The sequence below is a fragment of the Tiliqua scincoides genome, chromosome 1, assembly GCF_035046505.1.
Source record: "Tiliqua scincoides isolate rTilSci1 chromosome 1, rTilSci1.hap2, whole genome shotgun sequence".
NCBI lineage: Eukaryota > Metazoa > Chordata > Lepidosauria > Squamata > Scincidae > Tiliqua > Tiliqua scincoides.
The window spans coordinates 188,243,160-188,315,248 of NC_089821.1; the positions used below are offsets into that span (position 1 = coordinate 188,243,160).

General features: G+C 42.7%; 2 protein-coding genes across 2 annotated transcripts in view; both read left to right on the forward strand.

Annotated features, from left to right (window-relative positions):
- Positions 1-20,142: 20,142 nt before the first annotated feature.
- UFL1 (UFM1 specific ligase 1) lies at positions 20,143-52,157 on the forward strand. The gene is made up of 19 exons (XM_066612823.1): positions 20,143-20,264; positions 24,141-24,286; positions 26,603-26,631; positions 27,658-27,755; positions 28,794-28,908; positions 31,361-31,491; positions 33,902-33,960; positions 36,283-36,429; positions 37,401-37,576; positions 38,170-38,349; positions 40,644-40,764; positions 42,501-42,623; positions 43,289-43,409; positions 44,424-44,590; positions 45,390-45,520; positions 47,245-47,325; positions 47,661-47,746; positions 49,826-50,006; positions 51,915-52,157. The coding sequence occupies exons 1-19, from the start codon at positions 20,188-20,190 to the stop codon at positions 52,128-52,130; spliced, it is 2,385 nt and encodes a 794-aa protein (XP_066468920.1). The 5' UTR covers positions 20,143-20,187; the 3' UTR covers positions 52,131-52,157.
- Positions 52,158-65,337: 13,180 nt separating this feature from the next.
- The window catches only part of FHL5 (four and a half LIM domains 5), a 15,868-nt gene continuing 9,116 nt past the window's right edge, over positions 65,338-72,089 (forward strand). Inside the window, exons 1-2 of the mRNA XM_066610115.1 lie at positions 65,338-65,496; positions 69,392-69,566. Coding sequence (XP_066466212.1) covers positions 65,338-65,496; positions 69,392-69,566 — 334 coding nt within the window. The remainder of the gene's footprint in view (positions 65,497-69,391; positions 69,567-72,089) is intronic.

A 72,089-nucleotide genomic window follows, 5' to 3' on the forward strand; every position in this document is an offset into this window, starting at 1 on the left:
TAATCCTTTCTATGCATTTCCTGTCTGTACTGACATTTGTTATTTGCTCTTAGTGAATGCAAGTTTTCAGTGACTTCTGTTTTTTGTACCCAAATACCTGCTTTTTACCTGTTTCATTGTACCTGGATGTAGCCTATGTAAACCTCATTTCAAGATGCCAGACATCTTTTGGTACTCAGCTTGGGAACCATTACATTTTAGCTGACACTGTGAGCCTTTGAGGCAACCCTGTTTATTTACATCCTTGTTAGAGAGAATTCCCTTGCCATGCGTACGTCAAGTTACACATTGACACAGGAAAACAGAACACCCCAAGCCCTCCTCATTACTCTGATATCCCCACTAATTAGCCTCCCTTCCTTCTGTACATAGCAGCAACCCCAAACATCCTTAAATAGTTAGGAATTTTGACCCGTAAATTGTCACTCTATCCTGGTACAACACTCCTATGTGTTGTGTCAAGACAGGGTTTCCACATGCTGCTCAAAGAACCTCTGAAACACTGCGAGGCAACCCTATCCAAGAATACGGGTAGATATGCTTGCGCTTTCAACTCTCTCACTTTCCCTGTCAGCCTCCCTCCCCCTGTCTCTGTCTCTCTCTCTCCCCCTTCCTAGTTGCTAGAAACTGAGGCGGAAGAACAGGAACTCCTGGAATCTTCCCAAAGTGCTGCCCCCTTCTGTTCCTCAGATGCACGAAATACACAATACCACACACACACAAACTCATTACATTTTGTTAGGTCACAATATTCATTCTTTTTGGGTGAAACGGGTATTCTTCAATTTTAGTAGTTTTAGTTTTAGTAAGAAATAATGTAATCTTTCATTGGAAGTTATTTCTCAGTTTTTTCTTTGAGGGAAGGGGATAATTCTTTGCATTATGTTGAGCTGTTACATGGATTAAGATCCCTCTACAAAGAGAGCTGTGCTGTATACTGACTGTATTCTCTCTCTGAGCATTACAGTAAAGGGTCTGCTTCCCCCCCGCCTCAAAGAGCAAGACATATAAATTAGTAATTCCCCACGACAGCAATTCTGGTAACACACCATCCCACATCGAGTCCCGCATCGTGATTCAGCAAAATGAGCACAGCACTCCAACCAAGTGCCACAATCATGACATCCCCTGGTTTTGCTGCCTGTGTTGGGCAGCAAAAGGGGGAAGCTATGAAGCAACTGGCAGGCCAGGCCAAACTACCTGGCTGGTGAGCTGTATTGGGCCTTTTGGGTCACAAGTTGGCCAGATCTGCCTTAGCACTTGCTCTGCTCCTTTGAACATGTCCTGCGACAATTGAGCATGCTCAGGAACCCTACAGTCTAGGGAGGAACACAGCACAGTGTGTAGTTTTCTACTTAGAAACACCTGGATGGCTATACACCTTTTCCTCTGAATCACATTTATCCAATTTCAGTATTAATTTCCTTGCTAAATGAAGGGCCTGATGAAGAAAATCCTGGGAGAGCTACAATATAAATTGTATAAATTCCTTTATTAATATGTAATTTTTCCCTCTCAATAAAAATGTATGAAAGCTCATTTAGCCTCTAGATTTGATTTGTTTTATGCAGTGGCTCACAGTAAACAGCTTTTTTGTGAGAGTTGTGGGCAAGGTATGCACCTTCCTCTTATAAAGAGGCACCCGTGACCTACTTAGCAGCTCAGCCCTATTCACTTCAACCACCTAAGCCAGATGATACTCAATGTGTGGTTTCAAGCACTGAGTCTCATACTGTAAGAGCTTTGTGCTCTCCTCCCCCTGTCATTGATCCTTTCACTGACTTACCCCTTTCTTCACAGTAGCTCAAACAAACATCTTTGCTCTGTCAGTTATCCTAAGAGGAGTTCAGCTACAGCACTAATATCCTTCTCTGGAAAGTGATATCCAGCCACAACGTAGGAGTCATAGAAGTAGTTCCACTGAAGGCTAAACAGCAAAACTGTTGCAGGTTTAACTTCTGGCCAATAATGAGATTTAAGGGAAAGAGAAGTTTTTATGGAAACACCATCAGACTTACTGAAAATCTGAAGTCTTCCTTAATCACTTTTAGGATTTATTTTTTTAATCTTCCTTTTTTGACAAACCAACATGGTTTTAACAAAATTAACTGTTTACAACTTGGAGTAATTAATAGGAAAAGGGGCTATGTGGTATTTTGGGTACTGCTTTGGAAAGAGCAGAAGTGGTGCAAGCAGAGAAATCCCTACTATTGTCCATTGGTGCCAGGAATATTCTGCTAGATACTAGGATTATGGCATCAGGCTCTAATCCTCAAGATACTTTTGTGCTCCTTTGCAACTTGCTGCCTAGCAGTAGGTTTGCCTGAAATCAGGGGCACTTACCTACAAGCACATATCCTTGATCCAACAAAATATGCATGGACAGCTGTACCCATATCTTCCTGAGAGTTAGTCCAACAGAAGAGCCACAGATATGTAACAAATTATGGGCAACGGAGCCAAACATCTATTGGGAGGAAAGAATGGCACTGGGTGTTTAGTGCTATTGCCAGGGACCTGGCTGGAACTGCTCACAGTGATGGGCAAGTTCCATTCATCTCCATTCAGAATTGGCCAGGTACTTACACACTTTTTCAGTGACCATTCAGAAAAAGCTCCCACATTTTCTGAGTATTCTTTCTCTTCTGGTTTGTAGTGTTTGTGTGTGCGTAATCTTGTTAACACATGCTTTCGTGTTATTTCATTGCCCTATAGGTAGAGGTGGGTGAAAATGGATTTATTTTTTCAGTGTTTTCCCAAGTTAGAAGTACAGAACGATGTGTTGTGTGTTTTAATTCCAAGGGTGCATTTTTATAAATTATAATAGCTTCAGAAGTGTATTAGGTAGGTGATACAAGTGGTATAGTGTTCACAGATACAGCCACACATGTTAAATATGTAGAGGTGTTGGAGATTTATTTATTTATTTATTTTGCAGATTTTGGGATTTTTTTTTTTTTTTAATTAGAAGTGCAGAAAGTGGTGTTATGTGTTTTTATTTTGTTATCACCAAAAACCCCACCTCTATCTATAGGAATTATAATATATTAAGGCAGGGCCTCTGAGAGGAATTTTATCAGGGGGTACAAAGTTTCTTTTGGGCCCCTTTGCAAAGGGGGAGGGGTGAAACAGAGCAGGGGAAGGTGGTGATGGGCAAGCAGAATGGGGGCAGGGAGGGGCAAAACAGGGTGGGGAGAGGGTGGAGACTGCTGGAAAAGTCTTTGGAGCCCAAGTCTACCCACCCATGTGGCATCAGCAGCTACATTTGGAAAACCAAACACACTCCTAAGTCTCTCTAAAAAATTTTAAATATAGAAAATCATGCCAAAAATTAGCATCATCCTATTTAGGCTCCCACTAGAATGGAAAGTGTCCTGTGTGTACCAAAACGTGCTTCTGCAGCAGCTGTAGTCTTGCAGCTGTGTCCCTGAGCTCCTGTACTCTCCTTGGTAAGCAGATCCACAAGCCAAAGAGCTACTGTAGCAGGCCAGTTTTGACACTGTGCTAAGGAGTGTCATGTATGCATTCCTTGGCCTAGCACATATGGCTTGCCGGTAGGTCAAGTAGCTGCAGCCGCACACTCCTGGTAGTGTCCCCAGCATCCCGTATGGGCAACAAATCTGAGCAGATAGGAAAATGTAAGATCACAGGAAATTTTTGGGTCCTTTGGCTCCTGGGCCCGGGTACAAATTACCCCCTTTACCCCCCTCTCCTAGGCCCTGTATTAAGACACAATCCTAACCAAGTTTCCAGTACTTACATAAGGGCATTGCAACTCTGAGGTAAGGGAACAAACATTGTCTTCCCTTGAGGAGGCCTCCGTGATTGCCCCCCAACTGCAGGATGCAGCACATGCCCCATGGGCACAGCTATGCCAGTGCTGGAAAGTTGGTTAGGATTGTGCCCTTAGCTACTTAAAAGCCTGAATATTTACAGCCATACATTCAATATGTAAGTAATGATTTGCAAATGAATGTTTGTATTGTTACCAGGGCTGACCTAATACCTCCAAGCACCTGAGGCAGCATGCCAAATGCTCCCTCTTTACCTGGTAATGTGCCAGCCTCTGGTCCTCCCACTTCCCAAATGGATAAAAGGAAGAGGGGAATGGTGCAGAGGAAGAAACATAAAGAACGTTGTTGGCTAGAGAGCTCTAGCCCACTACTCCCATCTTTTCCATTTTTCTCTTCTATTCCATTCCCCCTTTTCTTTTCAAATTTGGGGACTGGAAGCAGCAGCAGAAGCAAGTGCATGAACAGAGGTGGACCCCACCACTAATCTGCTGCCTGAGATGATCATCCCATTCAATCTCATGGACGAGCCAACCCTGAATGTTACTAACACAAGTCATAAGTGCTTCAGAACTGTATAGTCAAAGTAGGCAGTTGTCAAACTCTAATAATTCAATTTTATAATTGTTTATAGAATGGCAGTGCTTAATGTAATACTAACACTGTATCTGGCCACAGTGAGCGTTGTACCACAAGTGACAGACTGATCTAGTTTCTTCTGACAGTATTTTGTTCCAAGATGACACGCAGCTGGCTAATCCAGCTTTTTGAACCTATCCTACATTAAATTTTATTTCAAACTGTGCAAAAGCCTGAAAGTATTAAATATGTCTTGCTCTGCTGCTGATATACTCTGCATGTTACTCCACAGACAAAGTAAAATAAATAGTTTGCGTAAACCCCTGCGTTTCACATCAACATGACTAAAACAAGATCAAAGGAAATCTGGTAAAGCATAAGAATCTGGAAATGTGCTTAGTAAAATGTTGTAGTACAATTGGCCTTCTAACCCCAAAAAGGGATGGGCAACCCAATCCTATCCAGGCTGCCTGGGCCACAATACAGCAGTGCCAAAACGGCTGCCACTGTGTCCTGCAAGACCTGGAAGGCAGCTGGAGGTCTCCTCAAGGAAGCTTCTATGGGTCTATTGAAACTGGACCAGCTCAATGGCTAGCACAGATCTGAGTAGACCTGTATAGGGCTTCTAGGTGCAGGGGGGGGGGATAGGATCTGGCAGCAGCCTCCTTCACGGTCTCTGCCCCTTCCCTGGCCTGAACCACCCTCCTCACTGCCCTTTCCCTGCTCAGTTTCACCCATGCACCACCTTCCCTCCACCTTCTCCCTGCCCTGGAACACCTCTCCGCTGCTTGGCAGCATACTTACCGCTGATGGCTCCTGGGACTCTTCCAACTGGCGCGGGGGCCTAGCACCTGCCAGCATGGGCCTCCCTGCTGGTGCCTGCCACCTGGCTGCTGCAAATTCTTGTACGGCACTTTTGCAATGGCCATCACCCCGGCAGCACACGGGAGACCAGCACTGACCCGGGACTGGATTGGGCCCTTAATGTGACTTTAAATATTCTGAAGTGCAGGGGGGGGGATAATGTTGTTGTTAGCTGCAATATGTGTCACATGGTGTTTCTTGACACCATTCAGGGTGCTACACTTATAAGACAAGGGTATCACCACAAATTTTAGAAAAACATACATATAAAACATACATAAGGTAGTGTTTCATTCTGTCTTTTTGGAAATGATAAAAGGGGTTATGGATCTTCTGGAGATTGCTACCTATGTCTGATTCTGTTGATTCAATCCATTCTTACAGAATAAAAACATGTTAGCTTCTAAATTGCATTGTCTGAGTACTGGGACTTGGAGGGGGGGGTCATGCCAAAGAAGCTTCTGGGGACAGGGCTAAATGTGGCCAACAAGGTGATGTTACACAAATACAGGGCTGGCATTTCTAGAGGCCAGGAAGTAGAGTGAGCACAGCATTCATTCAACATTTCTAAACAAATCATGCTGGCCACACTATTATCACTAGCAGAAGCGGTTGACCCCAAGAGACATTATTCTTCACAGAAGACATTGAATTAAAAATGGAAGTGAAGGGGGAAAATATCAGGACAAACTAATTAAAAATTGATCATATTGGCCATAAAAAAATTGTATGCTGCCATACCCTTCTCCAGAACTTGAGCCCATGAATCTCAGTAAACTCTTCATAAGAACATAAGAACAGCCCCACTGGATCAGGCCATAGGCCCATCTAGTCCAGCTTCCTGTATCTCACAGCGGCCCATCAAATGCCCCAGGGAGCACACCGGATAACAAGAGACCTCATACTGGTGCCCTCCCTTGCATCTGGCATTCTGACATAGCCCATTTCTAAAATCAGGAGGTTGCACATACACATCATGGCTTGTAACCCGTAATGGATTTTTCCTCCAGAAACTTGTCCAATCCCTTTTTAAAGGCATCCAGGCCAGATGCCGTTACCACATCCTGCGGCAAGGAGTTCCACAGACCAACCACACGCTGAGTAAAGAAATATTTACTTTTGTCTGTCCTAACCCTTCCAACACTCAATTTTAGTGGATGTTTCCTGGTTCTGGTGTTATGTGAGAGTGTAAAGAGCATCTCTGTAGCCTCTTTATCTTTCCCATGCATAATTTTGTATGTCTCAATCATGTCCGCCCTCAGGCGTCTCTTTTCTAGACTGAAGAGGCCCAAACACCATAGCCTTTCCTCATAAGGAAGGTGCCCCAGCCCCGTAATCATCTTAGTCGCTCTCTTTTGCACCTTTTCCATTTCCACTATGTCCTTTTTGAGATGTGGAGACCAGAACTGGACACAATACTCCAGGTGTGGCCTTACCATCGATTTGTACAACGGCATTATAATACTAGCTGTTTTGTTCTCAATACCCTTCCTAATGATCCCAAGCATAGAATTGGCCTTCTTCACTGCCGCCGCACTTTGGGTCGACACTTTAATCAACTTGTCCACCACCACCCCAAGATCTCTCTCCTGATCTGTCACAGACAGCTCAGAACCCATTAGCCTATATGTGAAGTTTTGATTTTTTGCCCCAATGTGCATGTCTTTACACTTACTTACATTGAAACGCATTTGCCATTTTGCTGCCCATTCTGCCAGTTTGGAGAGATCCTTCTGGAGCTCCCTCACAGTCACTAATAGAACTGGCATCATGTTTCATTAACTTACACAGAGTTAATCAACTAGAAGGAAGGTTTGTTCCTATGTGAGTGGTCAGTGAGTGTGAACACCTATAGGAATTATTATATTTTGTAACAGAGTTTGTCACACTTGCAGCATTGATTCATTCTGACAACTTTAATGCTCTAAAATTTTCCTTTATTGTTTCTAATTACAGTAGGCAAATAGCTTTTCTCAGAGTGAATCAATAAGGTGCAGTTGGTAAGGGGTATAATGTAAGTTAAAACTGCATTCATTGTATTTTCCACAAATGGCCATCAATCAGTGTTAGAATATTGACATTGTGGGTTTTTTTCTTTTAATGAACCCACTATCTGCCATAGTTTACCTTCTATGAATTTGTAATTCATCAAATATAAACATATTAAAATTGTTGCTATGATCTTTATTGCCAGTAGAGCTCAAGGAGCTCCCTGGGGCATTTGGTGGGCTGCTGTGAGGTACAGGAAGTTGGACTAGATGGGCCTACGGCCTGATCCAGTGGGGCTGTTCTTATGTTCTTAAAATGGAGCATTAACCCCATACACTATTTGTTTATAATATGCTAATTGAGGTTTGTCTAAAGTAAGGACATACAGTACTACCATTTTCCCCTTACTCTAGCTTTCTTTAGCCCTCTTCTGTAACATCAAATGCAACACCTGGGAAGAGATCTTCCTTGAAATAGTGCAGCTAATGAAAGTGTAGAAAGAGTGCAAAATGATGCCCCAGAAGTGACGTTACTTCCGGAAGTAACATCCCACTCAGACTTTTTAAAAAGTGAAAAATGGGACAGTGGCATAGCTAAGGCATCTGCTACCCAGTGTCAAAGAAGATTTTGTAGCCCCCCCATGACAAAATCAAATTTATTAAGTAAATAAATAAAGTTTTCTGGTTCATTGGCCATAACTTTGATAGAATACAGATATTCTAGCATGGTTTGTTTCATTGCATTCAGCATTAAATTACCATTCCAATAATATATAATACGATGGTATTACTCATACATACCAAGGTTTTCATAATGATGGTGTTTTCTGGTTAATTGGCCATAACTTTTGTTAGAAAAAAGATAGTCCAGCATGGTTTGTTTCATTGCATTCTGCATTACATTTTCTTTCCAATGATGTATAACATAATGGTATTATTTGTACATACCAAGGTTTTCACAATTTTGGTCACCTAGTACCAAGCTCAGCTTGTTGTTCCCCTAAGGGTTGTTGCCCAGTACATTTGCTACCCTCTGCACTCCCTTACCTATGCCACTGCCTCCTTATGATTCAAAATGCTAGGTTCTGTGAACCTAGGTAGTTCAAAATTCAAGGAGGAGGGCTTCTGACCATATTAGCACATGGAGGGAGCTTGTTAAGGCACTCTCACTATCCCTCCAACCATGGGTTTCTGTATATTAAGGTAATGTTTGAAGAGGAATGCTGCAAATGCTGTACTCATTGTAGGTAGAGCTTCACAGCACATCAGTATGGAGTGGAAATTGCCAAAACGTTCTCACTCCTCCTCAGTATTTGATCCTGGCTAACATCTTGTCTCTTTCTTCTTCCACCTTCAAACACACTGCCATCCAGGTCCTCCATGCCTGATGTTCAACCAGGCCATTTCCACATTGCCAGCTAAGAACTCTGGATGAACCCTAGATGTACAGATTGTGGCTTCAGATCCTTGTTTCCTGTGGTAGCTCCATCCCATGATGCCAGACAACCCCCAGGAGAAATGAGCACTGTCTGTCTAGGAGCTTCAGTGAGTCTGAAGTTGTCTCTTCTTGTGAAGATAAAGCAGTGCTAGAGTCACTTCAGGAGGCAAGGTGGCTCTTTCATCTGGAAGTCACAGTGTGTTGGGTCCAAAGGTGCCTTCTGTCTGCAGAATGACTCTAACATTTGCAGAAGAACAGTTTTTGCACAAGAAACTTGTGTGTGGGGGAAAAGAAAACAAAGAATCCAAACATAAATGTAAATTTATGCAAGGAATCTTGCCAGACTATCTTATTATCTACTTGAGAGGTAGAGATTACATGGGGTCATTTTCTGAAGCATTCTAGAAGGATAATGTTGGCTACCAGCAGGAGCCAGCTTACAGGGAAGAAGAATCAGTGCTTCAGGCAATGCTGAAACTACCACCACCCCTAAGAGCTGCAGTAAAATGAGTTTTAAACAAAGAAAAAAAGCTACTACCACTACAGTTCTTTCACGTATTTCCAATGCTAAAAAGCAGCCAGTGTTGCAGCCTCTCCTTGGAAGGAAAGTGCTCCAGCATCCTGATCATTTTGGTTGCCTTTTCTGTACCTTTTCCAGCTCTACAAAAGCCATCTTGAAGTGGGGTGGCCAGAAATGCACACTGTATTCCAAAAGCAGCCACAGCATATAAGGGCATTTTAGTATATTAGCACTCATAGGTTTTATCCCTTTGCTAATGACCCCTGGCATGGAATTTGCCCTCTTCATAGCTGGTAATTTTCAATTGCCTCTACACCACAACCCCTTTTTCCTGGCTTGTCACAGACAGCTCACATCTCATCAGCATTTAGATGAAAATGAGATTTTTCTTTTGACCCCCTGTGCATCCCTTTGCACTTATTGACGCTGTCACCTTTGTCATTGTTTGCCCATTCGCCTAGTTCAGAGGTCCTTTTGGAGCACTTCACAATCTGCTTGGGTCTTTACCACCCTGAATAGTTTGTCGCAATTTGCAGGCTTGGCCACCTCACTGTGTACTGCTAATTACAAAAAATTTATGAATTCATTAAAAGAACTGCTCCCAAGGGAGTTTTCTGAGAGACCTCACTTCCCTCTGCTGTGAAAATTTCCCATTTACTCTTACTCTATACACTTCTTTAAGCAGTTTCTAATCCATAAAAGGACCCAGTGGCATAGCCAGATGGGTGCAGGGGCAGCAAATGCATCAGGCAGCAGGCTGCAGGGGGAAAAACAGTCTGGCCACTAACTCACCATGCATGACCTACACCACTTGCTGGGTGGTGAGGCACCTACACGAGGAGAAGAAGGGGAGGGGACACAAAAGGGAGGCTGTGCCTTTAAGCAGACCAGGGGCGTTGCTCCCCCTCTGGAAGGTGGTGCCTGGCACAACCTGCATGAAACTGGGAGGTGTTTCTGCGCCAGATGGAGCTCAGAGTCAACAGGCTGCACCATGGCTCAGTAGCTGCACCTGACCAACTTCTTCCTGTGTGGCAAGAGTGCCACTGCTGCCCCACTCCAGGCCCCCAAGCGCCCGCACCACCAAACCATGCACCGCCGGACATGGCTGCCTGCAGGCGCTGCTTGGAAAGAGGAGTCAAAACACTTCTTATGCTACATCTTTTTTATTCAGCCCCAACAGCTAAAAACAGCCTGTTGTCAAATCATTTTTGAAGCACTGACTCTTCCTCTCTGCTTCTTGGCACACACTCCACCTGGATGTCCCTGTTTGGGGGCAATATAAGGGCTGATCTAATCGCTTAGTCCATATATTACTGATCGATGCAGGTGCTGGACTATCGGCTTGCGCTGAATGGGATTGCACTCCCCTTGAAGGAGCTGGTCCGCAGCTTGGGGGTCCACCTGGACTCGCAGCTGCTCCTGGATTCCCAGGTGGCGGCGGTGGCTAGGGGGGCCTTCGCTCAGCTTCGGCTGGTGCGCCAGCTGCGGCCGTACTTGGATCGTGCAGACCTGGCCACGGTGATCCATGCCTCGGTGACATCGAGGTTAGATTATTGTAACGCGCTCTATGTGGGGCTGCCCTTGAAGACGGTTCGGAAACTGCAATTAGTGCAGAATGCGGTGGCCCGTGTGGTTACTGGAGGTAGGCGGTTTGACTCTGTCAGTCCGCTTCTCCAGTGGCTGCATTGGCTGCCCATTCGTTTCCAGGCCCAATTCAAGGTGCTGGTTTTGACCTTTAAAGCCCTATACTGCTCTGGGCCAGGGTATCTTAGAGATCGCCTACTTCTGTACAATCTGGCTCATCCTCTTAGGTCATCAGAGAAGGCCTTTTTACAAGTGCCACTGCCTAGAGAGGTACGTGGGGCGGCGCTAGAAATAGGGCCTTCTCAGTAGTGGCACCAGTGCTATGGAATTCCCTTTCCCTGGATTTAAGAATGACTCCCTTTCTTGAGACTTTTCGGCGAGGCCTGAAGACCCTTCTGTTTAAACAAGCCTTCTGAGTTCTCGGCCTTTTTAACATCTTTTCAACATCTTTTAATTTTTTACAGGCCTGATTCTTTTATGACTTGCTGCTCTATGCTCTTTTTACCTTTTTACTACTTGTTATCTGACTACTGTTTTTATGATATGTGTTAATATACTTTTATCTGTCTTTAAATTATGTTGTTAATCTGTTTTTTAATTATGTTTAATCTATTTTTAACCTGTTGTAAGCCCCCTTGAGTCCCTTTGGGGAGAAAGGCGGGGTAAAAATAAAGTAGTAGTAGTAGTAGTAGTTGTTATTATTATTATTATTATTATTATTATTATTATTATTATTATTATCCACCCATGATCTCCATCTGCTTCAATCCAGTCTTCCGTTCAGCTGTTTCCAGCATTCGTGGGCTAGAAGCGGCCCTTGACATTGCCCTCAACATTCCCGACAGTGCCTTTCCCAGGCCACCCTCCAGAGAAAGAAGACAAGAGATGCTGACATCTTCACTTGCTGCAGAAGGAGTGAAAGCGTGACAAGCCACCATTAGCACATCTCAGTGCAGATATGCAGCCCTTTATAGTGGAGCCCATTTTGTTGGCAACCTTCAGTCTCGGAAGACTATGGTATCACGCTCTGAAAGGTGGTTCTGGAACAGCATCTAGTGTGGCTGAAAAGGCCAATTCGGGAGTGACAATCCCTTCCACACTGGGAGCAAGTGTAGTCTGTCCCTGGTCTGTCTCCCTGGCTATGGGCCTTCCTTCTTTGCCTCTTTGCCTCAGTCTGTTGGGCAAGTGTCTCTTCAAACTGGGAGAGGCCATGCTGCACAGCCTACCTCCAAGCGGAATGCTCAGAGGCTAACGTTTCCCATCTGTTGAGATCCAAACCTAAGGCCGTCAGATCCCTCTTGCAGATATCCTTGTATCGCAGCTGTGGTCTACCTGTAGGGTGCTTTCCCTGCCCAAGTTCTCCATAGAGGAGATCCTTTGGGATCCGACCATCGCCCATACTCACGACATGACCAAGCCAACGCAGGCGTCTGTTTCAGCAGTGCATACGTGCTAGGATTCCAGCTCGTTCCAGGTCTGTGTTGTTTGGAACTTTGTCCTGCCAGGTGATACCGAGGATGTGTTGGAGGCAGCGCGTGTGAAAAATGTTCAGCTTCCTCTCTTGTCATGTGCGAAGAGTCCATGACTCACTCACTTACTCATTGAGTACACTTCTGTATTGCAGTGAGTCATGGACTCTTCACTCACAACAGGAGAGGGAACTGAACGCTTTCCACATGCGCTGCCTCTGACGCATCCTCGGTATCACCTGGCAGGACAAAGTTCCAAACAACACAGTCCTGGAACGTGCTGGAATCCTAGCATGTATGCACTGCTGAAACAGAGACAACTGAGTTGGCTTGGTCATGTCGTGAGAATGGCCGATGGTCAGATCCCAGAAGATCTCCTCTATGGAGAACTTGTGCAAGGAAAGTGCCCTACAGGTAGACCACAGCTGCGATACAAGGATATCTGCAAGAGGGATCTGAAGGCCTTAGGAGTGGACCTCAACAGGTGGGAAACCCTGAGCGGCCCGCTTGGAGGCAGGCTGTGCAGCATGGCCTTTCCCAGTTTGAAGAGACACTTAGCCAACAGACTGAGGCAAAGAGGCAAAGAAGGAAGGCCCATAGCCAGGGAAACAGACCAGGGACAGACTACACTTGCTCCCAATGTGGAAGGAACTGTCACTCCCGAATTGGCCTTTTTAGCCACACTTGATGCTGTTCCAGAACCACTTTTCAGAGCGTGATACCATAGTCTTCCGAGACTGAAGGATGCCAATGAGTATCTTTAAGTCTGCTTAGCACCCATCTACCTGAAGCAGATGCAAAAGTGACTAGCTTGTAAGTTCCCAGATCCCTTTTTAAATACAGGTGTGCATCATTTAAGCACAGGGATACTTCTCTGATCCCATTGTTATGTGATTAGGTCGTTAAGCAAACTTTCAGCCCAATCTAGTGCCTTTGCTGTGTAAACAGACACTCCCTGCCAGACACTAACTGGCTGCACAGGCTACTGAAGGTAGATTGCCTCTTCTTTGCATTAAGAGCCTCTTTGTTGTGTAAACAGACACTCTGGTGCAGGCAATCAGAGACCTGACTGCCTAATTAAGAGCCACTTTGTTGTGCTTTGATCACTGTTGTATATGCACAGGATGACCAGATGTTCTCTTTTTTCAGGACATGTCCTCTTTTTTAACCTCATATCCTGGAAAAGAACTTAAACATCTCCCTTTTCCCTGTGAGTGGGCCCCTGGAGGCTGCGCATAGCCTTCTTGTAATTATTAAATTATATGTAACATAGTTTTAAATTTAATAATAAGTAATATAGTGTTCAAATTAACCACATGAAATCAATATATGAGTGCTTTTAGCTTTTATTTTGTCGTGTCCTACAGTTTTCTTGGATATCCTACATTTTGGGGTGCCTTGCCCACTTTTGCAGTTATGACATCTGGTCGCCCTGTATATGCAGTCCATTGTTAAGCAAAAGGTCATTAAGTGACACACATCTGTAGCAGTATTATATTGGCCCCCTTCCAGTTCTGTGATTGACCGGACTGTGGCTGAAAGGACAAGTTACATTTTTTTGGAGAGAGAGAAAAAAGATCAGTGATTTCACATCCTCGAGTTCCTCAAAGACTCTTGGAGGGATGTCACCTGGATCCAATGACTTGCTCATTTTTCATTTGTCACTGCATTCAGTCACGTAAGAACATAAGAAGAGCCCCTGCTGGATCAGGCCATAGGCCCATCTAGTCCAGGCTCCTGTAACTCAGTGGCCCACCAGATGCCTCCTAGAGAACACAAGACCACAAGAGACCTGCATCCTGGTGCCCTCCCTTGCATCTGCTTTCAGCAAAGTAAAGGTGGGGTAGAAATTTTATTTATTTATTCACATTTTTATGCTGCCATTCCTTTACAGAGCTCAGGGTGGTGTACACAGCGCTCCCCTCTGCTCCTTTTGTCCTCACAACAACCCTGTGAGGGAGGTGAGGCTGAGAGAAAGCAACTGGCCCCAGGTAACCCAGGAAGCTTGGTGGCTGAGGGGGGATTCGAACCTGGATCTTCCAGGTCTACCTCCCCAACCACGACACCACCCTGGCTCTCTTTTAAATAAATAAATACATCTGGCCTTCAGAGGCAGCCCACTTCTAAAGCCAGGAGGTTGCACACACACGTCATTGCTTGTAGCCCGTGATGGGCTTTTCCTCCAGAAATCGGTCCAGTCCCCTCTTAAAGGCATCCAGGCCGGGTGAAGCCACAACATCCTGTGGCAGGGAGTTCCACAGACTAGCTACACGCAGGGCTCGTCCCTGCCACTACTCTGGCCTCACCTCCCTGGAAGAGCTCAGGTTGTTGCAAGGTCAGCAGAAACGTTCAAAAGCAAACTCAGTAGGCAAGAGTGATGATCATCTGCAAGCTTTATTTCATTGCCAGCAATGGGTTTCTCAGGGACTCCTGTCCAAAATGGAGAGCAATGAGAGCTTTTTGGGAACTCTCAGTGTGTCCCGAGAGAGAGCAATGTTCCAGTGTGAGCCACTTGCTTATGTTCAATTCTGGCTCCTTTGTTTGAGGAGTCTTACATTTCATTGGCTGGGGGTGTGACATCAGAGATGGAGGCTTTCTCAGGATTGGTTAGTTTCAAGTTACACGTTCTAAAAAAGGCAAATACATACATATTTCAAAAACCACTAGGTGGCACTGTTTACTCATTTATTACAGTACTAGGTTTGATTTGTCTTTTGCAATTATTTCTGCTAACCTCTGTTTAAACTAAACTTTTTGATCTTTCCTTTATTAATTCCCTTTATATGACTTTGTTATTGTGATGCATAGTGGTATTTAATACAAGACAAACTAATTTCCTATTGTAAATAAAGATTTTAAGAGACTTTTCTCTTTATTTTAATTAAATCCAGCTTTCTCTGTCAGCTTAGAGGCTCTGACAGAGATTCTCAGGAATGTTTGCTAATTAGGGGCTTTTTCATATTATCTTGTTCCTGTTTCTGCTGATGTCTGTATCTGCCAAACTCTATTTTGATAAGCAACAGATTACTGTCTTAGCCAAGGCCTTGTTCCTCATTAAAATGTTAGTGCTATCTCTCTAACCTTTGTACAACCTCCAGTTATATCTCTTGGTGCCAAGAGTTATGTTTTCTCAATTAATTGTGGCAGGCACATCCTGACTACCCCTTATCTGTCTCTCTTTGAGTTGTAATTCTTTCTAGTTCCAATTAAAAGTGACAGGCAGGACATACAGAGTTAGGATTACCCTTGCCTAGATAAGAGTCTTATCTGTAAACTGTAACTTCTCTAAGGTCTCCTTGTCACATTCCTAATTAACTTTACCCAGGAATCTGCCTTTTCAGGGTTGCATTCTGAATCACTTTTGTGGCTTTTAATTTACTGGCTTCCACTTATTCTGTGCTTTAACCAAACTATTTTAACTGCTAAAAATTCATTACTGTGCCTTTATATATTGATTACACCTTAAAAAAAACAACCTCTATAATTATCTTTTTTTTGGTTGGCAACCTTCAGTCTTGAAAGACTATGGTATAAGCCTACAGCACTGGTCTATAATTATCAAGCCATTAGAAACTATTGACATGCAAACATGCTACTTTTGTGTTCTTTGTATAGTACTTTCTAAATATCTCCTTTTGACATGGAGCTTTGGTGTAATAGCCCTTCCCAGTGCATATTTTGGTTTAAAAGGGGGCTAATAAAACAAAAGGAAAATCTATTTGAATTTTGCTTTAGAATCTAAAATGTTCTCTGTTCAGTTCCAACTTAGACAGCTTGGATGTCTCCTTGCAACCTTATCTTCACATAGAGGCTAGCAGGATGTAAGAACATAAGAACATAACAACAGCCCCACTGGATCAGGCCATAGGCCCATCTAGTCCAGCTTCCTGGATCTCACAGCAGCCCACCAAATGCCCCAGGGAGCACACCAGATAACAAGAGACCTCATCCTGGTGCCCTCCCTTGCATCTGGCATTCTGACATAACCCATTTCTAAAATCAGGAGGTTGCGCATACACATCATGGCTTGTACCCCATAATGGATTTTTCCTCCAGAAACTTGTCCAATCCCCTTTTAAAGGCGTCCAGGCTAGACGCCATCACCACATCCTGTGGCAAGGAGTTCCACAGACCAACCACACGCTGAGTAAAGAAATATTTTCTTTTGTCTGTCCTAACCCGCCCAACACTCAATTTTAGTGGATGTCCCCTGGTTCTGGTATTATGTGAGAGTGTAAAGAGCATCTCCCGATCCACTCTGTCCATCCCCTGCATAATTTTGTATGTCTCAATCATGTCCCCCCTCAGGCGTCTCTTTTCTAGGCTGAAGAGGCCCAAACGCCGTAGCCTTTCCTCATAAGGAAGGTGCCCCAGCCCCGTAATCATCTTAGTCGCTCTCTTTTGCACCTTTTCCATTTCCACTATGTCTTTTTTGAGATGCGGTGACCAGAACTGGACACAATACTCCAGGTGTGGCCTTACCATAGATTTGTACAATGGCATTATAATACTAGCCGTTTTGTTCTCAATACCCTTCCTAATGATCCCAAGCATAGAATTGGCCTTCTTCACTGCCGCCGCCGCACACTGGGTCGACACTTTCATCTAAGTTTGCAGACGACACCAAACTTTTCCGAGTGGTAAAGACCAGAAGCGATTGTGAGGAGCTCCAGAAGGATCTCTCCAGACTGGCAGAATGGGCAGCAAAATGGCAGATGCGCTTCAATGTCAGTAAGTGTAAAGTCATGCACATTGGGGCAAAAAATCAAAACTTTCGATATAGGCTGATGGGTTCTGAGCTGTCTGTGACAGACAGACAGAACCCCTGCTAATTGGGTAAGAGGCACTTTTTCAAGTGGGTGCTCCTCTTTTTAGCAGGGGGAGAGTAACTGGCCCACCTCACCCCAGCACTGTCTGTTCTAGTGGCTGTCTGCTGGTATTCATTTGCATCTTTTTAGATTGTGAGCCCTTTTGGGACAGGGAGCCATTTAGTTATTTGATTTTTCTCTGTAAACCGCTTTGTGAACTTTTAGTTGAAAAGCAGTATATAAATACTGTTGATTGATTGATCAGGAGAGAGATCTTGGGGTGGTGGTGGACAGGTCGATGAAAGTGTCGACCCAATGTGCGGCGGCAGTGAAGAAGGCCAATTCTATGCTTGGGATCATTAGGAAGGGTATTGAGAACAAAACGGTTAGTATTATAATGCCGTTGTACAAATCGATGGTAAGGCCACACCTGGAGTATTGTGTCCAGTTCTGGTCGCCGCATCTCAAAAAAGACATAGTGGAAATGGAAAAGGTGCAAAAGAGAGCAACTAAGATGATTACGGGGCTGGGGCACCTTCCTTATGAGGAAAGGCTACGGCGTTTGGGCCTCTTCAGCCTAGAAAAGAGACGCTTGAGGGGGGACATGATTGAGACATACAAAATTATGCAGGGGATGGACAGAGTGGATAGGGAGATGCTCTTTACACTCTCACATAATACCAGAACCAGGGGACATCCACTAAAATTGAGTGTTGGGCGAGTTAGGACAGACAAAAGAAAATATTTCTTTACTCAGCGTGTGGTCGGTCTGTGGAACTCCTTGCCACAGGATGTGGTGCTGGCATCTAGCCTAGACGCCTTTAAAAGGGGATTGGACAAGTTTCTGGAGGAAAAATCCATTATGGGGTACAAGCCATGATGTGTATGCGCAACCTCCTGATTTTAGGAATGGGTTAAGTCAGAATGCCAGATGTAGGGGAGAGCACCAGGATGAGGTCTCTTGTTATCTGGTGTGCTCCCTGAGGCATTTGGTGGGCCGCTGTGAGATACAGGAAGCTGGACTAGATGGGCCTATGGCCTGATCCAGTGGGGCTGTTCTTATGTTCTTATGTTCTTATGACCTGTCCACCACCACCCCAAGATCTCTCTCCTGATCTGTCACAGACAGCTCAGAACCCATCAGACTATATCTAAAGTTTTGATTTTTTGCCCCAATGTGTATGACTTTACACTTACTGACATTGAAGCGCATCTGCCATTTTGCTGCCCATTCTGCCAGTCTGGAGAGATCCTTCTGGAGCTCCTCACAATCACTTCTGGTCTTCACCACTCGGAAAAGTTTGGTGTCGTCTGCAAACTTAGCCACTTCACTGCTCAACCCTGTCACCAGGTCATTTATGAAGAGGTTGAAAAGCACCGGTCCCAGGACAGATCCTTGGGGCACACCGCTTTTCACCTCTCTTCCATTGTGAAAATTGCCCATTGACACCCACTCTCTGCTTCCTGGCCTCCAACCAGTTCTCAATCCACGAGAGGACCTGTCCTCTAATTCCCTGACTGTGGAGTTTTTCAGTAGTCTTTGGTGAGGGACCGTGTCAAACACCTTCTGAAAGTCCAGATATATAATGTCCACGGGTTCTCCCACATCCACATGCCTGTTGACCTTTTCAAAGAATTCTATAAGGTTCGTGAGGCAAGACTTACCCTTACAGAAGCCATGCTGACTCTCCCTCAGCAAGGCCTGTTCGTCTATGTGTTTTGAGATCCTATCTTTGATGAGGCATTCCACCATCTTACCCAGTATGGATGTTAGGCTGACCGGCCTATAGTTTCCCGGGTCCCCCCTCTTTCCCTTATTAAAAATAGGCGTGACATTTGCTATCCTCCAATCTTCTGGCACCATGGCCGTTTTGAGGGACAAGTTGCATACCTTAGTCAAGAGGTCTGCAACTTCATTCTTCAATTCCTTAATAACTCTTGGGTGGATGCCATCAGGGCCAGGTGACTTATTGATCTTTAATTTATCAATGAGGTCTGAAACATCTTCTCTTTTAACCTCTATCTGACTTAACTCCTCGGTCAGGAGGGGCCGTTCGGGCAGCGGTATCTGCCAGAGGTCTTCTGCCGTGAAGACAGATGCAAAGAACTCATTTAATTTCTCTGCCATCTCTAAGTCTCCTTTTATCTCCCCTTTCCCTCCCTCACCATCCAGAGGGCCAACCGCTTCTCTGGCGGGTTTCCTGCTTCTAACATATTTGAAGAAGCTTTTATTATTCCCCTTAATGTTGCTGGCCATGCGTTCCTCATAGTCTCACTTGGCCTCCCATATCACCTTCTTACATCTCTTTTGCCACAGTTTATGTTCCTTTTTATTCTCCTCATTAGGGCAAGACTTCCATTTACGGAAGGATGTGTGTTACTCCTTAACACTTTCTGAGACAGTTCCTTCAAAGGAATATCCCTCTGGCAGGCCGACAAAGGCACATTCCTCTACTATCTCAGCAAAACTGCCAGTTTGCACTTTCTACATCAGACTGAGACCAAATATGCTTTCTTTGTGCCAAACATTGCTAAACATAATATTTTCCTATTTCTTGAAAATAGAAACAAATAACTAATTTAGCTATAAACACCCATTAACATTTGGTTCATTAACATTATTAGCATAAGTAAGCATAAATGATTGGTTTTAGCATAATTGGCTATAAACACTCATAGCATGGCATAATCGCCTGTATCAAGGTCAACCCAGGAGCCTCTCCCTGAGTTTTCTGCAGCCACAGAAGACCAACAGGACCCAGTGCCCCGTCTGTGAGCACTGCACAGAAGGGGGAAGGTGCAGCTTTTGAAGCCCTCCCACGTGGAACTGCACCCGCCCATCCCCCTTCCATGCAGTGCTCAAAGGCACTCCGCGCTGCAAAGAACTCAGTCCTGCAGTCCCCACTCTGCAGCTGCAGTCCTTTCCTGGTCGCTTCTGAGCTCCCTGCAGGGGGCGCTGCTGCGCACGCGAGCGCGTTCCACCAAAGCCCAGGCGAGGTAGATTGTCCCTCGTCGCGACCCGTCGCCGGAGAGGCTCTTGCGCTGACGTGTGGTTAACGAAGGCCAAGCCTGACCGCGCCCCCTTTCCTTCCACTCTCTCTTTCTCTTCCCCCCTCCCCACCCCGCCCCTCCGGCCAGGGACTACCATGGCGGCGACGTGGGAAGAGATCCTGAAGTTGTCTCAACAGTTCCAGTCCGCCCAGTTCGCCCAGGCAACGCAGAGGTGAGGGGGCGGAGCCGGGGGGCTTGGGGGGCGGAGCAGAGGTGAGGCGAGGCGCGAGCAGCCCCCCTGCTGAGTCCAACGGCTTCCCTCGCGCTCCGCCGCTCGTTCTCGGCCCCCCCCCGCACGCGTCAGCGGCTCTTCTCGGTCGTTGCCGTAACTCTCGTAGAAGCTGCACCCCCCCCCAACCGCGCCAGAGTGACCACGGGCGAAGAGGGGGTCGTTCCTGGGAGGCGCTGCCGTAATTACCTCACACGCACTTGCTCGTCCCGCTGCTTTTCTCAGAGCAGCCTGACAGCCAGGGCTCTGCAGGGGAAGCTTTGCTGGCCTGGCCTGTGGAAGGGCTGCCTGTCAGGCTGCTCTTAGGAACAGCATCCTCTCAGGAGAAGCTGCACCTGCTGAGTTGCTCAGCACACTGTGGAGTTTCTGGTCACATAGCTGTCAAAGGCACAGGAGGAGCAGGGCCAGCAGCTGAAAGCAGGGAAGGGCAGAGCTGGCAGCCCTGCCCTGTGCAAAAGCCTGCCCTGGAAGTGTGTGGTCTGAATGGGACAGTCTCCCCCCCTGCACAGACACACACACAAAGACCACCAGACACATTATCATTTATAACACACACACACACACACACACACACACACACACACACACACACGGGGTAGACTGCCAAATGTGTTATCATTTATAATACACACACACACACACACACACACACACACACACGGGGTAAAGTCTGCCAAATGTATTATCATTTATAATAACACACACACACACACACACACGGTGTAGACTACCAAATGTGTTATTTATAATACACACACACACACACACACGGGGTAAAGACTGCCAAATGTATTATCATTTATAATACACACACACACACACACACACACACACACACACGGTGTAGACTACCAAATGTGTTATTTATAACACACACACACACACACACACACACACACACACACACACACGGTGTAGACTACCAAATGTGTTATTTATAATACACACACACACTCACGGGGTAAAGACTGCCAAATGTATTATCATTTATAACATTTACTACATTGGTTCTGTGCCATTAACAGCTGCAGGACAGGTGGAAAGCCAATGGGTGAGAAAAGTGTTGTGTAGATGCGATGAAGCATAAGGGAAAACAACAATAATAATATTTATATACCACTTTTCAACAAAAAGTTCACAAAGCAGGTTACAGAGAAGAATCAAATAACTAATGGTTCCCTGTCCCAAGAGGGCTCACCATCTAAAAAGATGCTAAAGAACACCAGCGGACAGCCACTAGAAATGATACTACCGGGGCAAGGAGGACTTATATTTATTACATTCGTCCCATGCCATTAACAGCTGCAAGACAGGTGTGAAACCAGTGGGTGAGAGCCTTGTTGTGTAGGTGCAATGAAGTGTAAGGGGGGGAAAACCAAAGAGAAAAACAGCATCTCCCACATTCAGCCCTTACAGTAATGTTAAATGTACGAAGCCTGCGTCAAAGGAGGAACAGCAACTCTGCCCACGTTCCAGACTTGCTGTTTTGCTTGCTTCCTTACCAGAACAGGGTTACTTTTATTAAGGATTGTTAGGAGATCTTTAATGAGTATGGTAATATTCTGAGGGCACAATCCTAACCAGGTCTAGTCAGAAGTAAGCCCTATTTTGTTCAATGGGGCTTACTCTCAGGAAAATGTGGTTAGGATTGCAGCCTGAATGATGTTGATAGAAAAAAAAGTGTGACTCAGAATACATTTTTAGATGTTTTCATACTAGTATGTATTACTGTACCTAATAGCATAGCTGGGGACAAGAGTGCCGTAAGTATTACAGGTGCCGCAACGTGCCGTGTAAGTGGCCCCTCCCCCTCACCATTGGAGTCATTTGGAGCAGCAACAGCAATTACAGGCGCTCACAGAACTAATCAGTGAGCACCTGCACGTTGCCGTTGCTGCCCCAATGGCACCTACAGCAAGGGGAAAGGGCCACTCTCACAGCATGTTGCAGTGCCTGTAATACCAGTCAGTTCATCTAGTTATACCATTGACTGTGCAGCAGTGGTTCTCAAACTTTTCGGTCTCTGGAGCCCTTGACGCTAAGAAATGGAATCTTGGGGAGCTCCACCAGCGTGTATGGAGTGACACAGCACCAAGCAGAGATGGCAACCATGTATGGTATGCTTGTGAAGCCCCTGAAGGGATCTTGGGGAGCACCAGGGCTCCTAGGCCACACTTTGAGAAACACTGCTTTACAGTAAAGTAGTAAGAACATGGAAATTCCTATGTCAGTCTTCTGGTTCCAATATTTAGCATGTCAGATCTCTCTGAACGTGCAACAGTTCTGACGTTTGTTCTGGGTTGTGGCCAAGAGGGTCACTCTGGTGAACCACTCTGGATTTTAAATTAATTTCACTAGGAAAAAAAAATCCATTAAAGTCAGTGGCTCATAATTCCATGTAAATGTGTTCAGGAGGTCAGCCAAAATTGTGAGAATTTGCTGCACTTCCAGAAACACTGTAGGGATTCTGATGAGCTGCTTCAGGTGATTATGCAGTAGTTCTGTTGAACCTCTTCTGAACTGCCAGTGTTGAATATATCAATCCTCACTGCTGTTGTTGGGTGTTTGGGGAAAATCCTAGGTATTCTCCAAGGGATTGGAGAAGGCTCACGGAAAGTCAGAGAACCATAGTTTAGGGGCAGAATACATGATTTGCATGCAGAAAATCCCAGCTTTGGTCCTCAACCTCTCCAGGTAGGACTAGGAAAGACAGCACTGAAATGCTAGATAAATAAGTGTAGACACTGAGTTAGATGGACCAGTGATCTAACCCAATAGATGGAAGCTACAGCTTCCTATATAAGACATTACTTATTTTTCACACCTACTACATAGGACTGCATGTTGTAATGTATTTCACATTAATTAATCTGGATTTAGGGCCCAAACATAACTCGCCCTAGTGCTTGTACTGAGTGCCATCTCCAGTGCTGGGTGTTGCAAAGTTGCCATAAGGCACGTCTATAACACCTGGGGAGGAGGGGCCTGTGGCACTGGGCTAGCATGAATCGGCACTGTGCCTCAGCTCGGTATGGACAGCTGGCCTGTGCTCTTTCAGCACCAGCCGGCAGTAAGACTTCTTGGGGTGGGGAGCAGGTAGAATAGGGTGGAGGGAGGGGAGGATCGGGCCCAGGAGGGGTCAGAGATGGCAGCAGGCTCTGCTGCCGACTTCTAACCTACCTCCCAACCAAGAAGCCCGACAGCAGCCACCTCAGTTCAAGGAGACCCATTAGTGCAGCAACTGCATTACCCAGGGTAAGGGAGCAAATGTCCCTTTACTCCGAGGAGACTCCCAACACTAACCTGGAACCCATAGGATCAAGCAGTAGCCATTTAGGTGCTATTGGAGACCTGGGTGATGCCAGACTTAGAATTGGGTTGTAATTTTGCTCTATCCACTGTTCCAGCATTGATGCAGCCACATCAATGGGACGTGCACTGTATCTTGCAGTTGGGGGGGGGGGGGCGCTCATGGAGGTCTTTTCAAAGTAAGGAATGTTTGTTTCCTTCCCTCGGAGCTGCATTGCGGTTGCATCAGCGCTGTAATGTTGGATGGAATTGGACCCTTAATAGCAGTATAAACAATCTCTACCTGTAAGAAACAAATTCTGCCTTTTTCTGCCTTCCTGGAGTAAGACACGGATACGTAGCTTTCATCTTCGCTCTTTTAGAAGCCTTTGTCCTAACTGAATCGATGAGATATAAATAAAGTGCAAAGTATTGAAGCATTGTAGTAGTCGAAAAGTACTGTACCACTTGTTTACACTCCAGTTCTCAGGATCTCACATAAGGTATCGTGGCTGTTCTTTATGTGTGCAGGCTCTCAGAACGTAATTGCATAGAGATAGTTGCCAAGTTGATTGCTGAAAAACAGCTGGAAGTGGTGCATACTCTTGATGGGAAAGAGTATATTACTCCTGCACAGATCAGCAGAGAGATACGTGATGAGCTTCATGTTCGTGCTGGTAAGTGGTGTTTTTTTTTTTTAATTTGGACATTTAAATGCAAAGAGTGAATAGCTTAAACCCACTTACCTTAACTGTATGGAGACGAGGTCCTAGTACCGTAGAAGTATAAGATAACGTTAATATAAAATTTGAATAGCATGATGTACTGTGCATGATCTCACTAAAACCTAGAGTCCAATAGAAACATATCTTTGGTAACATACCTTGAAGACCCAGCATGAGGGCTGGACAAAACCAATACTCATGTGTCATACCAAACAGCTTATCCGAATGCTGATAGTAATTTCATCTACATTTAGGATGATGTCACTTATCACCTTGCTGCTGAATCTAGCTTGCTCAAGAAATATTTAGAAGTTTCTATAGTTTTAATAGTTTCTCAAGGTTTGTCCTCCACTTCACATGGTCCACCTGTTCAAAGTACTACTGGAAGTAACAGGCGATGACATCGTTGCCAGTTACTTCTGGGTTTGGAGGCCAAATGCCATGCAACAAACACCAGTAAGAGGCTCAGGGTGGACAGGAGGGCTTTTTCAAGTGCAGAAAAGCATGCTTTGGAGCCTCCTACCACTGTTTATTGTATCATGTTCCTGGTTTTCCTGCCAGTTGACAATTGTCCAGGGGTCCCACAAGTACCAGCAGACACCACCTCAAGTACCGCTGGTGGTACCCATAACACTGGTTGAGAAACACTGATTTAGAATGTTTTTGTATGAAATAACAACTAGTTTGATACTGGTGGACTGTTACATCTATATTGAGTAGAAGCACTGTACATTGCACTAATAAAGCAAAGTGAATTTAGTGGGCATAGAGATGTTATCAGTTCACCAGTGAGAATTCAGAGCTGTGTTACAAAATGCTCTGATCCAAAAGGTGAATAAGAATCAAGAGAAGGTGACCAAGATCTGTGATTTGGTCTCTCTCTCTCTCTCTCTCTCTCTCTCTCTCTCTCTCTCTCTCTCTCTCTCTCTGCTTATCCAAAAAGCAGATGGGAGAAGGGCAGTTTCAGTTGAGCCATGGCATGGGAGGAGGAGTTTTCCTCCTCCTGTTTTCCCAATGCAAGTTCTTTCTAACCGCCCCCCCGCAGCTGTATCTTGCACAGTTCAAAGAAAACGTACAGGCATGTCCTGATATCTGCAGAGGTTCTGTTCCAGAGAGAGCGTGTGTGGGGACCCTGCAGAGCCAGTCTGCAGATAAGTGAATCCTCGGATACAGGATCCATGGATACAGGGGTCCCCTGTATCTGTATGTAGTTTGTTCAACAGTTTCACAAGGAGTGTCTTTTGTACCATAGCGAGGGTTACTGATAGAAATAATTTAACTCTTGCGATACTTGGAAAGGTGTGATGGAGGTAGTTTTATTTTAAACATTTGCTTGCATCAGAAGTGATAGCATCACTTTTACAATCAGCACAAGTATAAAAGCAAAGATTTGGACATGCAGATATTCATAGTCAAGATTATTTTCAAGTGTCAGTGACATGGCTGCTGCTCATGCTGGGAAAGCATTTTCTCTTAGTAGATTTCACCCAGAAGAGTCTTCCTGAAGTGTAATAGATTTTAGATTTATTTCCGTAGACCTTGACTCTGCATGTTACCATTGATACGTGCTCTGATGGTCACCCAGATTTCTAAATTCACTGCGAAGGAGGGGGCAAATACACACACAATCCTTTTGCCCCCTCCACAGAGATAAATTAAAATGCTAGTCTGGGTACTTTTTGTCTTGTACTTGAATTTTCATGCCTGAAAGACATGGCTGAATTGCAGCAAATGTTGTCTGTACAGTAAACCCCCAGTTTAATGGCCTGATGGGTGGGAGGGTGTCTGGCAGTATTGAAAGTCTGTTAAATGCATTTACATCAATGGAGTCATATGTGTGCAAAACATATATGACTAGATTTTAATGAAGCAGAAAAAGTCCATTGTTTCCAATAATCAAGGTCAGTTTATCCCTCGTTTATCACTGATCCATATTTGGTGTGCTTGCTGGTGGCTTTTTTCATTCTTGTGAGTGAACTGTAGATAGGTAGGCTTTACGCAGACAGTGTCCAGTATGCAAGCAACTGAGGATACACACTGTGAAAGGAGAGTTTTGTGTGGGAATCTTATCTATAGTCCATAGGGTTCAGTTTTATTGAACGGCGTGAGGTAATTTCCCAGTAAATATGCACAAGATCAGTTTGAAAGCTTCAGATCAGGATATGGCTTATAAATAAGTAGTTCATTAAAATGTACTTCCTGAATTAATCACTTTCTATATTAATGTTGTAAAAGTTATTTGTTAATACATTCTTCATATTGTTACAGGTCGTGTAAATATTGTCGATTTGCAACAGGTAACTTCTCTTAAATATAAATGTTAGTTCTCAATGTTCATAATTGCATCAGTTTGATGTTTGCAACATTTTTTATTTGTTGTGTGGTGTGCATCTAAATACTAGTTGTGGAGTATGTGCATCTAAATACTAACCCATCAGTCGTATCAAGCATGTTTGCACTGACTCAGGAGTTGGCTAAGCCAGAATGGAGGCCTACACTAGTTCACCCAGGCCAGATCCAGTCCCTGTGCTGGCAAAGGACAGTCGGTTTGTCCTCAGGACTGCAGGCGGTGGGAGAGGGTGATGTGAGGATTTCGGGAGGTGGAAAGGGGACGTTTCTGGGCAGGGGAGGGGAGAACGGGGGAGGATCGTGCTCAAGACGGGGACGGGATTGGCAGTGGCAGCACACACCATATCCTAACCACCAGCCTTATATGGCAGCCTTATATGCAGCCTTATACAGCTGCTCAGATTTGTACCAGCGAAATAGGTCCCCTTACACCAAGGTTACCTCCAGCAGCCTCCCAACTTGCACTGTATACAGCAGGATTATGCTATTCTCCATACATTTAGCCTAGATTCCATTATGTTGCTCTTATTCTGTCATTTTAAAAACTGCCTTATACATACTGAGAGTACACTATCACATTATTGTAATTTCATTAAAACATGTTTGAACCTATAAAGAAAGATGGACTTTATTTTTTTATTCCTGTGTTTAAAATGTCAGAATGTGAATAAATAAAAATGTCAATTACTGGAGCATTCAAAAGATTAATTAATATCTGAATTCCACTAATCTCTTTTGTCTTCCCAAACGTGAAGTAAATTGAGGCCTTCCTTCCATAATGATCAGTTTTTTGAAATGGAAGTTTATTGGCGTTCACATCTCTCAGTAACTATTTTCTTTGTAGTGCCATCTAATTAAGATAACATTGGTGTTAAAGAATTACCAAAATGTGGTTGGTGTATAATAATTTGGAAGTAGGTTGTTGTAATAGCAGAGAACAGATCTGACCACGAGGCAATAATCTGTTTTTTCAGGTTGTAAATGTAGATCTGCTTCATATTGAAAACCGAGCAAATGACATTGTCAGATCAGACCGAACAATTCAACTAGTGTTGGGGCAGCTTATAGATGAGTAAGTTTTTTTAAGTGTAATTAAATACAGTATAAGTTCAAAATGGTGAACATAGAGGAGAGGTAATGGAGTTAATCAGTAATTATGAATGAGAACTGAATTGTTATAGCTGTTACACAAGCTGTGTTTTTGAAATCTCTTAAGTGTCTGAGGATTGCTGTTTCAGCTTGTAGCTTCCCTAACTCCAGAAAAAGGATTTAAACTTTCCTAACTTTGTCCCATTAAGACAAAGACAGATGGCTCATCTTGCAGTGCTTTTTGGTATTTCCTGTGTTAAAGGGAATAAGAATCTAAGCTAAAGAGAAGTACCATAGAGACATGCGTCAGGATTGAATATGTCTCAAAGAAGAAAAAATCAGAACATTTGCATAAGATAGGGATTTCCCCCTGTTATTTACAATATTTAAAGTGAAAGGGAATGAAATTCTCTAGCATCATAGCTCTGTTTTCTCAAATGAGAGAAAGACTTCAAGACCAGCCTTCTGGCTTGAAGGAGCTTTTGCTTGTTAGGCTTTCTTCACTTTAAGAACCACTATTATGAGTGGTCTCTGGCAGAAGATTGATTTTAGAAACTGTAGGCAAAGCAGCAGATATATGAAGATAACCAGATTATACTTCTGGATATATTTATTCAGTGCCCCATTGCTAACATAAATTAGTCACCCTAAATTTTGATATCAAACATGTACTATCTCATGTAAAAGCCACAATCAGTCTGTGAACTCTAAGCTTCAGGCATCAGCTTCAGAAGACAGGGGTATATAAGGAAATCAAACACCATGACTTGAGTGACCATTGATGTAAAAAACTGTTTGCTTATCAGTTATTTGAGAACATGAAAGTTGACAGTAGTTCTCATGTGAGGGAAATTGAGCCCATGTCATTTCAGTTTTATAGTAGGAGCCAAGAAACACCTACTGTTTCATATAGTATGAAGCGTAATCACTATAAAGAAATCTTGACATGACATGCTAATGACACATGTACAGAACAAATTGAGAACTTTGTAATAATATTTTTTTCATGCTTTCTTATTAGGAGTTACCTAGATCAGGTAGCAGAAGAAACAAATGACAAATTACAGGAAACTGGCCAGGTGAAAATATCTGAACTGTGCAAGGTTTATGATCTTCCAGGAGACTTCCTGAAACAGGTAATTCAAGTGAACGTGGCCCATTTTTACTGCAGTATATGATATTCACAAACTCTCCCACCCCCACAGCTATTTATGAGATTTGCTGTCACCGTAATTGTAGTATGACCTGATTGGTGGTGGTAATATTGCTTTCTAACAAGGTTTGAACTACAGAAATCCCAACTATATTTCAAATTATATTACCAGTCAAACATGCAACATCCTTTTTCTCTGATCATTATGTAGAAATAAACACTAATTCTGAATGAGAATGATGTATTGGATGTTGCTAAGCAGGGTCAGGCCTGGTCAGTACTTGGATGGGAGACCACCTGGGAATACTGGGTGCCGTAGGCTTATAACATAGTCTTTCGAGACTGAAGGTTGCCAACCAACCACTGGATGTTGATAACAGCTTCTGGAATGCATAAGTTCTATTACTAAGGGCCCAAACCCATCCCACTTTCCAACACCAGTGCATCTACAATGCAACCCTGAAGTAAGTGAAAAAGTTCCCTTACCTTGAGTTGGCCTTGATTATTGCCCCCCCCCCACTGCAGGCTGCACTGCACACCCCATTGGCACAGCTGCACCAGTGCTGAAAAGGACCCTGAATCTTAAAAACCAGCCCACTACTAAATAATGATAAAAATGTAGAAATTATCAATTTTTTTATTTCCCCCTCTAAAATCTTATAACATTATTGTGTTTATGGTAGTGCAGTCTCTCAATGAACAACATATGCATCAGGGTGGATGGGGCTGGTATATGTGTAAGGCAGTCAGAGGTTGGGGTTGTTTGAGAAGCCATTCCTCTTTATATCCTCTGCTTTCTCCTCTCTCCTCTTGAGATAAAAGAGAGAGGGAGGCAAGGAAGTCATTTATGAGAACAAAGAGACTTCCAAAAATGAACCAAGGCTGCCTAGCTGGTGCTTACTCTATAGCCTTGCAGTGAGTAAGCAAAAAGAGTGTTGCCCTGGAAACCCTTTGCTTGCTGTAACTTACACTTCTTACAGGCATGGTTTGTTCTCGCTTTAGAAAAGGTAGACCTGACCTTGTTGATTTCTCAACATGCATGAGCTGTCTCATTCCCTTATGCCAGTGGTGGTTTTGATGTTGCAATAGAGGGAAGAAGATTGGTAAAAATGGAAAAATCAGCTACTCCTACCTTTGTTCCCATTGCTCAGCTCAGTTTGAAGAGGCAGCCAGACATGCTTTGCCACACACAACCATCAGAGTGAAATCTCACCTTGTCCTTCACTCCTGATGCAAAGCCTCTGTGATATAGTGTATGATGAAATGTTAAGCTAGGGAAGACCAATCAGCTTAAAGTAGTTGTGAATTGAAGAGCAGGGGGAAAGACCATGTATTCTGCCCTTATTATCTTGGGGAAAGGGCTCAATAAAAATGTAAAAATAATGTCTCTTGGTGACTACAGAATTCTCCTTTATTAAGAAGAATGTGACAGAATCTCTTTGCTTGCAGCAACAACTGTTCAGTTTCCAGCTAAGAAACCTAGTTGACCAGACAACCAATTCTACGTATATTTATGTTTAAAATTGTCATTGCCGCTATTGCTAACTAGATATCCACTATTTCTCAGGCATTGCCCATAATGTTAGGTTCAGATGTACTGATCAGTGGTACCCATATATGCCAGGCAATGCCACAGGAAGGCAAGGGGACAATCTACATCTTTTTAAGTACATGCGTGTACTTCATCCATCTCACGCTAGTTCTAAATGGGCCACTCAGATGAGGCCTGTCACATGCTAGTGTCCATGTCCATACAGTTACTGCTGGATTCTCTCCAAAATGGGGAGAATGCTGTGAAGTGGAAATGTATTATTGAGGGCTTGGCTCAGTGAGGCTCAGATAGTAGAAGGTGGTTCCCATGAGACCATCATTATTTTAGTCTTTAACACAGGTGGGGTTAGGTGGCCGGTGGCAGAGGCCAAGTCACATGTGCAGGGGTGCTTCCATTCTTCACAGTTCTATAACATTGTTGATGGTTGCCTAGTATCAGATATGCAGTACACAAGTACAAACCAGGCTTGTGTTGGAACCACAGAATATTATTTTGGAAGTAGAGAAAGTAGAGGTTCGTATCAGTTGCTTGTTGACAAGCAGAAAATATTTTATGTACTAGAGTTCAAACAATCCTTCAAGTGTGTGTTCATCAGGTTTAGAAATCCTCCTACCTCAATATTTGTGACAGCTGAATAGAATTTATAATATCCCATAAGTTCACTCTAGCATACTGCAGAAGGAATCTAGTGTCTGTATCTGGAAGCAGTGGCGTAGATGAATTGTTGAAGGTTGTCTGATATCAGACTTTGTCTCAAGGTTGAATCCATACGCATGTATTCAGTACCTGTTTTGGGTGGTGTACGCTCAAAATAGTACAACATTGAATCACTTTTCAGTCAATTGATGTGTTTCTGTCAATTTCTGTCAATTTCTGTTTTCAGGCATTATCTGTCCGTCTGGGTAAAATTATCAATGGAAAAATTGATCAGGACAACCAAGGGGTGATTTTCACCGAAGCGTTTGTCACACGGCATCGGGCCCTCATTCGTGGTCTCTTCAGTGCCATCACTCGGTGAGTTAAAATATGCCTTTCCTCTGCCAGCTAGATGCTACATTTTTCCTGGACATGGAATTGGGGATAATCTGCACATGTCCATCAGGTATGTTTAGAAAGGTACATGAGCTATATTTTGGATACACAGCTGTGATAGTCTGACTCCTTATGAATAATGAAGACTTTTCATTGTAAGAGGATATACTAAACACTGCCTGCTTTTGGCTTCTTAGATGTTCCAAAACTTTCTATTGGATTCCAAGACTATCCCAGCTTAATATCTCTTTTTAAAAATAAACCACTTCTAGCACAGGAGAACAAACAACATGCCTAGTGCCTGTGGACTGTGGTGGAACTTGAGCAGATGGTATGCTGCAAGGCTCACATCCCAGCTGGAATTTGCTGTCTGTTCCTCTTTGTACTAGATTAGCAGTAATTGAGACTCTTTTAGTAATTGAGTAAACTAAAGTAGATGCTATAAGCTGAACTAAATTTTAATTGGTTTCTATTTTTTTTAATGCCCAGTAATGGCAGCTGCATCATCACTCTGCTACTTGCTTTTCTGCGACAAATCCTCTCTCATAACTATGCAAATTAATAGGCCACATATTTTTGATTTTTATGAACTGCAGTATGTTAGTTGAGTGTTGACTGTGTTTTATTATTGTATTGGTGCAGTACATCAAGGTGACAGCCAGGTAGTGAGCGTTAAGTAGAGAGACAGGCTTACATTTCTCTTCTTAGTTCTTCAACTGCTGTCCAGCCCAATAACCTAATAGTTTAGGCAGAGCTTGTATACAGTCAGCAAGAGCATGCATGCCTCTCAGGACTTAGGTGCTGTCCAGTGTCCCCAACATGTTTTGAATGTATGTGAGCAGGCATCCAGCTTATTCTTAGTGAGTCTTCTGCACAGGAGTTTACCTTGCTCCAAGCACTGTGACCCAAATCAGCCATGGAGATATTCTTCACCTGCTGTTACAATATTCCAAATAAGAGATTGCTTCTGATGGACTAGCAGTGGTTTGAATGAATAGAAGGGAAGAAACCCTCATCCCGTCTTGGTTAGTGCTGTGGTGTGTGAAGAATGAGCCTGCACCTGAAGAACTGTATGCCAGTGGTAATAGCCTGCATCAGCAGTTCTTAAACGTCCTACCTTCACAACCCAATCCAGCTTCTACTGTAGGAAACCAGGAAGCTGCAAGGCAATATGGGGTGCAGACTGGAAGCCACTTCTGGATCTGCTGGCCTGCAACTTGCATCACGGGCTGTGTCATGCCAATCATGCCCCAGAATACCTTGAATGTAGCTTCTGCAAGACATTCTGGGCTGCAAAGTGGCTTCTGGTCATGGTGGGCCCAGGACCTACCCAAAATCAGATTGTGACCCAGTTTGAGAAACACTGGCCTAAATCATGGACTCTGTCCCACTTCTCATCCTATGTCATGTCTTGGCAATCACAGCCACATGCCATGTCAGTGATGTCCCAGACTCAGGATGTTGAGGGTGTTGAGCCTTCGAATGTTGAAAGTGTTGGACAAATGGGATATACAGTGGGCCCTTTGTATCCACGGGCGATCCATTCTAGGACCCCTTACAGACAGTGAAATCCTTGGGGGCAGGGGCTGCCAACATACCGAAAGTACCTTTCAGAAGCTTGCTGGAGACCTTCTGCGTCATGGGGAGGCTGCATGTTACATCCCTGCACCTCTAAAGGCCTTTCGACCTTTAGAGGCTGCAGTTCTGTAAGGTATTTCTGGTTGCATCTGGGAGGTCCTCCAGCCACAGCTCATACTGAAATCCATAGATGCCAAGCTCGCAGATTGATGGAACATGTTGGAATTGGTCTGCTTGAGCCCCTAACCACTTGTAAAATTCTGGAGTAGAGATTTTGCCGGGAGAGGTGAAATGCATGCCATTACCTTAAAAACCTTCCCTCCTTGCATTTATGCAGAACAGATTTCAGGAGGATGTGAAGGGAAAAGGATTTTTTTTCTTGCCAATGTCCATAGTGATAGTGGCTTGGGTTCAGGGGATGGAAGCAACTCTGAGCCTTTTAGTGCTGCATAACCGCAGTGAGGAAAGGTTTCAGGAAGATGAGAATGGAAAAGGGTATCTTTTTCCTCTTCCTGAAACCTTTTTAACCCCTCTCTCACAAGCCCTGAATAGCAGAACGGAGCCCCTGTTTCAGGTTGGCATGAAACAGGAGCACTCCTCTGTTAGGGGCTAGGAATGCATGGCAAAGCTTGGCTGCAGGTCCCTGCTTGTGTGCTGTTGCAGAATTTAATTTACAACTTAGAAAACAGCCACTTCTTCGTTATTTTAGACAGCACGTGTTTATAACAATATTCAGAAGCTTCGAATAGTCAAAGGTCCTGAATGTTCATTTTTGGGTCTCCTGACTTTTCTTGTATATCACTTCTCTCTTTAGACCTACACCGGTAATCAACCTAATCGCTCGGCATGGATTTCAGGAGCATCTGCTTTACTGTGGGTTTTGTTCAGACTATTTCATGTTGATGTTAATTTCAGTAATGAAAGATTATTGAAGATAATAGATTTAACTAGGCAACCTAGCTGAGGTGGTGATGGGTAATATTCTGTCAGAACTAAAAGCAAGGTAGAATTTTGTGATAGGATTCTTCATTGGGCAATTGGAAAAGTTAGTTAGAAGTTAGTCTTGTTTTTAGAGCATGGTGGCTTTAAAAAAAGGATACTTTTCCACCTGATTAAGCAAATGGTATATCTTGAAAGCTTACATACCCTTTTTTCCTCTAAAACTAAGTGAAGCCAATTCAATGAAATACGCCTCTCTTGTTTTATGTGTCTTATTTTTCAAGACCAACACAAAAGCTGCTGTCTGTACTAAGCTAGTTTCAGATAAAGAGTTTTGACATATCATATTCAAGTCCAGCTAACAATAGCCTTTTCATGCTGTCCCACCGTTAGAACATCTGTCTTCCTGGCAATGAAACAGCCAGAGGAGCAGGATGAAGTGAGAAGCACAATACTAGTTTTGTCATTCATTCCATTATTTCTTCTCAGCAGCCAGCAATTTTATCAGTCAAACACATGCAAGGGTACAGAAATTATATCACACAATGACATTAACTGCTCAGGATTCTTATTTATAAGCTTTTTTCTGTGATAGTGAAGTTGAAGGCTTTGTGATGCTCTCAGTTTTATATACCACAGAATAAAGCATGCTGTTTATATCATTGTCTGTTTTCGTTTAAGAAAGGTAATGCCTCATAGTGACAGTCCTCAAAGATGCCCAATCTCATTAACAAAACCGTTCTCAAGTCTGTAGTATATTGCTACTGAGCAATTTCAGCACTTGCTCGCTGAGGAATATTCCAGATTAGTGGTTCTCAAACTGTGGGTCGAAACTCACAAGTGCAGCCCAATATTTGATGGGTCATCAGGGCCAGTGCAACCCAGAAGCTGCGCATGCAACCCACTTTGTAGGCTGCTATGTGCCCCAGAATACCACATGGTGTTGTCTTTTGAATTAAATCTGTCCCTTTCCCCAGCAAGTCCCCTCGGGTCCAGAAAGATTCTGTAAGGGAAAGATTGGGCTTCAAGGGTACATATTATAGGTCTTATGCCTAGAGAGCTCATGCCACTTCCAGCAGTAGTTTAACTAGCCTCCTCCTCAAGGCTGAAAGAATTGTGGCTACGAATACACACAACTTTCAGTGGGCCAAATGTGGTCCTTTCTACTGTCCACAATCGGAGCCCGAGAGCCTGCTTGCTGTTCTTTGCTCCCAGGGTTGTTGCTTGAGAGCAAAATGCATCTTAAATTCTAAATGCCCACCAGTTTTGTTGTTTGTGGGAAGAGTCAGTATAGACCCTTTTATACCAGGGGTGTTAAACTCATTTTATATCAAGGGCCGAATGGCATTCATGATGCCTGCTGAGGGCCAGAAGTGATGTTTTAGGCAGGAAGTGATGTCATTAAACAACTCTTAACCAAAAATAAACACTTTTTCTCACTTAGAAATTCATGACAGAAGAGAAAACATGCAAATCTTGATCATATTTCAAGATATGGCCCAATTTTCGTGGGGGCTGCCCTTTTAGCAGTAATACTTCAGCACTGCTCAGCAGCTGAGAGCCTGAGGGCCAGATAAAAAGCTTCCACAGGCCGCATCTGACCCCCGGGCCTTATGTTTGACACCCCTGCTTTCCAACACCATTGGAAAGCCCCATTAAGCATAGCAGTGGATATCTACATTACAGATACAGAGAGTGAAATGCATTAATGATTAGAATAATAAAAATATTTGGGGAAGGGAGAGAAAATGAGATGCCACGTTTATAGCCACTAAACCTTCTTAAATATTATGCGTGGGAGGAAGGGAGAAAATGAAATGTCACATTTATTATTATTATTATTTATTATTATTATTAACAGTATTTATATACCGCTTTTCGACTAAAAGTTCACAAAGCGGTTTACAGAGAAAAATCAAATAACTAAATGGTTCCCTGTCCCAAAAGGGCTCACTTTCTAAAAGATGCAAATAAGCCACAATGCATAAACATTCCTTCTTATTCCACCAAACTCTGTATCAAACTGTAGTCTGTTAAAATCCCTCTTGAGACAACATTTAATAATTTTAGAAAGGAGCCCCTAAATGCTCTTAACCTCTATACCATACCATCCCTACTACTTGGAACAGTGGGAAAAAACCTTTCCTAATATTGGTGGGCACACGTTTCTTTGCCTTGCAGCCACAATTGCTATTTTTTCCCCCTACTGATTCATATATCTTTCTAATGCTGTGGCTGCTTCATTTCTTTCATCAGCTGTGCTGGAAGAACTTGTTAATACTGGACGTCTAAAAGGCACAGTGGTTGGTGGAAGGCAAGATAAGGCTGTGTTTATCCCTGACATCTATGCCAGGACTCAGAGCAACTGGGTGGATTCTTTTTTCAAGCAAAATGGTTATTTAGGTAACACATTCCTTTTGAACAATTTTCTTTCTGAAAGCTGTTGGTTGGATGTATTTGAGATGCCTCACATATGTCAGCTCCCAACATTCTAGCGTGACCCCAAAAATGGAACCCAGGACAGGATAGTGAAATGGGAACAGGCTTGATTCTTAATGGTTGGAGTAACAGTCAGGGAGCAGGTTTAGTCAACATTCCAGTGGAATCCAGTGGTACATCCTTTTATTTACTTTTATAGAAATCCCTGACTTCCATTCATTTCTGTGGGGGAAAGTAAAGCACTTTGTTGGGGGCAAAGTTGAAGTGGGAGCAAAACCACAGTGTCACAGTGGCTAGTTCATTTGCCACCAGTATAGTGACTCCATAGGAAGATGAGCCACAAAGACAACTGCAGGATTTGGAAGAATGAAGATTTTTTTTTTTCCTTCAAATCTTCCCCATCACTATCCTCCACAGCAGACAGGTTTCCCCTTACTATGAACTTAGTTCCTGGCTTGATGGAGAGTAGTGTTCCTTTCTTCCTCCTGAAGGCCTAGAGGTAGTGATCATTTGGCTTGCAGATATGGGTCATAGTTTGGATAAGCCACGGTTTGGATAAGCAAACCTTGCTTCATCCACCCTTGGCAATGTCTTTAATTATGGATGGGAGGCAAAGAATAGGTAGTATCTACCCCCTACCACCTCCTCACCAGCAGTCCTTAGATCATATCTGCTGCACTGAGGAAACCAAAGGTATAGTTGTGTCCTGTGGTGGTAAGTATATTTGTGGAAGAACTAGAAACCACCATTCTTCCCATGCCCAATAATGGCAGGGTCTTTGAGTAGTCAATATTTAAACTCTAGTTCCTGAGTTGTATTACACTTCCCTGTGAGCAAGAAACAGAAGTTAGGTAAGCCTTGTATACAAAGAGTCTGGTATTGTCTGAGAGCTAGGTTGAGCCCCTTCCCAAATGTTTTTGTCTTCAATTTTATAGAATTTGATACATTGCTCAGACTTGGCATCCCAGACCCGGTGAACTACATAAAGAAAAGATATAAGTCTTCACAGCTCTTGTTTCTGAAAACATCTTGTGTTGGTCAAGAAATTGTGGATCAGGTGGAGGCCTCTGTGGATGAAGCTATCAGCTCTGGGACATGGGTGGATATAGTGGTATGTTCCTTACATCTTTTGTGCTCTTTTTCTCTGTGGGGTTTGATTATTTCTGTTTGTGCATAAATAATTCTGTATACTGAAAAACTTTGACATACAGTAGTCATGATTGAAAGTAGACTTTAGTGAAAGTAGATTGGAATTTGTAAAGGGCAAGAGTTTTGAATTGTTCCAACTTAAAAAGCATTAAGCCCTTCTGCAGCAAAGTAACCCAAAGTAAAATGGACTTTTGTGAACTATAAAAACTGTGTTGAACTGTGTGAATATATTAGTCTTTACATTATTTGGTTTGCTTCTGCTAGTCATACCAGGGGAAATATTTATATACTATAAATATTATAAACACTATAGTTGTCTTCTCTCCCTGCCCCGAGCTTTCAACAGGCATTGTGCACACTTTCAAGCCTGTCTTTGTAGCCCTGTGGGCTAGAAATATATAATCTTTAACCCAATCTTTAATAATGCACCCTGAGACTGTAACAGTTCTCAATTCTCTGCCTGGATAAATACCATGCATAGTATATAAAATGGCTTTGTATGATAAATACCTGAGCGGTGAAGCTGAACTTAACTGTCATCTTTTTCAATCCTAGCCTCTTCTTCCCAGTTCATTATCTATAGAAGATGTCAGCATGTTGCTTCAGCAAGTAATGAGAGTTTTCAATAAGCAATCGTCAACTTTGGTCTTTGGTGACACTAATGTGGTCAGTGAGAAGTTTATCAGCAGCTGTGCTGATTTATTTAGTGATCTGATGCACCAGAAAGCTGAGAAGGTTTGTTACTGAGTACGCTTCTTAGAACCGTACAGTATATGGTCCACCTAACTAACCAAAGCCTATGAATATTTAATTTCCTTCCCCACCCTCCAGACTTGGCAGGCAGACTTTTTTCTGCAATTTCAGGCAGATTTATTGAATCTCTGGTGGGCCTTTATACCTGGGTTGTTGGTGGCTGTATTCAGCTTGATGGGGCACAAGTTGTGTGGACTGAGTTTAGAGCATCTTTGTTATATGTTCATGTCTCTTTAAATTACCTGTAAAATCAACACCTAGTCTTTATATTTTATATTTTGCATTGGAATTTTTTTTAATAAAGATTTATTTTGTGAGATTTGTTAAATATATTTTGAGCTCCCATCGAATTGGCTCACATCCTTTAATATATCTGTCCATATTTCATTTACCAAGCCTGTGCTGTCAGATTCTAAGTGTTTGCTGCTGATAATCAAGAACAAACAGCAGGTGGTTGGGAGTGTTTCTCTAATTGATTGTTTCTAAGTGAGAACAATAACAGCACTGTAACCTATTTTTCTGTGCTTTTAAGTATCGTAACCCAATATAAAGTTTCTCTGAAATGCCAAGTTGTGACTTTTCTTAACAATTTGTTTAACTGAAATCTGTTGTACTTCTTAAAAGTTTGCTGTCAAGTCACTATAGATACGGATAGCATCGAAGGGCCTGATCCTTTGATCAGTTTTCCAGCGCTGATGCAGCTGTGCCAATGGGGTGTGCACTGCATCCTGCAGGGGCAGTCATAGAGTCTTCCTCAAGATAAGGGAATATTTGTTCCCTAACCCTGGGCCTGCATTACAGCTGCATCAATGCTGGAAAGTTGAATACGATTGGGCCCTGAACAAATAGTATTGTGCTTGGACCTAATGGATATGCTCCCTCGTGCAGAGATTTGCAGGGTATGTGTCTGTCATAAGAGTCCTGCTGGATTCAAGCAAAGGTCCATCTAGTTCAGCATTCTGCTTTCAGTGGTTGCTAGCCAGATGCCCCGATGAGTTTCCAAGCCAGTTATGAAGGTTTTATCTCTCCCCTGTTGTTTGTATCCAGCGTCTGTAATGTGATCCAGGACCTCTGAGCCTAAGGCTCTTCTCCAGTCCCATCCTCTATATCAGGGGTCTCCAGCTTTCGACCAGAGGGCCACATCAAATATCTGGCATTGTGTTGAGGGCTGGAAAAGAATAAATTTTAAATATAAAATTTAAATAAATACATTAGAGATGGAATTTAGATGAATGAATAAATGGGCACAAATTTCCAGGATTTCTCCAAGCACCAACACACACCACAAAATAAAGCACACACTCAAATGGACCCCCATGGGACCAGAGACTAGTCGTGGGTAGGATAGATGCTGTCCTCATCTGGCCTCCTGCTCAACACACTAAACATTTTATGGTGGAGAGACCATGGAGTGGAGCAGATGTCTGAAATGAGCAGGGAGGAGTGCGGTGGTGAGTTCTATGAACACAGAAACATGGGTGTAGTCTGCTGTTTTTGCATATCTTTGAGCCAGAGCCACAACTACATGCTCCCAACCAGATAGGTGCATGAAGGAGACCTATGTGAACACAACACAGCTTCTTGTATATGCAGTATAGACAGTATATGTATATACACAGTTTTCATAGCAATTTGCACACCTGTTTTCATGCACGATCTACGCTGTGTTAGACTGTGCTCAGTGATATGGGCAGTGATCTGTCCAATCTCTCTTTAATTATCCACTTTTTAAAATGGAAATGATTGTAGCAGACTCTGCACTTTTGTGATTACAAACATAAGGTGAATTATAAGGCATGTTAATATTCTAAAGAACATTTTAAATGTCTTACAAAAATGACATTTTGCCACAAGCAAAGAGAGAGAATTCCTAGCAGTCCTGAGCTAGATGATGAATGGCAGTCTCCATGTAAGGAAACTGCATTTGTTCACAGTAGCACAGAGATGGTTCCAGCAGTACACCAATGCTTTGAACCCTTTCCCAACCCCTGTCTGGTCACACAGCTTTATACAACCATCAAAACACATCTTGATCCAGATTCAAGAACTGTGTGCATCAGACAAATAGACCTATCTTAAACTCTGGAACTGAGTCTGAATGAATTAAAATTACAGTATGACCAGCGTACTGAAGACACCTTGCTCCAAACTTTCATTAATTTTGTTCAGTGGCAATAAGTCCATACTAAATTGAAGACAGTATCAAAAACTTCAGAGATTCACAGGGAGTTTCCATAATGTCTGTATGACTGATACATTCATGGTTTTTGTTTCAGGAAATGAAAAGGAACCCTGTTCACTTAATCACAGATGAGGACCTGAAGCAGTCTGCTCTTGTAGAAAATGCACCTTCAAGTAAGAAAGACAAAAAAGATGAAAGAAGGAAGAAGGCAACTGGTAAGGAAGTGGAATGTAACTATTTGGAGATTGAGAGATATCCTTGAAAACTGTGCTAGTGGGATGGAGAGGAGCAGGATAGAGCAGCAACATTGGCAAGGCGAGGACTTTTACTCAGAGCATTGGCAATAGAGATTTCAGTATTTGGAAGACCAAAGAAGGCTGAGAGAGTTCCCTGATGTCAGCTGTCCATTTTGACTACCACAGGAAATACAAGGAAGAAAAAATAAACTAGTGGCAGAAAGTTGATGACTCTGCACTTACACTGTGAATTCAGAACTGGGGAGAATAAGAGCTCCTTTCTATCCCAGAATATGAGGACTCACCTATGAAGACTTTGGGCCCAGTCCTATCCAACTTTTCAGTGCTGATGCAGCTATGTCAGTGGAGTGTGGCCTTCATTCTGTGGTGGGGGCCAGTCATGGAGATCTCCTCAAGGTAACACTTGTTTGTTACCTCAGGGCTTCAGCAGCACAGGAAAGTTGGATAGGATTAGGTCCTCTGTTTCACCTTCAGCTTTCTTCTGAGAACTGTGTATGGAAATAGGTGTAGATAACTCCAGGTGCACACCACCTTTTGGTTTTGCACTGTATTGCACGACTGTATACATACTATACTATTCATGCTACTATATACTGGCCTCTTAGTTATGCAGACTGTGATGAACATGCTTCATCCCCAGTTGCTCTGAAGCAAACTGTGTTTTGGGTAGGGTCATAATTGGGCATAAAGTTAATATGTTGATTGATTCAGGAAAATACAAGTGGTAGAGATGAATTGGGGTGTTGTGGGTCTGAGTTTCCTAGGCAACAGCCCCCATCATCAGACACATGAAGCAAGCTGAGAAAATAGTAGCGATACACTGGTACACAGGTTGAGTTAAAGATAAAGTGTACATTATAGAATATTAACATACAGTATAAATTAATATAAAAGTAAAAGTCATGATTAAGACCAGTTTCTTCTCTCCTCCTCACACTTTGGTGCTCTGAAAAACTCCACATATAGTTTTTTTCTGATTGATTGTTTGATTGATGGATGCTGTAATAGTAGAGCAGCAACTTAATTTATATAGTCTTGTCCCACTGTATGAGTATTACTGAATCCTGAAGAAGGGGTACTTATCCCTGGGAGAGGACACTAATTTCTGCAGTAAGAAACCAGCTTTGAGTTGGCATGAAAACCATATTGATGAGAAAAGTCCCCAGGAGAGCACATTTTCTAGGGCACAGTTTATGTTGGAACTCTTCAGACAGGAAATACCTAAGGCAGCTTCTAAACCATAATTAAGCAGAGTCTGTTAGGAAATCCTTTTCAAATGTAGCGCTTATATAATGCTTCCATTGCTTTTTCAATTAAGGCATTTTTTGTCAGTAGGCTGAACTACCCAGTTTGGTAGTGGTGACTGTTTGCTGTGTACTAAGCAACATTCCAATCCTGTATGTGGAAGTTGTTTCATCCCATTTTACCACTATCTAAATTTCATTTAAGTAGCAGTTGAATTTTCATAAGGTTCAATTTATTTTAGTAATAAAATGGAAATAAGACGACAGTACTTAATTACTGTGTTCTTGGTCCTTTTTTTCTTTTATTATGCATCAAATGACAGTTGTTTTCATGCAATACATGTTTGTCTACTTTTATCAGGAATTTCAGTTTCATTTCATTTCATTTGATTGTGAAACCTTTCTTGATGTGTTAATAGTTTCTGTCTAACTAGATAATTTCTCCACCAGAGGGCAGTGGAAGTGTGAGAGGTGGTGGTGGTGGAAATGCCAGGGAAATAAAGATTAAGAAAACCAAGAAGAAGGGAAGAAAGGATGTTGACAGCGATGAGGAATCACAAGCAAGCAGCACAAGTTCGTAATTCTTTGACTTTGACTATTGTGATCTTAATTTTTGTAGCATTAATTTGTGTGTGTGTGAGACCATATACTCCTAATGAAATGCCAAATCTATTGGTATGATGATCAAATTGGATGATAATTGTTTAGTGACATGAAATACATGACTGGTAACATGCAAATGCTACTCCTTTAAAGGACGTAAAAAAATCAAGCTCAAATATACATGAAATGTATATGAAAGGGAAAATGTAGGATAAATGTCTTTATCTTGACATTGCAATATAAAGCTTTTCATATCACAAAGCACGTCAAATAAGTATCATAACAAATAATAAGTCATTATTTGTAAATCGTAAGTGCAAAAGAATTGTAATAAGCTTCCAAAGTCCACTTTTTATTGCCTTTTGTTTCCAAGGTTCTCCTGGATTAGGAAATCTAGGCCTCTCATTTTGTGACTGTTGTACATACTGTTCCAATTGCAGCTGAATAATTTGAAAAGCATTCTAAAAGTATTCAATACTTTCTGTTTTCGTTTGCTGGAGTTAGGTGATGTACTGAAATTAAGAGGAATGTGTTTTGTGTTTGATTTTAGAGCTATAACAGTCCTATACCCTCTTCCACCAGGGAGCTTTTAAGTAAATTAAAAGTATTATAATTGCTGATCATCATCATTTTAGATAGGACCAAGCACCTCGAGATTCCTTTTATGTCACAGGAAGAGATTGAAGATGTTTTAAGAAAGCACATAAGGGACTGCCCTGAGGAGCTTGTAACAGAACTCGCCAATCATTTAATAAGGTAATTGCATTCATTCATCTCATCTTAGTCTTGAATGTTGCATAATTCATCCAGTAATATTCATAACTGAGAGCCAAGGTGATCAGAATCCCAGTGTTCCATCTTGTAAGCCTTCTCTTAAAACTGTGTTTCATGGAATAGCAGGAACCTGTTTCTTCTTTTTCCAAAGTGTAGCTACAATTTGATTTAGCTCATGTGCTACCACAAAGACTTTTTTTTAATTTTCAGGCAGACTTGTTGTGATCCGTAAGTGCTTGTATGTCAGTTACATCACATTGGCTATCCACATATCTTTTCTAAATTCTTGTCAGATTCTGCTGTTGATCACATATCCCCCTCCCCACACACACACATATATGAATAATAAAACTAGGCCATTTGTAGCATCACTTCCAAAATATTCTCTCAAGGAAACCAAATTGTATATCAGAATCTGCCCATACTCTGGCAGAAAGCATACTGTGATCATACCAGTGATCACAGAAAGATGCTGCAGTCATTTAGTTTAATCTGAATTGAGAACCATATTTGCTCTAGTAGTTTCCTTTCATGCTTTACTACCTCAGATCCACTTTGAACTAAGAGGACCTAACTGTTTCCTCGGAGCAACTGTGTAGATCATTAAAGTTGTCCTTTGATTCCAGGGGTATTAGGCATAACTCCCAGAGATTTCTAGAATCTAGCTTACTTCATGAGTCTTTGAGGCTGGACCAAATGAAAACTTTGCCTATAGAAGGTTACTGTAATCTAATGTAATCTAATGTAATCTAAGTACTGTAGTGTCTTTTGAACACTCCTAATAATTGGTTCACCTGTCCTCACACCATCACAAAAGAGCTATATAACATTGCAAATAAACTCCCTTCACCACCTGAATGTAAGGACAAGGATTCTGAGCCACCTTGATCAGTATCCTCAGCCGGCAGAACTTCTAGCAATGCTCTACCATATTTAAAGATATGCTAGTTTCTTGTAAATGTGTCTACCTTTTTTCCATTATTTCCTGTTCTTTAGGCCCTTAACAAAAAGCTATCAGGAAGTACTGCGCACAGTGTTTATGTCCTCTACCTCTACTTCCTCTGGAACTAGTCGGAAAAGAACCATCAAGGACTTGCAGGAAGAGGTTTCCAACTTATGTAATAATATCCGGTTATTTGAAAAAGGAGCAAAGCATTTTACAGGTACAGTGAGCAGTTTTTTTAAAAAACAAATGTATGGTTTCATGTGTTGCTGCTAGGTGCCTGTAGATTACAGTGGATTTTGAAAAGCAATAGTTGTGATCATTCTATGGATTTTTTTTTTTAAATTGTAAATTGGAGTATGAAGAATATATCTTGTTACTGTTGGCTATCTCCAGTGCAATGATAGCAACACTTCTGCTTTTATTTCAGCTTCTGCTGTTTTCTCTTTCATACACAGTTTTGTTTGCTTGTTAGGAAAGGTTTATTCCCTACCTCTTCATTCTACATACACTGGATTATCTTCCCAACCGGTTCTGTGATGATACAGGCTGCCCTTTCCTTAAACTTAAACTTGTCCTTAAACTTGTTTAGTTTTGGGTTCTTCTCACCTCCCACCTCCTTCTTCAGCCCCACATATATTTTTGTGTGGTTGATAATTAAATCCTACAGTTTGTGCCCTGCCAAAACTGCCTTGTAGGATCCAACAGTTTATTCCTTTCTTTCTCTGTTTAAAGCAAGATCTAATTTAAAACATGGCTGACCTTTCCAGTAGCATGTAGATGCCTTTCATGCTTCTGATATCTAGTATTTGTACTAGTATTTGTAACACCTGTAAGAGCAGCTGGAAACAAGGAAGAGCTTAGGCACTGTTCATTGTTCACAGAAAGCCTACTGGTCATAGTTAGTGAGTGATTGCAGCAGAAAATTCTTATTTTGCCAACATGGATTATGATTATATTAGCATGTAATTTGCTGATTTCTTAATCTACTTTTTAATTAGCAAAAGTTTGTTTTGCAGATGAGACCCAAACTAACATTGCCAAACACATGCTGAAGACAGTTTGTACAGACATCACAAACCTTATGTTCAACTTCCTAGCTGCTGATGTCATGATGGCAGAAGAAGACTACAGCACCATTACAGCTGAGGTACTACAACCATTTTCTGTCCTCTTGACATCTTTGTGATGTTTCTAAGGTGAATTAGCGAGAAGTTGGTTTGTAACATTTTTTCTTGGATTCCAAATCTTAGAAGACCAATATGCCAATCTGACTACCTTGAAATGCCCTCAGCTTGCCCTATGTTGAATCACAATCTCTAAGATAAATGAAAAGTAGTCCACATTTATTTGTACATGCATCATTTCCATTCATATGACAAAGACACGTAGAGAGGCATTCACATTGGCTATCCCTTGATTATAAAATTCCCTGATATAGTAGATCCTGTAGCATCTTTGGGTTTTCATTGGAATTTCTGCATAGATCAGAATTCATTTCATGAAGTTGCTGTGATATACGTGTAACACATTAACTTTCAGCAGAGAGAATAATAAAATTAAAATCTGGCTGGAAATTCCTCAAACAAGCACAGGTACCCATGATAAATAAAACTACTATGACTCCACGACCCATCCTTCTTGTATTGTGGATTGTGTGTGAGAAAGAGAGAGATTTGACACCACCCCTCTTCCTGCCTCTAAGAGGGTTTCTTAAAGCTACTTATGGCAGAATCCTAGACATGTCTACTCAGAGGTAAGTCCTATTGAATTCAATGAAAGTTTCTCCCAGGAACATGTGTGTAGGATTGCAGCCTTAGTAATGTTGTTGGCAACCTTCAGTCTCGAAAGACTCTGGTATTGCGCTCTGAATGGTGGTTCTGGAACAGCATCTAGTGTGACTGAAAAGGCCGATTCGGGAGTGACAATCCCTTCCCACCGGGAGCAAGTGCAGTCTGTCCCTGGTCTGTCTCCCTGGCTGTGGGCCTTCCTTCCTTGCCTCTTAGCCTCAGACTGTTGGCCAAGTGTCTCTTCAAACTGGGAAAGGCCATGCTGCACAGCCTGCCTCCAAGCGGGCCGCTCAGAGGCCAGGGTTTCCCACCTGTTGAGGTCCACTCCTGAGGCCTTCAGAACCCTCTTGCAGATGTCCTTGTATCGCAGCTGTGGTCTACCTGTAGGGCACTCTGCTTGCACGAGTTCTCCATAGAGGAGATCCTTTGGGATCCGGCCATCATCCATTCAGCCATGTATGATGATGATGCATATTGCATATTGCATATTGGCAACCTTCAGTCTCGAAAGACTATGGTATCGCGCTCTGAAAGGTGGTTCTGGCACAGCGTCTAGTGTGGCTGAAAAGGCCAATCCAGGAGTGACAATCCCTTCCACACCGGGAGCAAGTGCAGTCTGTCCCTGGTCTGTTTCCCTGGCTATGGGCCTTCCTTCTTTGCCTCTTAGCCTCAGACTGTTGGCAAAGTGTCTCTTCAAACTGGGAAAGGCCATGCTGCACAGCCTGCCTCCAAGCGGGCCGCTCAGAGGCCAGGGTTTCCCACTTGTTAAGGTCCATCGCTAAGGCCTTCAGATCCCTCTTGCAGATGTCCTTGTATCGCAGCTGTAGGGTGCTTTCCTTGCACGAGTTCTCCATAGAGGAGATCCTTTGGGATCCGGCCATCATCCATTCTCACGACATGACCAAGCCAACGCAGGCGTCTCTGTTTCAGCAGTGAATACATGCTAGGGATTCCAGCATGTATTCCAGCCTTAGTAATAATCTCCTGTATTTTGATAATTAGTTTTTACTTGAAATATAAATATACTTACTTGAAATATAAAGATGATTTTCAATGCCTTGTTTTCTTTCATCGACCCAAATAGATGAGAAAAAAGATTTTAAGTACACTGCCAGAAGAGACACGAGCTCCTTTATCAAAGCTCCACATTTCTCTGAATGGCAAGGTAAGCTTCAGTCATCCACTCTAAACTAAACTAGTATAATTGTATCTGTTAGTTGTTCATTTATACTGAAATTTTGTGTTTAGCTTATTCTCTTAATAAATATTTTCAAAGCAGGCAGATTTTTAACGAAAACTCTGTAACTGATGTTTCAGTTAGCACCTTACTGATTGCTTTATAATTTGTTTAAAAAGCTGGATTTGGTGGAGCAGGTTATGGGCAAAACATCCTTTTTGGTACTATATGAAGGCAAACATTTAAGTCAGAGGGAAAATTAATAGAATTTGAATTAGTAGAAGTGGGAATGTTATGAGGTCTATTTTTTTTCCTTTTTGCAGAGTTTAGAAGAATTTGTTTCCTGTCTTGATGCTGCAACAGAAGCTTGCGATATTATGTTGAGAAAAGGGGATAAGAAGAAAGAGAGGTAACTGTTAATTGTACTTAATACAATAGATAGTTTTGCCTTAGAGTTTGTAAAGATGATCACTTTCCCAAAGCAGTAGCAATGGCTTCTCTGCTTTAGTGTTTGTGGGTTAATTCCGATCCTGCCGCAGTCGTGTGGATCTGAGAGCTGCATTGTGTGTGAGCCCCCTTGTGGCTCCCACCACACCTTTCCTTACCATCCATTCAAAACTTCTCCTATCTCATTGATCCCTGCTTCAGCCAGGAACACGAAATAGAGTTTCTGTGTCCAGAGACAATACGTTTCTAAATACCCCAAAACTGGGAGGAAACCGGTTTTCCTGGGAGGAAACCAGACAACAAGGAAATGTTTTTGCTCCCATATCTTGCTTATGATGTTTATGGATGCATCTGGCCTGTCACTGTTAGAAACAGAATGCTGGACTAAATGGAGACAAGAAACAAGGAACAAGACCACAAAGTTGAGCCCACCTTCACATGATTCCTCATTCGTTGTCCATTTGCTATAACAGTTGGTTTTGCTAGTTGATGACTGCAAGCATCACGTCGTGAAGCATAATAAGGTTTGCGCCACTTTGCGATCTCCTGGCTTACGCCGGGATCGCATAACCAATGACCACGTGTGGTCATGTGGTCATCGGGGGTGCATACCCCAACCCTCCAAAAGCACAGGAAGCTTTGCTCTCCTTTGGAGGGTTGTCTCAACTTACCAGAGGCAACACGCATCCGCGCGCTGCCTCTGCAAAACTCAGACTGAGGGAAATAGCGTCTCTTGCGCGATTTCCGGTTTCCTCCGTGAAACCGGAAGTCGCATGAGGGACATGATTCCCCTCAGTCTGAGCTCCACAGAGGGAACGAGTGAATGTGCACTGCCTCTGGGAAGCTCAGACAACCCTCCAGAGGGAAGGGGAGCAGAGTATCCCCTTCCCTGTGGAGGGATCAGATTGCATCAAGTCCCTCTTGATGACAGGTGCTGGTTTTGACCTTTAAAGCCCCCTACAGTTTGGGACCAGCATATGTGAAAGACTGCCACCTTCCATATAATCCAACCTGCTCTCTTCAGTCATCTGAGAGGGCCTTTCTGGATGTGTCACCATTGAGAAGGGTTTGGGGGATGGTGGCCAGAAATTGAGCCTTAGTAGTAGTGACCAGTGATGTAGCTAGGGGGGCAGTGGGCGGGTTGTCCTGGATTCCACCCCGGAGCATCATGTGAGGCCAGCCAAGGTGGCAGATCACACCTACTGCCACCTCTACGTGTTTGAAGAAACAGAGGAAGTGGCAAGTGCCTCTTCAGCTTGTCATCACCTCTGAATTCACCTTCAAACACATAGAGGTGGTAGCGGGTACAGCAATGTGACACCTCTAAGCACTTAGAGATGAAGGCTGCTAATGCAATCTCACTGTACCAGCCCCCGTTCCTTCCAAAGCAGAAGGAATGGAGGGGGTGCACGGCCAGATCACACCCACAGCCACACTGTGTTTGAGGGTGGTGGGGTGATCTTTGTGCTGCCACCCTTGTTCCTTCCAAGTGGCGGCACAACAAGATCGTACCTCATGGCCTCTAACTGTTTGAAGGCAGCAGGTGTGATCTCACTGTCCTGTCACTCCACTCCTTCTCTTTTGGAAGGAACAGAGTGGCAGCACAGCAAACGTGCACCTGCTTGCACACCGCCTCTAAGTGTTTGAAGACAGTGGGTATGATTTTGCTGTGTCACCCGCTCCCCCCCCCGTTATCTTTTGGAAGAGGGGTGGCACAGCAACCATCGCTGCCTCTAAGTGTTTCTTTAAACACAAGGAAGCTGCTTGGACCGGCACCTGCTCGGAAGTAGTTGGTGGTGACGTTGTTTAGCATTCATGATTTACCTTAAGAACACATATAATTTAGTACTGTGATTCTTCTCTATGGTTTAAGAAAGGGGGCGAGGGGATCATGCAAGCTTCCGTAGATACATTCCTGCAGGGATAATCCATGGCTTCCCATAATGTTTGAATCAGACCATAGACATTATTTGCCGTTATCCTAAACCTGCAAGCAACTAATTCATAAAAGGTTTTTCTAAACATACTTCCTGTTTCTTAGGCAAATCCTCTTCCAGCACAGACAAGCTCTGATTGAGCAGCTGAAAGTCACAGAAGACCCTGCCTTTGTTCTCCACCTCACATCAGTTTTGCTGTTCCAGTTCTCAACTCATTGCATGCTTCATGCTCCAGGAAGATGTGTGCCACAGATCATAACTTTCTTAAGTTCAAAGATTCCAGAGGTATTTACACTGAAAAACTAAGCACGTTTTTAAATGGAGTACCATTAACAAACCATATTTGTGCATTTTGCAAAAGATGGAAAAGTACTGACCTTCAGAGAAACACATTTCAGCTGCTTTGCTTGAGTAGTTTATTTCTACATAGTGGCATTATAATTAATCATGTAAGAGTGAATTATGTTGAGTAATTCCAATAACATAAGCCTGGGAGTGAAATTACATGCAGGATATATATAGCATAGCATAGTGATTTAAGATTTTTTCTTTTTTGCTTTTATGTTCAATAATATGCTCTACCATTAGGCTGTGGTAACCATCAACTGAACAATGCTCAAAATGATTTTTGAACATAAAGCAGATAGAACAAAGTGTGTAAAACTTCACGTCTCCTTGCATTAAAGTTCAGGGACCAGTATAAGCTGAAATAGATATTATGTGGTGTCCGTTCTAATTCATCTGCTTAAAATAGGAGATGTTGTCTAGCATCAGGAAACTGAGCATGTTGAATTCAACAGGCTGATATGTTCTGAAAATGTTTGCCTGAATCATTTTTGCAATGCACAATGCAAATCTCTTTTCTCTGACTAGGCTTTTTCTATGTTTATTATTTTATTTTTATTTATTTTAGAAAGTTTAGACAATAAATTTGTTTCATCAATCTACAGGATCCTGTGAGTAGGACTCAAGGGCAGAAGGGGATCTGACCCATAGCCCAATTCTAACCTGTGCTGACACAGCTGGGCCAAGTGGCTTGCACCATATTCAGTGCAGTTTAGAAGCAGGCTGGAGGTCTCCTCGGGGTAAGGGAACATTTGTTCCCTTACCCCATGTCATGCCCCAGCCTGCTGAATGGGGCTACTTGGATCTGTGCCAGTAGAATCTGTGCCACCAGATTCACTGGTGCAAGTCCAAGAAACCCCATGTTTAGGTTTAGGATACTGCGGAGGCCTCCTCTGCTGAACCCACACCCCTCCTAGGCTTATCCCGCCCCCCATTCCACCCTTCCCCCACCCAGAAGGTCTGCTCCCCACCTACATTCCACCCTTGCCCAGTCCCTGAGCAACTCAGCACTGTACTTATCTCCACTGGTGGTCAGGGGTCAGAATGCAGCACCAGTGGGAAGCACAGGCCTTCCTGCCAGCACAGCTTTGTTTGTTTATTAAATTTCTGCCCTGCTTTAGCTCCTTGAAGGGCATTCAAAGCAGCTTACAACATAAAATCACTGTAAAAACAGTAAAAACCATAAAATTACAGTAAAAAGTATAAACATTAAAACTACTCGCTTACATGCAAGCTGTGTTACAAATATGCTTTACAACACATTTGTGATCATGCAGCTGCTGCTATGTTGACGCTAATGATAGGATTGTGTGGTGCAACATTTTTCTGATACCTTCCAATGGTTAGCGTTTTTATGCCCCTAGCTATCAAAAAATTTTCAAAAACAGGTGATAGAGTCTGGATTCATTTCCCACCCCACCCTCTTAGCAGCTTAACATTATCTAACATTATTATTTTTCCTTTTGTTCTTGTATTTATTCACAGTGAACTTAATTCTACATATTGCTATTTTCCTGTAGTGTAATGATGTGCCCGAGAAAGCTGGAATGTGAAAAATTTTCAGCATAGAGCCTTTAAAGTGATCCCATTCAGTCCAGTCTGCAGTCTTGGACTTAATGGGTGGTACACCACCTTGAATAAAGTTAAAGGAGCAGTCCAGTGACCACCAGAAAGGTCATTTTAAAATACTTGTTGTTATTATTATGCATGATTTATGCCCTGAGGGTTTTGCCTCACACAGGTTTTTCCAATCTCTCTGGAGTCCTATAACTCTGTTTGTTTTAAACTTCTTGTTTTGTATTCTAGTTATCCACTTTTTCTTTGTTGTTGTTTTTAACTTTTTTACAGGATCAGCATTCTCTTCTTGTCAAATATCAGGGATTAGTAGTGAAACAACTGATAAGCCAAAATAAGAAGATTGGACAGGGGGATGATGATTCAGTGGATAATAACCTGGAGGCAGAAGAAAGCTTAGAAGCAATCAGGAAAGAACTCCAAGAACTCACCACCTCTATCAAAGATCTTGCTCTCAGGCCCAGAAAATCTTCTGTAACAGAGGAGTGATCGTCCTTAATAAAACTCATTCAGGTTTTTCAGAGTCAGAATATTTTCTTTGAGAAAATCTTTAGAAGTCTGCTTTGATGCTTGAAATAGGCTTGGCGTATGGGAGTTTTGTTTGTAGTAATATTATAGCCCAGAACACAGCTGCTGGTAGAGGTGTATTTTTGAGCTTAAATATTGATAATGCTGATGGAAATGTAAGGCAGCAACACTACACCAAAAAAAAAGGGTTTTATAGAAAGAAAGTTATTCAAAACTGTATCCTATTTAAATTAATGGGATTTAAGCTAGTCATAACACATTTCCTAAACTTCAGTGGTATCTAGTCATGAGTAACTTCCTTAGAATAAAACCCAGTGGGTTGTATCCTAAGGTGTGCAGGTGAAATGACACTTCTGCAAAGGAACTGCCCTCGCCCTTCTCCCACAGCTCCCCCAAAAGTCCAAAGGTTGGGAAACCCTCCAGAGCAGAATAGGGTACCCACATGAAGGCTGCTGAGTGCCAAGGGACAGCTGGTTCACACACACACACACACGCCCAGGTAATCAACCAAAAATATAACCTAATTTTTACTTCCAAAAAACTATTTTAAGAAACTGAAAAGTGATCAAATATTTGTTTACTTGCTAAGAATTCTCAATTTTATAAAATGTGGCTGTAGTGTTTAGTCACAAAGGAGAAAGAAGTATATAAAAACTTTCTATTATTGTATATAGGAGTATACAAGATTTCAGAGTTGATAGTATTGTTCTTTCTAGAAAAATTTTTGAAACTTGAAAGCCTAAACAGTCATATGTGAAACTAACTTGGTCCAATGCAATACATTTTTTTCCTTACTTGTTAAGAATTCTCATACATTTACAAGGGCTATAATGCTCCTTGTGCACTGAATATTACAAAGCAAACATGCACCTTTTTGTTACGACTTCTTCTGGATTCCATAATTTTTCTTCCCAAATTACTAGCAGTTTAAAAAATGAAAAGTCACTGGTTGCCTGTTTGCATCCCCCAAGTTGAAATTTGTTGTCCTGGGTTTTTTTCCCCAGTGTGTTAATTATTCCTAAACTGATTGGAGATGAATTCATTCACATGAAGTGAATTTTTGACACACAAAAATGTGAAAAGTGCTGAAGTCATGCTTACAGATATAAAGAATTAAAACTTTCCCAGAACTATGCCTGCACATAGGCCAATTGTATGAAGGGACCAGCCGCCCATCTACAGTAAGATTTGTATAATATAAATTTTGTTACATGAAATCACTAACAGTGTTAATATGTTAATTGTCAGAACCACTTCTTAATAATTAATAGTGTACGAATCATGATCCCTTTCTTAGCTCCTTGGTCTTAGTTTGGATAGAAATACATATTTGACATAAGTTGACAACTTGGGCAGTTGATTGGTTTGATACAGGCAATTGATCTGATTCAGGTAGTGCAACAGCGATACATTTGAGCTCTGCAAGCATGTGGGGATAGTTGTCTGAAGTTAAATCCTGTGTTTGTTTACCGAGTCTCCTCCCCAACTATTGTCAAACTTCCCTGAAACGTTAATGATTTTCAGAGGAGTGGGTGCTGTTATGTTCTTAAAGGTAGATGGCAAAACCTTTTGACATTTTTAAAACCACCACTTCATGAGTCTAAGTGCCTCCTATGTTAGTTATCAGTCCTTATTGTTAACTGGGCAGTTCTTCAGCAACAATGTACAAAGCTCTGTAGCTATGATAAGAATCACAACTGCGGGTTCTTTGCCTCATGTGACAGCCGCACAACACTAGTGATCAGAAAATAGAACGAAGAAGGATAACTAGATAAATATTCTGACCTTTCATTTTAAAGAAACAATATTTGGTTTGGTTTATTTAATTTTGTACCATAAAAAAAAATCTCTGATACAGCTATGAACCATTTTGTAAATATATTATAGTGACATTCTGGAAGCAAATAAAAATATTTTAATAAAGCTAAATGCGTTTTCAAACATTTAGTTTTATTTGTGGGTGATTGATCTTGTGCTTATTTTTAATCATAAATGAGCTAATTTGTTATATTTCATGGGATATGTGTCCACTTCAGACCTCTAAAAGTAGTTTCAAACTTATCTAAACTCCAGAGGACCATAGGTCTTGGTTAGTAATGTCTCCTAGTCCAGGTGCAGCACAACTGCTGTGACGTGTGTGTCATCACCATGAAGTTGGCAGGTCATCCATGTGTCAGTGTGATGTCCAAGGAGCTAATCGCTGCAACCAGTCACCCCAACTCTGGCAGGCAAATAGAGCAGGGGGCAGAGACAGGTGCAGGGCCAATGAGCAGCTCATGCTGGGAGCACACCCCTCCTGCCAACCATTTGGAATGAGCAACGCAGCAACAAGCATTCCTTCCAAAACAGAGTGATGTCTCAAGGGCACCACACAGGGATGCCACAGCAACCCTCCAATCCCACAGGAGACTGCATTCAGCAGCAAAGGGACAAAAACAGAACTTTGGGAACTCCTGCACCAGAGTTCATGTCCCATCATCGAACCCATAACATAATTTCAGGGGTGGGGAAAGAGAAAACGGACTGCTGGGCCAGCTGATTACCATAAAAAATACTCTGAAGATGCACAAGTGTTAGAAACGAAACACATTCTTTGGACAAATACTATATCTTGCAAAGCAAGAGATTAGAAACAGTTTTAAACTGTGATCCTCTGCATTCTGTCCGTATTGGCATTGCTGCAGATTATAGAGATGTGACCCAGTTGTGAGCATAACAGCGCCCCATCTGCCCTTGATACAAGGTGAGCCACTGCAATATGTGAACTGGCCCTCTGATAGAAGCAAGCGTTGCTCACTGTATCCCAACCACCACCCCCGTTTACCCAGCCATATGTTAAGGCTTGATAGAGTGCAGGACCCATCAAGCATTAGCTTTAAATATCACACAGCAGCTAAAACTGAAAAGGAAGGTCCTAGGCTTGGAACACACAAAGTACCTTTTTGTGACTTTGCAGGCCACCTCAAGTTTCTGAGCAGAGGATGGGAAATGCTTGATGTACTGCATGTGTTGTGCCCACCAACTACAGTGAGGTATGTCTCCATGTGGTTATAGCCATCCCACAGCAAGCTCAGGTTCTGTTGCCAACTGTGGTTTCCTTCCAGACATTTTCAGATCTTTTAAAATCTCTTCCTCCTGAAAAAATAGTCCTCGTCAAGGACCTCCTACATGATCTGTGTTTAATTTCAGCGTACAAGTAGTATATGACAAAACAAACCGGCTGTTTTGAGGTCGAAAGGAAACAGAGTGACCTCCTTGGCTGCCTTCTGTAAAACCAAAAATCTCATCAGAGACAAAACAGTTCTGGTTGACTTCTCATGTTTCTTTTGAATGTCCTGTTTCTGTGGAAATATTCAAAGTATTTTCACCTTCATTTTGATCCCCAAGTCACGGGAAGCAACCTGCAGAAGAATGTGAGTATTTCTGTTAATTTGTTGTCTTTAATGCATTTACTTGGTAACATTCTGGATGTTCACAGCCATCCCAAGTACATTACAGCCCCTGCCCCATTTGCCCCGATACAGCAGAATTGCTAACTTCCTCTCCCTCCCATTTCATGTCTGTATTGTATATGACTTAAGATGTTGCTATGACTGTAAAAAAAAAAAAAATCTGTGTTAAAGAAGGTGGTTATATTAGTTGTTAAACATATTAGAGATGAAATAAATAATTAGGATTAGATATGGCGGGTTGATTGTGTGCATATTAGTAGTTTTAATAGAAATTGCGTAAAAAATTTACTTTTTTGACAACTTGTATAAAATGGTTCAACTGCTGTACAAATTGTGAGATTTGGGTAATTGCGAGATAGTCCTTGTATTTGTACCTGTTATAGGGATACCCTAAAATGTAGTTCCCTGTACAGTTTTGTGCCTGCCAATATGAAGGTGTTTCCTTCTGTACTTCTGAAAAGCAAGCTAACAATTTCAAGCAGGCTCATTTACTTGTGCACAGGAATTGTGTGGGGCTCAGTCAGTGGGATACTTCTCTCCCACAGTCATTTAGCTTGCTTCATTAACCTGACTTCTCGCCCAATCTCTCTCATACGTCTGAACAACCTCCTTTTTACCTCTCGTTTCTATATTTTAATCATCTTTTTGTTTTCTGTATTTGGAAAAAAACCTTGCATTAAATTCAACGAGGTTAGTTTTATGAAGGTAAGTTTCTAACTTGTCTATTAATTAAAACATTAATAAGATGCTATGTCTTGGGAGCAGGACTGGTTGTCCATGTATTTCTAAGTTGATGTCCCCTTCTTTGTAAGTTGCAATTGTTTTTCTCTTCATTGGATTACCTTCTGTTTGGTTTCTGTCACTCCTCACCCACCCCAGTCTTATTTAACTGAGTAAATCTTAAATCAAGCTTAAATTAAGCAGTGTTGCTTAAATCAAGCAACACTGATTTGGGATTAGTTTCAAAACTTTAATCTCACCTTGTGAAGAAAGCAATGTTAGCCTAGAACTGGCAGAGAATCAAATTGTGTAGCACAGAAAATTAGAGAACTTTGTTGGGATGTCCGAGTAGTATAGTTCCTTTGGCTTGGTTAAACTTGCTTATTCATTTACATTTCATTGCAGTCATGAAACAGTCATACCATTGTTTGTTTGTTGCATATGAATTCTGTCTTTTCTTCTGGAGATCAGGATACCATTTGAAAACCCTATATGGTAGGTTAGGCAGAGAGAGGCTTGTTCAAAATAAGGAGAGCTGACCCAACAAAGGTGAAAACTGCCACAAGCAGCATATTTGTGGAAGCAGCAAAATCTCTGCCTCAAACTGTCCCCTGGCAGCCAAATCCTGAGCTGCCTGACGCCCAGAGGAGCAGTGGCGCCAAAATGACTGCCGCTGCATCCAATGGCCACTAGGCAGCTGATTGTCAGGGGAAGTTACCCTGTTCCTCGTCCCATTCCACCAGGTAAGGGAGAAGGCCCTGCAATGGGGCTACTCATGCTGGCACAGAGTTGAGAGACCCCATTCCAAGCCAGAAGGCCCAACACGGGGTTCTGGATCCTGTGCAGCAGAGCTCCACCAGTCCCGCCCCCTCCCACCCTGCTCCCTCCCTCAACCCTGCAACACCTACCCCTACCCCCTCTCTGCCACCCAGAGCAAGGGACAAGCTACAGGCAGAATGCAACAGCCCTTTGGCTAGCGCTGGCTCAGCTGGCTCAGAATGCAACAGCCCTTTGGGGTCAGCGCTGGAACTGGGTGGCACAAACTGGGTGGCACAAGCGCTGACCCCACGCTGAGCATCACTGATGTACTTCATGGCAGGTTTGCAATGTTTAGCACCAGTGGAGGGCTAGCACTGGGTCCATCGGATCAGGCCCTGTTTTTCCTAAGCTTACACCAGCTAAATACTGCCTAATTATTTCTTAAATAGCTGGTGTAGGCCTATGGGGAGGTAAGTTTAAAAAAAAAAGGGTTTAATTACCTCTAATAGGCTGTCTGGTTGCTTCCCCATAGTATGCAGTCTGGGCTGGTGGGGGATAGGAATAGGCTGTTCAAGCCTTTCTTTGCCGTCCAGGTGATCCACAGCTGAGTGGAGATTTAAATTTGGATTTCCCATATCCAGATCTAACCCGCTAGTATTACAGTACACGGAGTTGTTGTGTCAGTGCTTTAAGCTAAATAAAAACTGCTGCCAGACCCTATGAACTTCACAGAGGCACTTCTTCAGAAATGCATTGTGCACAAGAAAGGTAGTACTGAACCTAGAGTTGGTTCAATGAAAACATCAGCTGTGACATCCAATCCTACATGGGTGGAGAGGGCATTTCTCTTGTCAGCAATTGAAAATGGAAGTCTGCAATTCCCCAAGACACTTTTCCCTTGCCATACGTGACACTGCAATGACTTACACAAGCTGTCATCTTTATGTTTGTATGTTGCAGCTTTATGTTTGTATGTTGAAGAGTCATAGGTATTTTGAAAAATCTCAGCTTTTCATTGGATCAAGATGGTGCCATCGTTCCGATACACGTTTGGTGGAGTCAGATTTTCCAGCTGCATCGGACAAACTTGATTCTTGCCGATAAAATGTTATAACGCAATGAGTGTGTTAGTTGTTAAGCTAAAACAGTACTATTTGTTGTGTTTGCTGCAGGAGGTTTGCATGGCTATCATTTTGAAGCTGTACAATTTGAAAGGGTTGAGAAAGGATGATAGTGCCAGTATTTCCTCAAAACAGGATGATGTTTTTCTTAACATTATGTCAGTAAACTTATAGGTGAAACATCCCGTATCTGAAGGTCACTTTATACTCTGCTGTTTAACTTTTCATATTGCAGATAGAATGATTTTTCTTTGTTAAACAAAAATCGGGGGGAGGGGCGGCCATCAAGCACAATTTATGCTGCAATGTCATGATTGCCCTACAAAAAAATGTCTTTGGTTTTTCATCATTTCAGCCATGTGTTATCCTCATATAGAAGTACTTCAATGAGAAAATATTTCCTGACGTCTGTTTTGTTCCCATCTGATGTTTATTCTCACATTTTTCATCATATTGTATGATTACTTGACATTTCTCGAGCTATTTTTCCCAAAGCTGGCTGGAACACATTTATCTATAAATCAGTTATCACGTTGCTAACAGTTCTGTCATTTCATCTCTTTGTGCTGCCATACAAGTCACTATGATTATGGCTGCATAATCTATAGAAATCCAAGAGGGAATATTGACTTTGTAACATTAACGAAAGAGAAAATCAGTTTGTTTGAATACAGCTCTGATTATCTTTGACCTTTGTGATTCTCAAAGTTTCTGAATAAGAAAAACAGCACGGCTTAGAAAAAAATTCCCTTCCAAATTTAGCACTAATAGATTCTGCTGATGAGAAAGCATCCTGGAAGCCTGTAAAAGCGATAGTATTCCCTTCTTTTTCTTTGGATAATTTTATTTTTCACTTTAGAGATTTAAAGCACCAGATGATACTGCCAACCTGATTCCAAATTTTCTGGGCGTGTTCTGATAACACACATCATTGTTCTCAGGGTTGGCTGAACTAATACCACTTCTGGTTGTGGTGCTGCCCCCCCCCCCAAGTAAAAAAGCACCTACTTACCTCTACACCTTACCACATGATAAAACAAGAAGTGCCAGTCACATGCTGTGTGCCCAGCACAATCTGTTGTATTTAAAGGGACAGCAAGGGACAAGCCAAATAAGTGGTTGCTTCATCTCACTTCTTCCTTGTGCTCTCCCTTTAAGTTTAAATAATTTGTCCCTTTAAACTCTTAAATGTTGAGGAATAACTGATCTGTGTTATCAGCAGGTACTCTTGTTTAAGACATAAGTAGGACTTTGCTTGGTGAGTACTTTTTGCAAAAATCCTCACCACTGACAGGTGGTGGGCGGTCCAGTAGAAAACTAGTCAACAGACCACTTGATGAACTTCTGCCTACCCATAATATGTCTCTCTGTTAATCTTCTGTTTATCCATAATAAAGAAGATGCATTAGGATTACAACCCTAAGCATGCATACTTGGAAAGAATTACTACTGAAATCAACAGTGCTTACCTTTGAAAAAACCTGGTTATTTGTGAGTATAGGAACACTAACGTAATGAGCTGTGGCATTTATTTGAATTGCACAGTAGTGATATTAAAAATGAAATCCTAAGATATTTATCAAGACTTTCATCTTCAGGGATGATGTTTTAGGATCCCAGTTTTGTGTTTTCCAAAAGGAACAAATTTTCCCTGACTCTCTTATGCTAGCTTCACTCTACAAGCATATATTGTGTTCAATGAGACCACTACCTGACCTACTGGAGCATCTTTTTTTGTCTCTGGATTGGTGTTCCTATCTTCTTTTGGTGTGTGACCTAAGCTAAATGAATAATATTAGGGCGTGTAGCCCCCTTATTGTGTCACAGACACAGATTGAATTGTCTGTTATTTTTGGATAATCACTTCAATTCAAGGATTTTCAATGTGCACGAACAAGAAATTTTCCACTGTTTGCGCCAAATAAAGTAGTTGCTATTTTTGGTCAAAGATCAGCATTCCAGCCTCTTCTTCTTCTTCTTCTCCCCTTGGCTGCCATTCCACAATCACTTGGGGAATACAAGAAAAAAAAAATTCCAGTGCCAATAGTCATATACTCACTATTATCAGGGGACTCTCTCTCTCTCTCTCTCTCTCTCTCTCTCTCTCTCTCTCTCTCTCTCACACACACACACACACACACACACACACACACACACACACACACACACACAGAATGAGAGAGCGGGGAGAGTTTAATCTTTGGTATTTCATGAAAGCAGACTACTGGTTCAATATTTACACTTTGGTGGTGGGGAACAGACCTATGGTTTCTTACATATAGGCATACACACACACACACACACACACACACATATGATTCCTCAACATCAGACATTCAAAGCAGTTCATGCACATTTTCTCTAACTTTCTGCCCTCCAGGTCTCTGTAGATTCAACATCCAGCCAATCCAGCAACTGGAGCTACACACATGGAGTCCTTCCAAGTTACCAAGCTGCCAATCAGATTTTTGGGACCAGGGAGCTGAAACCAGTCTTCCCACTTCCTTAGCCAAGCAACTTATGGGTGATATTTCAACCTTGCTGAGTTAGCAAGGTTGGTTGTGTGTTTGTTCTGATCACAAGTATGCATACCAGTACTGAAATTCATTCATTTATGTGAAAGATGTATAAAATGCTTTTCCAAAACTTAAAGTGGTGTACAATTAATATAATAAAACATAAAGCATCTCACATAATTAAAGCATATTAAAAAAACAATAACAACATGAAATAAAAATGATTTCAGAGAAATAGCTTTTTCAACACATCCACACACATCCACACATAATCATATCTAAGGACACTCTTATACCTACCTGGCAAGACCTTAGAGTGCAATTCCTAAGAATAAAACATTGCACTGCTAAAGCTGGGAAGACCAGGCTGGCAGGTATTACAACAAGGGCACAATCCTAAGTGTGCCCTGGGCTAACACAAGTCCCTTGCACTGGCCCAGGAGGGTCGCAAACATGCTGAAAAGCATGCTTGTGTCTTCTTGTTTGTTGGCTGGGCCAGTGCAGGGATGCGCGCTGACCCATAGAGGCGACATCCAGCCTCCGTGCCAGTACGGAGCGGTAATGCTATGTCGGCCAAGCTTGGCTGACACAGGGATCTGGGGATGGCAGGGAGGAGGTGGGAAGTTGGCATTCCGGGGCGGGGGGAGGGCGGGCAGAGGAGGCAGGCAGGCAGGGAGCGGGAGGCAGGGCTGGGGCCCAGCAGTTATGCTGGATCCCAACCCTGTTCCCTGAGCAGCACAGAGTACCTCCAAGCTGCTTTGTTCTCCTTGGACTTGCATCACCTCCTGAGGTGGTGCAGGTCCGAGGAGACCCATTGGGGCTGTGGTGGCATACCCGAGGGTAAAGGGAAGAATTCCCCCTTGCTTCCAGCTGACCCAATTCTCACCCCACTCTTGCACTGGATACAGCGCAGGCATCCTGACCTACCTGTTCCAGCACATGATAGGATTGCGCTGCAAGATATTTAGCCTTTGTGCAGTGCTTTCTAAGCATACAAAGTGCTTACATGAATCCTTAAAACACCCCAGATTAAGAATAGTCTTTTTCTTTGTGGTCTCTGTGCAGTCACACATAGCGGAGTTCTGCTCATTCACAGAACCAACCTCCGAAGCTTCCAAACCTTTGTGGAGCATTCAAGTGAAGGGAACCCTGTGCACAATTGTGTGCCTCAAGTGTAAGTAGAACAACTAATCTCTCAATTCCTTTTCAACTGCCACTGATGTAGCATTGGGAGGGGAGGGATAGTCCTCCTTCAGCTATAGGCTGAAGTGTTCGGTAAGGAAACGATGAGATTTCAAATAGTACTCGCGCGTATATGTGCTGGCCCTGAAATAATGCTATCTAGATGTTTATGGCTAAGTTCTAATCAAAGCTGCTCCCATCTGCAAAATGTGGGTACAAAATGATTGTAGAGGAGGGGGAGGATTCTGGGTGTGTGTGTGTATGTGAGGAAGTGCTAACAAGGAAAGGAGAACAGGAAAATAATCACTAGAAAAACAGCAAGACTCTTGGTAGCAAGAATGGACTGTAACCAACTAGCAATGATCACAAAAGGCTTTCCACTAAACTGCATTCTCTCTTTCCTTTCAAATGTCTGTTTGCAGCTCATCGGCTCCCATGAACGTCCACTCTTTGACAAAAAGGGAAGCTTCACACTCAGCACATACCATAAAAACACTTAAGACTGGTAATACCAGACTTCATCCCATCCCACCCAAATTGGTATCATGCTTAGGGTAAGGTGGGAAAGATAACAGACATCCAAATATTCACCAAGAGAAAGTTTACATAAGAAAATATGAGTTTTATAAAAATAAGAAAATTAGAGTTGTGTTAAAAGCCAAAGATAAATCTGATGAGACGACCAGTCTAAGCCAATGGCATCCCCAAACAGAAGTAACCATGGGGATGGTGGGAAAAGGCTTTACAAAATCACTGTCAATCAGCATAGCAATTTGGGGCCAGGAATACCATCAATATACTGTAAATGTTCAGGCAAATGGTCAGATGTGTACGCTATAATTCATCAAATGATATTGAACAGAACAATTGGAAGTCAAGCATAGGAGAATAATGAGCATCTTTTCCATTTACTTCCTACATTCTATATGACTTATATTCTCTACCATGCAGCTACGATACCAGTGATTTTATGAATATGATAAAAATTACTTTAAAGGACTTTTTCTTGCACAGTTCTTCTTGAAGTTCACTATAAACCATATACTACTGCATTAGCTGCAGAACAACATAAGTGGAGAATTCAATGAATCCCGCAGATGTCTCATGGTTGGATTCAATGGGAACTCTTTGAATTCCCCTTTCCCTCATTCTCAGGAACTATGTCCTAATTTTAGCAAAGTCCTTCTGGTCCGATGGGCAAATAACACGACCAAAATAACTCGCCTACAATCCCTCAGAGAAACCAACAGCTGCATCCTAGGCTTGGATGTTTATCTAAATATCTTCACCCAGTTCCTACAGGCCGTGTCTTCAGAAGGACAAATAAAAGGTTTGAGTATCTACAGTCCTGGCCAGCAACGTATTTTCCTGGGGCCCATCCTTTTCTCCCTAGTAGCAACTTACCACAAGGTCATTTATCACAGACATCATTTTATCCATGACTCTCTACCCAGGCTGGCAACTGGGTCTGCAAGGAGACCCACATGGTATTCTGAGTTTTGGTTAAAGAACTTCCAGTTACCAATTTTAATTACCAAGCATAATGATTGCCCATGAAAAGTGACATACCTTAAAAGACTGGGTAAAATATTATAACGCACCATATAAATGTTTTTGTTTTAAAAAGAAAATAATCACTGCCAAGATCAGCAACAATTTCAGAGTTATTGTTATAATTTCAGCAGCTTTCTCTTCTCCTATATTGTAAAAAATGTGAAATAAATAATGTACTACTTTCTCTTCTCCTATACTATAATGTGCGTCTATGAAAAAGAGGCCATGTGATGTATCCTGCACAATGCATTTATAGGGTACTTCACATGATGTGTTGCCTGGCTTTTGACGTTGGGGATAAGAAACTATTCACACACTATTCTATTGTTTAAAATGACAACATGTGAATTATGGCTGGCCGGAGTGAGTGTTGACTGAATATCTGTCACGCAGAGGCCATTGGATGAATAGTTGGGGCTCATAAAAGTGTCCGAAATGCATTGCAGGCTGGCGCTACCACATGGCAATGTAGACGGACTCAGTCCACAGGCCACAATCATCAATCACCTTTCCAAAGTCTTGCAGCACTTGATACTGAAGGAGAGGTTTTTTTAGCCTCTTGCTTGGCCAATAACCTTCACACCTGTACAGAAGGAGGCAGGGCTTTGGGAATGGGCAGTTTATACATCACCAAGGTGATTGGGACTTCTCCATGCTTCCCATGTGCTAGTGGTGACCTGTAGCATACTGTACTCCCTCACTGATCATGGTGCAAATCTGGATGAGGAACCACTACACAACATGCAACCCCTGAAAATGGATCAGGCACAGTTACCCTCTTGTGCTTATGGTGAGGCAATCAGAAACCAATTTTCAACAAAGTGTCTCCATATGAATGAGAGTTCATATCCTTTCATTCTAAAACAGTTTCCTGTGCATGAATGTATGAAGAAGGTGAGAAATGGCATTTTGAGGAAAAGAGGAAAATTCCCCCCCCCCCACATACCTGGAAAGCTAAGCAGAGCTACTTAAGGAAGACTGTTCCCTCCCCAGTGGCACTGATAGGGGGTGCAGGGGTGCAGACAGGGTGACCAGCTACAAAGTGGGACAGTATGCCTATACATTAACCATTGTATGGAAGAGGGAATTTGGGCAGGTGCAGCTTAACATGGAAGGGTTTAAAAAGCTTCACCTCCCCAAATTCCCTCTTCTATATAGTAGTTAAAGGTGTAGGCACTCTGTCCTCCTTTGTATCTGTTCCCCCTGGTGCAGACCACACCAGGTGACACCTTTGGGGAGGGCGGTGACAGTACTACTGACCAAAACTGTGAAAATCTTAGTATTTGCGAATAATACCATCATGTTATATATTGTTCAATGTGTAATTTAATGCAGAATGAAATGAAACAGCCCACACTGAAATATATGTATTCGATTAAAAGTTATGGCCAAATAAGCAGGAAAGGAAAACAAAACTTTCTCAATGTTATTAAAAAGTGGATTCCCTCAGCTCAGAACTGACCAATGAGAATGATTGTTCCAAGAACCAATAAGGTGTTGTTATGACACAGCAGGGAACCAATGTTGTAGGAGTCAGCTCTTATTTCCATGTATCAGAATTAATACTAGAACTCTTATTCAGTTGGGTGTCAACAAGTTGGCCACTCTTTTTTTTGTTTGTTACTGATTTGTTGGGTGACTTGTACTGTTATATATTAAAAGAAATAAAGAAAGTTAATGGAGGTTACACCAACCCTAACGATGCCACTGAATTAAAGCTGTGCATCTGATATTGTAATTTATTCTGTATGGTTTAATATGGGTCTATCATGGGGGCGATGCAACGAGCTCTTGCTCCAGCTGCCGCAAACCCCTTCAATGTATGCATTCTATTTTTCCACAGAAGCACTGAAAAGAACTGAAAATGGCAAGCGATCAATCTAAATGTCATTTCTGCATGGACTCCCTTTGCGGAAAGCAGTATGCCATGAAAGAAGGGAACGCTTACTGCGTTAAGTGCTATGACAGCCTGTTTGCAAACCTCTGTGCGGAATGCAAGAAACCGATTCAATGTGACTCCAAGGTAAGCACTGGTTAACTTATTAACTGGTTAACTGGTAACAGGTGTTTACAGTATAGGTGAAGCACAAACTGCAGATTGGAGTAAGTCTAGAACAGCGGTTTTCAACCGCTGTGCTGTGGCACAGTGGTGTGCCGCGAGGCTGCCTCAGGTGTGCAGCGGGATCAGAGGAGGGAGGCGGCGGCAGCATACCGCCTGCGGGAGAAGCGGCTGCTTTGAGCCTCATGCGGCAGGCAGTGCAAGGAAGGGAGCAGCCAGTGAAGGGGCTGGTCGTGGCTGCTTTGCATCCCACGCAGCAGCTGAAGAGTCTGCTTGGAGCTTGCTCCTGCTACTCAGCACGACTCAGGCTGCAACCTGATCCTCACTTTCCTGGGAGTAAGCCCCATTGGCTATGATGGGGCTTGCTTCTGAGCAGACATGCATAGGGTTGGAGGAGGTTGTTGCCTCCTCCAACAAGGAGGTTGTTGCCTGCCTGCATGCGTGCTGATTGGCCAACAAGAGAAGCCAGGGGGAGCCAGGAGGTGGGAGCTGCGGAGTGAGTGAGAAGAGGGAGCCAGAAGCAGGCAAGCAGGTACACAGTGAGCGAGTCTGCTGAGGCCCCCAACCTAAGGACTGGCTGGCTGAAAAGGGTCCCTGAAAGTCCCTTTTCCTTGCCGGTTTGCCTGCAACTCCCCAAAGCGACCCTCCCTGCACTTTGGGGCTTTTAGAGGAAGGGCGCTGGGCTGCCATCCCATCCACACTTTCCTGGGAGTAAGCCCATTGACTGTAATGGGGCATACTTCTGAGTAGGCATGGATAGGATTGGGCTCTGGGGGTGCTACCCATTCACACTTTCCTGGGAGTAAGCCCATTGACTATAATGGGGCTTACTTCTGAGTAGGCATGCATAGGACTGAGCTCTGGGGCTTTTAGAGGAAGGGCGCTGGGCCACAACCCTATCCACGCTTTCCTGGTAGTAAGCCTCATTGACTGTAATGGGGCTTATATCTGAGCAGGCATGCATAGGATTGAGCTCTGGGGCTTTTAGAGGAAGGGCACTGGGCCACAATCCTATCCACACTTTCCTGGGAGTAAGCCTCATTGACTTTAATGGGGCTTACATCTGAGCAGGCATGCATAGGATTGAGCTCTGGGGCTTTTAGAGGAAGGGCGCTGGGCCACAACCCTATCCACACTTTCCTGGTAGTAAGCCTCATTGACTGTAATGGGGCTTACATCTGAGCAGGCATGCATAGGACTGGGCTTTTGGTTGCACTCTTTTTTCTCAAATACACAAGCAGGCAATTGGTACTTCTCCCTCCTCAACATTTTTCAATGTTTTCAATGACTTCAAAACATTTTTTTCCTCCTTTTCAGAAACCACAAATACGTACTTCCCTTTCCTAGCTTCTTGTGAATTTTTTGTCATGTGATGATTTAATTGTATTAATTGTATTAATTTAAGATTAATTGTAATGTAGTAATTTAATGTAAGTAAAACCTGTAGTGTGCCTTGACAATTTTAGTGCCTTGTCAGTGTGCCGTGAGCTGAAAAAGATTGAAAATGGCTGTTCTAGAATAACAGTGCTTCCCCACAGACCCTGGGGAAAAGATGATTATTGGGAGAGCAAGATGTTTTTGTTGGGAGGAAGGGTTGCTCCAGCCTTATACAGGGAAGGTTGTCTGACCCCAGCCCTACTAGGTGGAAAACTACCTTGCTCCTAGTTAGCAACACTGCCTCATAATTTATGGGTTAGAAGTTGGGGAGGGAGAGGGAAGGAGACATTACAGGTGTGCGCCACTTAACAACGGGGGATATGTTCTCCTATCCCTGTTGTTATGTGATTAGGTCATTAAGTGAACATTCAGTCCAATCTATTGGCTTTGTTGTGTAAACAGACACTCCCTGCCAGACACTAGCTGACTGCACAGGCTACTGGTGGCAGATTGCCTTTTCTTTGCATTAAGAGCCTTGTTGTTGTGAAAACACTTAGCTGCAGGCTATGGGATATGCAATTGCCTCATTAAGAGCATCTTTATTGTGTTTTGACCACTGTCATATGCGTGGTCTGTCATTAACTGGACATTAAGCGTAGTTAAGTGGTGCACAGCTGCATTTTTTTTCTGATTCAAACTCAGACATGTATCTCCTGAAAATAACAATTATGGTAATTGCTATCGTTTGTGAACCTATGCTGTTTCTGCAGTCAAATGTTAGAGGCAGCAAAAGGGATAAAAAGGGTACGCTTTATCCCATACTACTCCCCAGAGTATTCCCTGCTATGAGTTAGCTCTGCTCAACATAAAATCAGAAAAAAGGCGTATTTATTAAATGGTGGTCTGAACTGATTGAGCTGCTGTTCTACAGAAAATGGTGATATCTTCAAAATGCAAGCCAGAGTTTTGTTACATAGACTACAAAAACACTGATAATCTGCAGGCTTGGTGCAGCAATAGATGAAAACCATACAGGACCAGGGAAGAACCTGTGGCGGAAAGGTCCTGGAGAGATATGGAGGTCTATATTGGTTTGCAGGCTCCCTGCAGACCAAATAGGATAGATTCATCCATCATCTGAATACAGCAGTCTTAAGCAGACCAAAATGTTAACTTGTTACATTAACCTCAATTTAATATCTGAGCTTCTTTAATTTCTGATAATAATAAAGCAGTAAGTTGGATTGCTTTAACAATACAGTCTAGAGAGATCACAGTGCTGATTTCCTTTTCTTTCCTGGGTTTAATTCAACTGATAAAATCAAGTCAAACTTTAAAATAAATACCACTGACAGAGAACCAATGAAAAATGATTTCCCATGGTCTATTCTACAAGCAGTCTCAAGTGTAACTGCTAAACTAAAAGATTCCGGAGGAGACTCGCTAGAAAATGGCATTTATCATTTTTAGGTAATAACACTGTCTTTGTCTGCTAGATATCTCGAAAAAGATGTGTTTTGATTAAAATATTTTGTTCACTAAATGACAGCTTAATTTCTTGTTTATCTCCTAATGCTCCTCACTCGTCACAAAAACGACATCTTAGTGGGAACAGGGGCAACCAAAAGTAAATAAACTCAGTTTCATTAGATTTTCTTGCCTTCTCCTTTTCACTTCAATTCTAGCTGAGATTTTCATAGGAACTGTGCCTAGAGCGGTGGGCGGGTGGGGCATGTACCTCTCTCTGCCACCCATAAGCCAGGGCCCATGAAGATAGCTAACTGGATGCTTGTGCGGTAGTAGCAACAGCTGGAGATGATTGTCTTTTTCCTCCAGTCCAGGGTTATTTATTACTTTTGGATCATGTCCTGTCTCTTGGTGCAACACAATGGGCCAAGGTATCTGGGAACTGTCTGGGAAATGGTGCTGAGGGAAGAAAGAAGAGAGTTTGCTGCCCCAGATGCTCTGCACCCTCCTCCAGATGGCCAAGTTTCCTCTTTCATTGGTGCAGCTCCAAGTCAAAACATGAAGGAGAACATCATCCACCTGCTTCTCACTTCTTAGATGACACAGGAAGGGGGTAGCTGGCAAACACATGAACTTTACAAAGCAAGGGGTACCGTTCTATTGGGGGGGCATTACCTGAGGGTCCCCAAAAACTGGAACCAGTACAGACAGTGGAATGTGTAAAGACAGCAGTATGATTCCTCTTTCAAATTAACTAATGGTAGAAGCCCCAAGTTCTTTTGTGTATCTCCATGAATCTACATCCTTCTCCAGGATGGCACAAGTGGAATACATTGAACAACAGCTTGCACTGAAACCATTGCCTTAACAGGGCCAAACATCAAAATATCCTTCAGCTAATTTTTAGCTATTACTAGAGCCAGTGGCTCACAGTGTCTTCCAAACTGATTTTATCAGACTGGATGTTCTGAAGCAAACAAGTGCTTCTTATTAACATATATTTCCTGTCTCCAAGGATCTTGCTTATAAAGACTGCCACTGGCATGAAACATGCTTCACGTGTGCCAAGTGCCATCACTCTTTGGTAGAAAAGCCATTTGCAGCCAAAGATGAGCTCCTGCTGTGTACGGAGTGTTATTCTAATGAGTATTCATCAAAGTGCTTCCACTGCAAGCGGACCATTATGCCTGGTAAGATAACAAGGACTTTCAGCTAAATAAAAGGGTTGCGAGGCACTCTTAATTAAATCTAAGCTGAATTGAATCACTGAGCTGAAAAAACAAGCTGAAAAGGCATGAGTTCTCAGCTTCAGGCAATATATTCTGCAAAGAATATTTTCCGTCCAAAGGCTTTTTCAGCAAATTGCAACTGACCATGGGGCTGATTGAGGTGATCTCTGACTCTAGCCCAGTGGTTCTCACACATTTAGCACCGGGACCCACTTCTTAGAATGAGAATCTGTCAGGACCCACCAGAAGTGATGCCATGACCGGAAGTGACTTCATCATCAGGAAAAATTTTAAAAATCCTAGGCTGCAATCCTACCCACACTTAACCATGAGTAAGTCCCACTGACTATCATTGTTAAAAGAATATATATAGTAACTTGTTAAAAGTACAGGTCTGTAACATTTCCCCAAATGCAGTCACATACTATGGTAGCATCAAGCCTAATAGATTAAAAATAAAATATTGAACTGAATAGGGACCCACCTGACATTGGCTTGCAACCCACCTAGTGGGTCCTGACCCACAGTTTGAGAAACACTTTCTAACCCACCACTCCTGACCTTTCTGCTGTCTTCCCACCTCCTGTTCAAAAGCAGGAGCAGGAACAGGTGATGTCTCCTGGAATATTGCATTGTACACAGATGTACACACAGACACACACCAAGTCATACATACACACAAAATACGCAGATGTTTTACATTATATCACCAGGAATGGGACTGGTTAATATAGCAACTATGGTATCACCAATCACCAGTGTTACTGTGATGAATCCCTGTTTTTTCCCCTTATTTTTTTTGCTTATTTTCCTGTATTTTTTAACACTTCTAATCTTTGGGAAGCCCTTGTGAAACTCAGCAACTTAAAACTGCTGAGTTGCAGGCAGCCTTTGGGCCCAATCCTATTCAATTTTCCAGCACCAATGCAGCCACAATGTAGCCCCAAGATAAGGGAACAAATGTTCCCATACCTTAAGAAGGCCTCTGTGTCTGCTGCCCTACCACAAGATGTAGTGCATGACCCATTGGCAAAGCTGCACCGGCACTGAAAAATTGGATAGGATTGGGCCCTTTGTCCTTTATTTATCTGAAACTCCATAGTTCAGTCGTACGTACATATGTAGATGTGGGAGGGGCATTCCGTACATTCTACCATCTGAAGTTCTGAGATTGTTATGCATTTAGCAACTGAGCAGCCAAACTTGTCCATCAGGGTCAAGAAAGTGGGATGTAGTAACAGGTTGGGCTACACTTCCCCCAACAGTCATCTTGATGACATCATCAGTATAATTACCTGACCACAGGAATGGGGGTTATTGTCTGCCAGTCACCTGAGTGACCCTTCATTGGGAGCTCAGAGATGAGCACCCACTTGCTGACACGTGAGTGCAATGACAGGAGACTCCTTGTGCAAAGTGATCAGTTTAAACCAGCTGGGCACTAGGGGTGTGTATGCACTAACCACTAGTCACAACTCCCATTGGTCAGCTTGCCTTCTCCCAGGAGTCCCTTTCTTTGACAGAGGCAATCTCCACTCTACTGACCTACACATGCTGAGCACCTTATTTGAAAGACCTTTTTAAATGACAACTATTTTTATGAGCCTAAGGGTGCAATCCTAACCCCTTATGTCAGTGCTTTCCAGCACTGACATAAGGGCAATGGCAGCTCTGAGGTAAGGGAACAAACCTTCCCTTACTTTGAGGAGGCCTCTGTGAGTGCCACCCAACTGCAAGATACAGCACATGCCTCATTGGCACCACTATGCCAGTGCTGGAAAGCACTGACATAAGGGGTTAGGATTGCACCCTTAAGCATTCCCTATTGGACCACTCCAATAAGAATGAATACAGCCTCTTAGACTTAAAAACAAAAAGCCTTTTGGGATCACCTGAGTATTTTGTAAGAAACAAAGGTAGGAATTTAATTCCCCCAGCACTCATAGTCAATTAGCATAATGAAATTGAGCTGGAGCAGAGGAGATAGTGCTGGTGGTGTTAAAATTAAAAAAAAAATTAAAATCAAAAGAAAAAACTCAGAAAATGGCCTTTTATTAATGCCTCCAGAATCTTTGGCTGCTTAAATCACAGTGGAGGAGGTGGGCTTCAGGCCAGTTACACTACGCATTTTTATGGCAATTTTCCTCTACCACTTAAAATTGGAGAAAATGGAGGATAATAGGCTCCCTTAAAAATGTTTATTGGAGCAGGTAAAGCATCCTAAGTACAATAATTGGTGGATGCAGCAGGAAGGTAAAATGCAATCATACAGCATTAGCTATCTCAAATTAAGATGCTGGGAGTCTTGAAAAGATATTGAATTATATCAAAAACAAGTTTATGTGAGTGCTATGCCTGCCAGGATTTGGAGTTGATTACCACCTCGTCATTTTCATCATACTTGCCCTCTACTAAATTATTACATATGCAAGTAAGTTCTATTGCGATTTGTCTTCCTTTCCTCCGCATAAGACTTTCAAATCA

Excerpts from the sequence above, each read along its gene's own strand:
- UFL1 (XM_066612823.1), top strand. The coding sequence starts at position 20,188 with ATGGCGGCGACGTGGGAAGAGATCCTGAAGTTGTCTCAACAGTTCCAG. Across the intron at positions 27,756-28,793 it reads TTGGGGCAGCTTATAGATGA|GAGTTACCTAGATCAGGTAG; the intron begins GTAAGTTTTTTT and ends CTTTCTTATTAG. Across the intron at positions 40,765-42,500 it reads AAGAAGGAAGAAGGCAACTG|AGGGCAGTGGAAGTGTGAGA; the intron begins GTAAGGAAGTGG and ends TTTCTCCACCAG.